Source organism: Plecotus auritus (genome assembly GCF_963455305.1).
Source record: "Plecotus auritus genome assembly, chromosome: 6".
Taxonomy (NCBI): domain Eukaryota; kingdom Metazoa; phylum Chordata; class Mammalia; order Chiroptera; family Vespertilionidae; genus Plecotus; species Plecotus auritus.
In genome coordinates, this window is record NC_137773.1 from 90,183,441 (window position 1) to 90,244,278 (window position 60,838).

At 43.5% G+C, this 60,838-nt stretch overlaps 1 protein-coding gene across 2 annotated transcripts; it reads left to right on the forward strand.

Annotated features, from left to right (window-relative positions):
* Positions 1 to 1,613: 1,613 nt before the first annotated feature.
* LOC308251451 (uncharacterized protein) lies at positions 1,614 to 26,020 on the forward strand. Of its 2 annotated transcripts, XM_080674858.1 has the most exons (4): positions 1,614 to 1,701; positions 13,869 to 13,995; positions 14,398 to 14,470; positions 16,552 to 26,020. In XM_080674858.1, the coding sequence occupies exons 1-4, from the start codon at positions 1,699 to 1,701 to the stop codon at positions 18,755 to 18,757; spliced, it is 2,409 nt and encodes an 802-aa protein (XP_080530984.1). In that variant the 5' UTR covers positions 1,614 to 1,698; the 3' UTR covers positions 18,758 to 26,020. The 2 variants fall into 2 exon arrangements, with proteins under 2 accessions (XP_080530984.1, XP_080530985.1); XM_080674859.1 differs by lacking the exon at positions 1,614 to 1,701 and having other exon boundaries at positions 13,868 to 13,991.
* Positions 26,021 to 60,838: the final 34,818 nt, after the last annotated feature.

Sequence of the window (60,838 nt, forward strand, 5' to 3'; positions counted from 1 at the left end):
GCATTTCATGTAACCCACTTGGATCTTCTCTTCTGATTTAAAACTAGAAGCCCAATGCATGAAATTCATGCAAGAGTAGGCCTCCCTTCCCCCGGCTGCTGGCACCGGCTTCCCTCTGGCACCTGGGACCTGGGCTTCCCCTGCAGTCCCGTCTTAGTCTGGAAGGACATCTCATCTAATTAGCATATTACACTTTTATTATTATAGATAAGGTATAAAACTGCCATTCACCAGAACAATATCTTAATCCATTGACATTTTACTTCCTGACAATAAACTCACAAAAATTCTCTTTAGATTTGAATGATTCTTACATTGACAGATGGAACCCAGTTTTCTCATAAATCTCATTATTACTGGATTAAACAGTGTAACTGTGGTAGGCAACAGGAATGGCACCAGGTGTCTGACTGGGCTCAGACCAAACATGGGTTCAGCAGCCTCGGGAAGGGGAGGCTGGGGGAAGGTCACTGGGGAAAAAAAGGAGATATATGTACTACTACATGTAATACTTTAAATAATAATAAAAAAAAAAGAAAGGAGTTATGGAGGTAAAGGAAGGGCCCTTGGAGTTTGGGAGTGCAAGCTAATGTTAACCTGCCTGGGGGGAGGAGGAGATGGAGGGGAAAGGTACAGATGTGCTCCAGGGGAGGAAAATGCACTGGGTCCTCCTTCCTAAAGGTTTTAAGGGTGGCGATTTCAGGGGAGGTCCCAGGGGAAGAGCCGAATGGAATATTCTGTAGCTTTCCAGGTGTGTCCATTCAGGGATGTGGCTTCCACTGATGGATTGGCCGGCACCAGAGCAGGGGTCATTTTTCAATGCAGCTGGTCCTGGGGTCAGCCCTGGCATTTTGTTGCTTATCTGGGCCTGGAGCTAGAGGAGGAAAAGTCACCTGGAGACAAGGTCCCACCCTACATTGATTGCCCATTGCTAGACACCTGGGCCTTCACTCTGGTGACCTCTGTACCTGGCCCATCTCCTTGCTCTGCGTAGGTCTGTGGAACTGCCTACAAGATAACCACAAGTAAGGGGTGGCTCATGACCTCAGAGGACGGTGACTGAATCACCAGTGGGAACACATTTTTCATGTGAAAAACATTTTCTAACGGTAACCATTCTAAATACGCAGAAGTCACTTTTCGCGCTGGACATGATGGCTTGTTTCTGGTTTCAATGCTCTTTCTGGGAATCTGGCTGTAGTTCTGGAAGGATACCACCCTAAGGCATCCCTGGTCCCTGAGCCTGGACACCTTTTTGCAAATGCACACGTCAGACTCCAGTTGTCAACAAAGATGAAAATGGAGCCAGATTCATTAGGTGCCTTTTCAGTGTGTGTGTTTGCAAGGAAGAACCACTGTTCCTTGAGGATTCTCAGCCCTGCCTCTCAGTGCAAATGTCCCTGGACAGGAGTTGTGGCTGCTTTGGGCACAGGCCTGTGCACCTCAGGCGCTAGGGGGCGATGTCTGCGAAGTGTCTGTCTTCAGAGCTGGGCGCCAGGTGGGTGGAGCTCTTGCGTTGGGGCTACCGTGGGGGCGGATGGGTGGGGCTATTGGGGAAGGTAGGTGGGGCTACGCTCTGCTGTCACCCGGAAGTTCACTCGGATCCTATCTCCCTTGCACTTCAGTGTTTTCTCCAACTGCGATCTGTAAGGTGCTGGGAGCTGCAGGCGGGACTCAGGGAGGCCCTGGAAACTAGAAATGGTGAGTGTGCGGCCGGGCGTGGAGACGAGGAGCACGGGCGGGTGGAACCGCCGTGGTGGGACAGTCTCTCCACGGTCAGGTCCGGAGCCCGTGGACCCCAGGCGCCCGGGGGCTCCGCTGAAACTGCAGGCCCCTCGGGCTCGCAGTGTGGGGCTCAGCCGGGACCCGGAGTCCAGTTAGTCCCCGCGGCAGGGCCTTCGGCTGCGGAGCGTGTCTGGGCAGCTCTGCACCCACATACCCGCGGCTCCGCAGTTGGTGCGGTGACCACGGGGAGGAGGGTCATTGGGGACAATGGTGACTCGGTCTCCGCGGCTCGTGCATGGGAGGAGCTGTGGTCTGTGGGGTCCCCTGTCCCTTCTTTCTCCCCAGAAGGATCCCGTTTTCTCCTGAGTTTTGATGTTTGTGGAGCAGGCTCTCAAGTCCATCCCCTGTCCCCCAGGCCTAGCTCTGCAGCAAATGCCTGCATTTCCAGTCTCTCCCCCGAATGCTAAACGCCATCTTCCCTTCTCTGAGTCACAGCATCTTTATCAGCTATTTGTTTTGTGGTGCTTTTCAAACTGTTAAAAACAGAATTTAACTGAATAAATTGGAAGGTCTAATTGGCTTGATTCCCCATTCACAAACCGGGCCGCATCCCATCTTGTAAATAGAATCTGAGCAGCTGTTCAAAATGGAAGGCTTTTACTATTAAAGGCAGAAAGGAAGTGGGAGAGGTGAAACTGCAGTTACATACAGTCATGCACCCTGAACCTGGGGAGTGCATCTTGAGGCAGTTTTGTTGTTTTCAGTTCTCTCACACACACCTGCATGGTGTAGCCTACTACACACCTAGGCCATATGGTGTAGCCTGTGGGTCCTAGGCAACAATCCTGTACAACGTGCTACTGTACTGAATACTGTCGGCAATTGTAATGCAATGGTAGTAAGCATTTATGAAAAGGTGCAGTAAAAATGTGGTGTGCAATATAGAAAATGGTACATCCATGTGGGGCACTGACCCTGAATGGGCTACAGGACTGGAGGCTGCTCTGCCGAGTCAGTGATTGGTGAGTGAATATGAAGGCCTAGGACGTTACTGTGCAGGACTGTAGACTTTATCACACTGTACACTTAGGCCAGGAAATTTACAAAACACAGATTCATCAAGCCCAGGAGGCAATGATGCAATCAAAAGGCACAGCCAACACAAGACCTCTGAGGCTGTTGCCCGCATCAAACAGCATACTGCTTCACAGCAAAGTTTTCTTTCACGAAGTAGAAAGCTCACAAAGATAAAGAGGATAGTATAGCAAATACATGAACCAGTTTCTCATCATCAGGTATTCTATATAGTGAACGTAACTGTATGTGCTGGACTTTCATAGGACTGGCCGCACAGGAAGCTTGTTTACACCAGCATCATCATAAACATCTGAGTAATGCATTTCCCTATGACATTGTGATGGGTATGACATCACTAGGTGATTGCAGGTTTTCAAGTCCACTGTAATATTTTCTTTATAGAAGGGATTTTATTTTTCATTAAGTTATAATTGACGTATATTATATTAGTTTAAGGTGTACATCCTAATGATTTGATATGTATGTATTGTGAAGTGACCATCACAATAAGTCTAGTTATCATCTGTCATCATACATACTTACAGAATATTTTTTTCTTGAAAAGAGAACTTTTAAGATTTGCTCTTAGAAACTTTCACATCTGAAATAGAGTATTACTACCTGCAGTCACTGTGCTGTACACTGCATTTCCATGACTTATTTTATAACTGGAAGTTTGTACCTTTTGACAACTTTCATCCAATTGACCTTCACCTCACCCCCGTACACCACTCCTGCAACCTCTAGGAACCATCAATCTGTGCTCTGTATCTATGGAGTTGTTTTTTTAAAGGTTCCACAGATAAGTGAGAACACATTTCTCTTTTTCTGACTTATTTCACAAAGCATCATGCCCTCAAGGTCCATGAATGTGTTGTTACAGTGGCAGAATTTTTTTTCTAATGGCTGAATAATTCTATATAATAAAGCCTAATATTCAAATTGTCCCCTCGGGTGGTTGTTAAGACTGGGAGACTGGAAGTTCGACCGCTCGCTATGATGTGCACTGACCACCAGGGGGCAGCACGGAACATGGCTGGTGTCGGAGATGCCCTGCAACCTCTTGCTGGCTACCTGGGAGCGGGGGTGACCAGGATGGAGGTGCAGTAAGAATGCAGGGTGTCACCCTAATCTGGATAGAGCGTCAGCCTGTGGGCTAAAGGGTCCCAGGTTCGATTCCGGTCAGGGGCATGCACCTTGGTTGCGGGCACATCCCTAGTAGGAGGTGTGCAGGAGGCAGCTGATCGATGTTTCTCTCTCATCGATGTTTCTAACTATCTCTCTTCCCTTCCTCTCTGTAAAAAAATCAGTAAAATATATTAAAAAAAAAAAAAAGAATGCAGAGTGTCCGCCGAATTAGCTCTCACTCCCCCTGCTACCTTCCCCTGGGATGCCAGGACTCGCGCCTCTTCTGGGTGAGCCGGGCCGCAGGGGTCCGTCTGGCTCCCCGTGGGTTCATGTAGGAGCCTGCCTGCAAGGCCGGCCGGGAGAGAGAGCGCTGCCTGCCTGGTTAGTGCGGTGCTGCTGGGCGGCCCAGAGCATCTCTGTGTGGGGACTCGGGCACTGTGACTCAGGCAGAGGGGACGCACGGGGCCTGGGGTCCCAGGGCCTGCCCAGAGCCCAGAGGTCAGCTGGGACCTACACTTCCACGCCAGACACTTACGCTTCCATCGCTGGCCAGGCCTAGGGACCACCTATGCATGAATTTTGTGCATCGGGCCTCTAAACTATAATAATAAAAGCATAATATGTTAATTAGACCGATGTCCTTTCAGGGCTGCTGCTGGCAGGGCTGGGGCAGCAGCCAGTGCTTCTGCCTCGGTCCTCAGAGGCCCTTACACAAATTTCAATCATCGGGCTTCTAGGACAATAACAGTCCTCTGTGTGTGTGTGCCCCATTTTCTTTTTTCTTTTTTTTTTTTTATTGTTTGAAGTACTGCATGTATCTCCTTTTCCACCAATTGACAACCCCCCTACCCCCAGGACACGCTCCATCACCCCAGTGTCCATGTCCATTGGTTATGCTAATACGCATACATACCAGTGCTTTGGTTGACCTCTTATCCCTCTCCCCTCCCCTCCCTCCTTTCTGAGATTGGACTGTCTGTTCAGTGTTTCTTAGTTTCTGGATTTATTTTTGTTCATCAGTTTATGTTCATTATATCCCACATGTGAGTGAGATCATATGATACTCATCTTTCTCCGACTGGCTTATTTCACTTAGCACAATGCTCTCCAGGTCCATCCATGTTGTTGCAAATGGTTTAAGTTCTTTCTTTTTTATAGCAGTGTAGTATTTCATTGTGTAGATGTAACACAGTTTTTGAATCCACTCATCTGCTGATGGGCAGTTAGGCTGTTTCCAAATCATGCACCATTTTCTTTAAAAAAATTTTTTTTAAAATTCTCACCCGAGGATATTTTGCCATTGATTTTTGGAGAGAGCGGAAGAGAAAGGAAAAGACAGAGAGCAATACTGATATGAGAGAAATGCATTGACTGGTTGCCTCCTGCACGTGCGTTGACTAGGACCCAGGCCGGAGAGGAGCACTTGCATCCAAGGTGTGGTGCCCTTGACCGGAATCGAACCCGGGACCTTTCTGTCCACAGGCTGATGTTCTCTTCACTGAGCAATACTGGCTAGGGCTTAATTTTTTTTTTTTTCAGTAAGTTGACAAAATATATTAGTTTCAGGTGTCAACATAGTGATTACATAGCGGAGAGACATGTACATAACTTACAAAGTCTAATACCCATGAGATACCACACATAGTTAATAGAATATTATTGACTATATTTCCTGTGCTATATTTTACATGCCCCTCACTATTTTGTAACTACCAATTTGTACTTCCTTTTTTTAAAAAAATAATTGTTTATTGTTGAAAGTATTACATATGTAGCCTTTTCCCCCCATTGAATCTCTCCATCCCTCTCCCGTCCCCACACGCCTGCACCCCCGTCCCCCCATTCAGGTCTTCAGCTCTCTATTGTCTGTGTCCATTGGTTATGCATAGGTGCATTCAAGGCCTTTGGTTGATTACCATCCTCCCCCGCCTTCCCTCTGAGACTCCGCACTCTGTTCCATGCTTCCATGTCTTTGGATCCACTCCTTTCATCATTTTTTGTTACTTAGATTCCACATATGAGTGAGATCATGTGATACTTGTCTTTCTCTGAGTGACTTATTTCACTTAGCATGATACTCACCAGGTCCTCCATACTGTCTCAAAGGGTAAGAGATTCTTCTTTTTTACTGCTGCGAAGTATTCCGTGGTATAAACGTACCACAGCTTTTTTATCCACTCATCTACTGATGGGCACTTGGGCTGTTTCAAGATTTCAGCTATTGTAAATTGTGCTACTGTGAACATGGGGGTGCATACATTGTTTCTGATTGGTGTTTCATGTTTTCTTAGGATATATTCCTAAAAGTGGGATCACTGGTTCAAATGGCATATCTATATTTAATTTTTTGTGGATACTCCATACTGTTTTCCATAATGGCTGCACCAGTCTGCATTCCCACCAGCAGTGTACCAGGGTTCCCTTTTCTCCACATCCTCACCAGAACTTTGTTGATGGTTGCCATTCTGGCAGGTGTGAGATGGTACCGCCTTGCCGTGTTGATTTGCATTTCTCGGATGATTAATGACTTTGAGCATTTTTTCATATGTCTCCTGGTCATCTGTTTGTCCTCTTTGGAGAAGTGTCTTTTAGGTCCTTTGCCCATTTTTTTAAATTGGATTGTTTGTCTTCCTTCTGTTAAGTTGTATGAGTTCCTAATATATTTTGGATATTAACCCTTTATCAGATGTATCATTGCAAATATGTTCTCCTATACAGTGGGCTCCCTTTGTGTTTTGTTGATGGTCTCTTTTGCTGTTCAGAAGCTTTTTATTTTGATGTAGTCCCATTTGTTTATTTTCTCCTTGTTTCCTTTTCCCTAGGAGATGTATCTATAAACATATGGCTAGAAGAAATGTCTGAGATTTTGATGCCTGTGGTTTCTTCCAGGATTTTTATGGTTTCATGACTTACATTTAAGTCTTTTTATTTTTTTATTTTTATTGATATTTCACAGAGAGGAAGGGAGAGGGATAGAGAGCTAGAAACATCGATGAGAGAGAGACATCGATCAGCTGCCTCCTGCACACCCCCACTGGGGATGTGCCCGCAACCAAGGTACATGCCCTTGACCGGAATGGAACCCGGGACCCTTCAGTCCACAGGTTGACGCTCTATCCACTGAGCCAAACCGGTTTTGGCACATTTAAGTCTTTTATCCATTTTGAGTTTATTCTTGTCTATGGTGTAAGTTGGTGGTGTAGTTTCATTGTTTCCATGTGTCTATTCAATTTTCCCAACACCATTTATTGAAGAGATTCTCTTGATTCCATTGTATGCTCTTGCCTCCTTTTGTCAAATATTAATTGAGTGTAATGACTTGGTTCGATTTCTGGGGTCTCTGTTCTGTTCCTTTGATCTATATTCTCGTTCTTGTGTCAGTGCCAGGGTGTTGTTTTTTTTTTTTGAGGTGGGACTCTTGTAGACAGCATATAGTTGGATCATGGTTTTGTATCCATTCAGCTGCTCTATGCCTTTTGATTGGAGCATTTAATCCATTTATATTTAGGGTTATTATTGCTAGGTAGTTATTTATTCCAATTTTAATTCTGTATGCCTAGGTTTCTCTATTTCTTCTATTCATTACAGCAATTCCTTTAGCATTTCTTTTTTTTCCCTTAATTTAAATTCTTTAGTGTTGAAGTTATTACACATATCTCATTTTTCCCCCATTACCTCTCCCCGGCTGCTCCTATCCCTACCACATGCCCTCATCCCCTCCTGTCTTTGTCCATTGGTTATGCTGATATGTACACATACAAGTCCTTTGGTTGATGTCTTATCCACTTTCCTCCCCTGCCATCTCTCTGAGGTTTGACGGTCTGTTCGATGCTTTTATGTTTATAGATCTATTTTCGTTCGTGAGTTTATGTTGTTCATTACATTCCACAAATGAGTGAGATCATGTGGTATTTATCTTTCTCTTACTGGCTTATTTCGCATAGCATAATGCTCTCCAGGTTCATCCATGCTGATGCAAATGGTAGGAGTTCTTTTTTACAGCAGTGTAGTATTCCATTGTGTAGATGTACCACAGCTTTTTACTAACTATTTTTTATTATTATTTTAAATATATTTCGTATTAATTTCAGAGAGGAAGGGAGAGAGAGATTGAAACATCAGTGATGATATAGAATCACTGATTGGCTGCTTCCTGCATGCCCCTTGCACGTGCCATTGACTAGAATTGAACCTGGGACCTTTCAGTCAGCAGGTGGATGCTCTATCTGTTGAGCCAAACCGACTAGGGATACCAAAGGTTTTTAATCCATTCATCTGCTGATGGGCACTTATGCTGTTTCCAACTCTTAGCTATTGTAAATTATGCTGCTATGAACATAGGGGTGCATGTATTCTTTCTTTTTTTTTATTTTTTATAATGTATTTTATTGATTTTTCACAGAGAGGAAGGGAGAGGAATAGAAAGCTAGAAACATCGATGAGAGAGAAACATTGATCAGCTGCCTACTGCACACCCCGCACTAGGGATGTGCCCGCAACCAAGGTACATGCCCTTGACCGGAATCGAACCTGGGACCCTTCAGTCCACAGGCCGACGCTCTATCCACTGAGCCAAATCGGTTAGGGCGGTGCATGTATTCTTTCTGATTGGTGTTTCCGATTTCTTGGGATATATTACTAGAAGTGGGGTTGCTAGGTCAAATGGGAGTTCCATTTTTAATGTTTTAAGGAAACTCCGTACTCTTTTCCACAGTGGTTGCACCAATCTGCATTCCCACCAGCAGTGCACCATGGTTCCTTTTTATCCACATCCTCGCCAGCACTTGTCATTTGTTGATTTTTTTATGGTAGCCATTCTTTCACGTGTGAGGTGATACCTCATTGTCATCTCTCAGATGATTGGTGACTTTGAGCATGTCTTCATATGTCTCTTGTTCTTCTGTATGTCCACTTTTGAAAAGTGTCTGTTTAGGCCCTTTGCCCCCTTAAGCATTTTCTGTAATGCTGGCTTGGTGGTGATGCACACCTTTAGGCTTTTTTTTTTTTTTTTTTTTTTTTTTTTGTCTGGGAAGCTCTTTATTTGACCATCGATTTTGACCATCGATTTTGAATGATAGCCTTGCTGGATATAGTAATCTTGGTTTCAGATCCTTGCTTTTCATTACCTTGAGTACTTCATGTCATTCCCATCTAGCCTGTGGAGTTTCTAATAAGAAATCATGTGTCAGCCTTATGGGAATTCCTTTGTAGTTAACAGTTTGCTTTTCTCTTGCTGCCTTTCAGATTCTCTCTTTGTCTTTAATTTTTGGCATTTTGATTTTGTCTTGGCCTGGGCCTGTTTGGGTTCTTCTTGCTTGGTGATCTCTGTGCCTCCTGAACTTGTGTGACTTTTTCCTTTACCAGGTTAGGGAAGTTTTCTGCCATTATTTCTTTCTTTTTTTTTTTTTTTTTAATATATTTTATTGATATTTTACAGAGAGGAAGGGAGAGGATAGAGAGCTAGAAACATCGATGAGAGAGAAATATCGATCAGCTGCCTCCTGCACACCTCCCACTGGGGATGTGCCCGCAACCAAGGTACATGCCCTTGACCGGAATTGAACCCAGGACCCTTCAGTCCGCAGGCCGACACTCTATCCACTGAGCCAAACCGGTTTCGGCAGTTTTCTGCCATTATTTCTCCAAACATGTTCTCTATCCATTTCTCCAACCTTTCCGGGAGATGGAGCCGAGGCTGGGTGGTAGGTGAAAGTTGCTAAGGGCTTGCCTATGGACATGTGTGGGTGTTGGTCATTGGGCTGGACTTCACTGGTGCTCACTCTCGAGATGGGAGCCGGCCCAGGCAGTATGTGCGAGAAGCGCCTCTGGGATTTTCCTGAGCCTGCATCCGCAGACCCAGAGAGCAATAGGTAAGGTGCTCGGAGCAGCCCCAGGGTCTGAAAGGAGAGTTCCAGGGGCTGGCAGCGGCTGATCCGTGGTCATTCTGGCTGCACCCTCACCACCTGAGTGTTAGGACTGCAGTCTGTTCGCTGGAGATTGTGCCTACCGGAGGCGGGAGAGGTTCGCATGTCGCACCTGCACTCCCCAGCCGTGAGCCCAGCTTCTGGCGCACTGACTACCAGGGGGCAGCTCCTGTGTTGAGCGTCTGCCCCCTGGTGGTCATTGTGCATCATAGCTACTAGTCAGATGGTCGCTTAGGCTTTTATATATGCTAGAGGCCCAGTGCACGAATTTGTGCACATTGTAGGGAAATTAATTAGAAGAAATATTTTAATAGTGCGATTTTCCCGCTCTCCATAATACAAGTGTCAACTAAATTCATGAACAACAATCACAAATTGAAAAACACGCGTGTGATTGGTGCCAGCGAGAACTTTATATATATAGATAAACTTACTTAATTAGACCTGCTTTCTGATTTAACTAAACTTTTTCCAACCCAGTGAAGCACCCCAGCTTCTCTTTCAGGTAATTGTCAGTAACACAGCAGTAAATATCAACATGAAACATATTGTTATTATAGGTCACGCAGGGAGAACAAAGGCTGAAATATTTACCTCTAGCAGTGTTGCACTGTAATCTGCGCAGTGAGAAAACCTGAAGTCATTTTCTAGGTCCACCATTTCTTACTTTTCAGTTGGGTTAAGTTTTTAAACTTTATAAATCTCCATTTTCCGGCTAATGAAAAGAAAATAGGATTCTACCGAGTCTCCTATCTACCTACTCCAGGACTTCTCTGAGGATCAAATGAGATGAGGCACCTGAAAATGCTTCACAGATATTTGGTTAAAGTGTAAAATGTTTTTACCTGGCTATAAAGAAGTCATGATCCTGGGCTGAAGAAATTCCAAGGATACTCGTCTCTAGGGAGAAGAAGCTGGGCATTGCTTCATGACGAAATTACCTGGCGACCACAGCCACTGTCCCTGGGCTGGCTGGGCTGGGCTGTGGGCCACATTTTGCACCATGGGATCTCAGCAGCATTGGCTGCAATTTGGTGGGGTGTCACTTCAGAGTAGTGACAGGGACTGTTTCCCTCTTGGGGGAAGCCGAGTGTTGCTCTCTGGGCGCCAGGTCCATATTGCCGTTTATTGTTAAATGCCCTGTCCTTAGGGAGAGGAAGCCAAGCGTTGTTACGTGAGGTCATTACCTGTAACCCACAGCCACTGTTTCCAGGGTGGGATGGGCTGTGGGCTGAATTGTGCATCATGGGCAGTGTTGGCTATGATTCGGTGGGCTGTCGCTCCAGCATGGTGGCAGAGCCTGTGTCCCAATTGGGGAAGCTGTGTTGCTTTGTCATCTCCAGGTACGTGGTGCCGTTCTTTGTAAATAGCCAGTGTGCATCACAGCACCACCTGCGTGAAGCATCTGCCTCCAGGTTGTCAGTGTGTGTCATAGCCACAGTTTGAGAGACACTTAGCATATTACCCTTTTATATATATAGATAGATTTTATGTGTCTACTAGAGGCCCGGTACATGAAATTCGTGCATGGGGGTGTGTGTCCCTCAGCCCAGCCTGCACCCTCTCCAATCTGGGATCCCTTGAGGGATATCCAACTGCCCGTTTAGGCTCGATCCTGGTAGGATCAGGCCTAAACAGGCAGTTGGATATCGCTCTCACAATCCAGGACTGCTGGCTCCCAACTGCTCACCTGCCTGCCTTCCTAATTGCTCCTAACCACTTCTGCCCGCCAGCCTGATCACCCCCTAACCACTTCCCTGCCAGCCTGATTGATGCCTAACTGCTCCCCTGCCAGCCTGATTGCCCCTACCTGCCCTCCCCTGTAGGCCTGGTCCCCCCCAACTGCCCTTCCCTGCAGGCCTGGTCACCCCCAACTTCCCTCCTCTGCTGGCCTGGTCACCCCTAACTGCCCTCCCCTGCAGGCTTGATTGCCCCCAACTGCCCTCCCTTGCAGGTTTGGTCCCTCCCAACTGCCCTCCCCTGTTGGCCTGATTGCCCCCAACTGCCCGCCCTTGCAGACCTGGTTCCTCCCAAGTGCCCTCCCCTGCTGGCCATCTTGTGGTGGCCATCTTGTGTCCACATGGGGGCAGCCATCTTTGACCAAATGGGGGAAGCCTTCTTGTGTGTTGGAGTGATGGTCAATTTGCATATTACTCTTTTATTATATAGGATAGAGGCCTAGTGCATGGGTGGCGGCCAGCTGGTTTGCCCTGAAGGGTGTCCCAGATCAGGGTGGGGGTTCCCTTGGGGCGTGGGGCGGCCTGGGCGAGGCTTCTGTGGTGGTTTGCAGGCCGGCCATGCCCCCCAGCGACCCAATCAGAGGCCCTCGTATCTGGGATTTATTTATCTTCTACAATTGAAACTTTGTAGCCTTGAGCAGAGCCCAGGGCTGGCCAGGGCGGGCAGGAAGCTTGGCTTCCTCCATCGCTGGGGGCAACCCAAGCCTCCTGCTCTCTCTAGCTCTGTGGCTGCCGCCATTTGTGTTGGGAATTATTTATCTTCTCTAATTGAAACTTTGTAGCCTTTAGTGGAGGCCAGGGCTGGCCAGGGTGTGCGGGAAGCTTGGCTTCCTCCATTGCTGGGGAAACCCAAGCCTCCTGCTCACTCTGTGGCTGCCGCCCTCTTGGTTGGGTTAATTTGCATACTCGCTCCTGATTGGCTGGTGGGCGTGGTTTGTGGGCATAATGGCGGTACGGTCAGTTTGCATGTTTCTCTTTTATTAGTGTAGATATGTCCTAAAAATCATCAGTAGAGTACTTTTGTAGAGGGATAAGTTGTCGTGTCTTGCTCAAGCCTTATCTCTAACTCTAACGTCCTATTCCCATGAAATGAGAGAGGCAAAAGAAGGTCAAACTAACAAATATTACTACAACAAATGATCATTCATAATCCTCAAGAATATTTTCATTCATTCAGGTGTATATCTGACAACTTCTAATACAGGCAGTCCTCAGGTTACTTCGGACTCGATGTATGTCGTTTCGTGGTTATGTCGCGATCTCTCATTTATTTATTTTTTAAAAAAAGTTCTGTCATTTCAACATATGTACATGTGTTTTATGTTTTTTATTATTTACTGTATTTACCTCAAGTAAAGGTCAGAAATTGTTATCTTTCTTTTAAATTTTTTTTACTGTTTCACTTCATTACTGCTGTGTATGTGCTCCATGTGAGTGACATAGGTGCTTATGTTGGTGGGTTCCAACTTACGGCGATAATCGCATTAAGTCGCGCCGTAAGAATGGATCTCCGGTGTAACCTGAGGACCTACTGTACTCTGAAGTATTTCAGGACAATATGGCCAAGTACATCTTGTTCCAAGTTGAATTTCCACACATCTCCTGGCCTCTCTTGATTGGTGATAAGAATAGAAAAAAAAGCTACCAGGCCTTTATTGTATTCATAGTCATTAAAACTTTATGCAAATATGGCATTATGTTTCATGGTCTGCTGTATCAAATGGTGGTTATAATGGAGATGAGTTTTCTAACAAGGAATCCATGGGCTTAATGGAAGTATTTCAATTTATTAATATAGAAGTTTTCAAGGTGCTCTTTACCCTGACATTAGAGAGCAATGAAGATTTGATGTGATCACAATAAAATCATATCAATAAATTCCATGTGTTCATCAGGAAGTGAATGTGGCAAATAGTCTTTTTAAAAAAATATTTTTTATTGATTTTTTTTTACAGAGAGGAAGGGAGAGGGATTGAGAGTTAGAAACATCAATGAGAGAGAAACATTGATCAGATGCCTCCTGCACACCCCCTACTAGAGATGTGCCCGCAACCAAAGTACATGCCCTTGACCGGAATTGAACCTGGGACCCTTCAGTCCACAGGCTGATGCTTTATCCACTGAGCCAAACCAGTTAGGGCCAAATAAAGTCTTGATAGTCTTACAATCAAGTCATAGACTGAATGTTGGGGACCACGTGTCCTATGCAAACTTCTTATGATGTATAGCTTCGCATTGCTGTGTGTCTCACCCATGCATATGTGGGATGTTTTAGGACTCAGTAGCCTTTGAGGATGTTAATGTGGAGTTCACCAAGAAGGAGTGGGCTTTCCTGGATGCAACCCAGAAGAAACTCTACACAGATGTGATGCTGGAAACCTTCTGGAACCTCGCATCAGTAGGTAGTTATCACAAATTTTTTAAAAATATATATTTTTATTGATTTCAGAGAGGAAGGGAGAGGGAGAGAGAGATAGAAAAATCAGTGTTGAGAGAGAATCAGTGATTTTGTATCATATTGCATGCCTCACACTGTTGATCTAGCCTGTAAACCAGGCCTACTGGGAATTTGACCCCTGACCTCCTGGTTCATATGTTGACTACATAGCAATTCTGGTCAGAAACAGTTTGTTACTTATTTAGTCAATTGAAAAACTTGTGTTGCTTGCTCATCAATGCTGTTTCAAGAACTGAAATGTGGAAAGGGAAACATGGGTAGTTAAACTAGGAATGATCACAGCTCATTGTGTATCTAAAATCTAACCATTTTAATACCCTTTAATAGTTTATAATGCTTTCTCTAGCATGTATTTTAGAAGAAAAATGGGAAGACCATGACAGTGAAGATCAGTATGAAAATCATGGGATCAATCTTAGGTGAGTCGCATTGACATGAGAAAGCATTATCCTGTAAGAGTATCTTTTTTGTTGTTGTTAATATGTTTTTATATATATTTATTTCATTTACTTATTTAATTATTTAATATGTATTTATTTATTTGAGAGAGTTAGGGAGAAAGAGAAAGAGAGACCAATATCAATGATGAGAGAGAATTATTGATCGGCTGCCTCCTGCATGCCCCACACTCGGAATCAAGCCCACAACCCAGGCATGTGCCCGGACCGGGAATCGAACTGTGACCTCCTGGTTCAGAGGTTGGCGCTCAACCACTGAGCCATGCCAGTTGTGCGAAAATATGTTTTTATTGCTTTTAGAGTGTGGAGATGACAGGAAGACATAGAAATATTGATTGGCTGCCTCCTGCATGCCCGGTACAGGGGTTAATAAGTCTGCAACCTGGCCATGTTCCCTTTTGGAGAGTTGACCTGACAACCCCCGGTGTGTGGGTCCATGCTGAACCACTGAGCGACATGGGCCCGGTCCATAAAACAGTTTTAAAGACAGGTAATTCAATTTTACCAGTCCAGTTTTAAATTTATTGATGCATAAAATAATCTCATCAAAAACAATATACAGGAGTACCGTTAATGAATACAGGCAGTCCTTAGGTTAAGTCGGACTCGATGTATGTCATTTTGTGGTTACGTCGCCATCTCCCATTTATTTATAAAAAAAAAAAATTCCGTCATTTCGACATATGTACATATGTGCTTTATGTTTTTTGTTATTTACTAGAGACCCAATGCACGACAATTGTGCCTGGGGGTAGGGTCCCCTCAGCCCTCCCCCCTGCACCCTCTACAATCAAGGACCCCTTGGGGGATGTCTGACTGCTGGTTTAGGCCCAATCCCGAGGATCGAGCCTAAACGGACAGTTGGACATCCCTCTCACAATCCTGGACCACTGGCTCCTAATCTCTCACCTGCCTGCCTGCCTGGTTGCCCCTAACTAATTGCCCCCCCACTTCTGCTGGCCTGATCACCCCTTACTGCCTCTGCGTGATGGCCTGATTAACCCTAACTGCCCCCTCCCTGCTGGCCTGGTCACTCCTAATTGCCCCTTCCTCCATCCTGGTCACCCCTTACTGCCCAAACTGCCGGCCTGTTCACCCCCAACTGCCCCCGCCCCCGGCGGCCTAGTTGACCCTCACTGCTCCCCCCTGCTAGCCTAATTGCCCCAACAGCACCCCCTCTGCTGGTCTGGATGCCCCAAACTGCACCCCCCCCCGCCTGCCTGGTTGCCCCTAACTGCCCCCCCCATTACCCTCCTGATGGCCTGGTCGACCCCAGCTGCCCCCCTGTGCTGCCCTGGTTGCCCCTAAATGCCTCCCCTGATGGCCTGGTCACCCCCAACTACCCCCACTGCTGGCCTGGTGGCCCCCAACTGACCCCCTGCTGGCCTGGTTACCCCTCACGGCCCCTCTGGCCGGCCTCGTTGCCCCATGCAGCCTGCTTATTCAGTTGTTTGGTCGTCCATCACTAACACCCCTGCTGGCCTGGTCACCCCATGCAACCTGCTTGTTCAGTTGTTTGGTCATCCCACACTAACCTCCTGCCAGCCTGGTCATAGGCAACCATCTTTTGAGGGCGTGATGGTCAATTTGCATATTACCTCTTTATTATATAGGTCTATTTACCACAAGTAAAGTTCAGGAATTGTCATCATTCTTTTAAAGTTTTTTTTTACTGTTTCACTTCATTACTGCTGTGTATGTGCTCCATGTAAGTGATGTAGGTGGGTTCCGACTCACGAAGAAAATCACGTTCCATTGTGCCGTAGGAATGGATCTCCGACATAACCTGAGGATCTACTGTATAAGTGTTTTCATAATATTTATGATCCAACATATTTCAGAGGTTTTAGGATATCCACTTTCAAAAATCAGAATGTACAGAAACCCCCCACTTTCCTTGAAAATGGTAAAAATAACAAAAAAAAAAATAAAAAAAAAAAAAGAAAAAAAAAAAAAGAAAATGGTAAAAATGTCATTATCATACTATTAATAAATATTAAATCATTAACAGAGTATTAATAATATACTTCTGATTTTTACAGCAGTCATATGGTAACGAGACTCTGTACAAGGAAGGATGGTAGTCACTGCAGAGAAATCTTCAGCCAGACTCCAAATCATAATGAAAAGAAGGAAACTCCTACTGAAATAAAACAACCGAAGTCCAGGTTGTGTAGGCAAATCTTCGTGCGTTATTTATCCTTGAATAACCACCTGAGCTCTCACATTGGACCCAAACTGTACCTGTGTCAGGAATATAAAGAAAACCCTTATAAATGTACGGAACCTGAGAAAGCTTTCAGGCATCACCAACATATTCAAAGACATGAAGGCAGCCCCACTGGGAAAGCTTTCCACTATTCAACTTCCCTTAGAAATCATGAAAGAACGCATATCACTGGGAAACCGTATGAGTGTAAGCAATGTGGGAAAGGCTTTAGTCGTCTCATTTACTTTAAACTTCACAAAAACACTCATAGTGGAGAGAAACCATATCACAGTAAGCAATGTGGCAAAGCTTTCAGTACTCCCAAGTACTCTGGAGAAAGTGAAAGAACACACACTGCAGAAAAGCCCTATCAATGTCAGAAATCTGGTAAAGCTTTCAGTTCCACTTCTCTTAGAAATCCTGAAAGAACTAATACTGGTGAGAAATTTTATGAATGTAAGCAATGTGGGAAAGCCTTCCGTTCTCTCAGCTTTCTTGGAAGTCATAAAAGAAGTCATGCCAGAAAGAAGCCTCATGAATGTAAGGAATGTGGTAAAACATTTCTTTATCCCTCTTTCCTTAGAAGTCATGAAATAATTCATACTCGGGAAAAACCCTATGAATGTAAGCTTTGTGGCAAAGTTTTCTCACATTCAACTTCCCTTCGAAAACATAAAAGAATTCATACCGGTGAAAAACCTTATGAATGTCAGCAGTGTGGTAAGCATTTTAGTTTTTCCACATCTCTTAGAAATCATAAAATAATGCATGCTGGGGAGAAACCCTATGAATGTAAGCAATGTGGGAAAACTTTCAGGTATTCTAGTTCCCTTCGATATCATGAAAGAATGCATACTGGGCAGAAGCCCTATGAATGTCAGCAATGTGGGAAAACCTTCCGTTGTCTCAACCATCTTGGAAGACATAAAAGAAGTCATGATGGAAAAAAGCCTCATGAATGCAAGGAATGTGGTAAAACTTTCTGTGATCCATATTACCTCCGACGTCATGAGAGTATTCATACTGGGAAAAAACCTTATGAATGTAACCATTGTGGTAAAGCTTTCTCCCATCCAACTTATCTCCGATATCATGAAAGATCTCATAATAAGAAAAAACCTCATGAATGTAAGCAATGTGGGAAAGCCTTCAGTTATCAAGCCTATCTTGCAAAACATAAGAGAAGTCATGTTGCAAAGAAGCCTCATGAATATAAGGAATGTGGTAAAACTTTCTGTGATCCAACTTCCCTCCAACGTCATGAGAGTATTAATTCTGGGGAAAAACCTTATGAATGTAACCATTGTGGTAAAGCTTTCTCTGATCCAACTTACCTCCGACATCATGAAAGAACTCATAATGAGGAAAAACCCTATGAATGTAAGCAATGTGGGAAAGCCTTCAGTTCTGTCAGCTCTCTTGCAAAACATAAAAGAAGTCATGATGGAAAGAAGCCTCATGAATGTAAGGAATGTGGTAAAACATTTCTTTTTCGATATTACCTCCGACGTCATGAAATAACTCATACTGGAGAAAAACCCTATGAATGTAAGCAATGTGGGAAAGCCTTCAGTTGTCTCAGCTCTGTTGCAAAGCATAAAAGAAGTCATCATGGAAAAAAGCCTCATGAATGTAAGGAATGTGGTAAAACTTTTCGTGATCGATCTTACCTCCGACTTCATGAAAGTATTCATACTGGGGAAAAACCTTATGAATGTAACCATTGTGGTAAAGCTTTCATTCAGGCAGCTTCCCTCCGATGTCATGAAAGAACGCATAATAAGGAAAAACCCTATGAATGTAAGCAATGTGGCAAAGCCTTCAGTTATCGCAGCTCTCTTCGACGACATAAAAGAAGTCATGATGGAAAGAAGCCTCATGAATGTAAAGAATGTGGTAAAACATTCCGTGATCGATGTGCCCTCCGAGTTCATGAAAGTATTCATACTGGGGAAAAACCTTATGAATGTAACCATTGTGGTAAGGCTTTCTCACATCCAACTTTACTGCGATTTCATGAAAGAACTCATAGTAAGTAAAAACCCTATGAATGATAGCAATGTGGGAAAGCCTTTATTCATCCCAGTTCCCTTCAAATTCACCTAAATACTTTTTTTTTTAATCTTCACTTGTGGATATTTTTCAATTAAGAAAGTGGAAATCAAAGAGAAAGTCAGAGAGCAATATTGATGTGAGAGAAAAACATCAATTGGTTGCCTCCTGCACACACAGACATGAAAACACACACAGTGGAAAAAAGCTCTATGAATGTAAGAAATGTGGTAAAACTTGCAGTTTCTCCAAGTCTCTTAGAAAGCATGGAAGAACACACTACGGGAAAACCTTATGAATGTAAGCAGTGTGGGAAAACCTTCATTTGCATCACACATCTTGGAAGACAAAAGAAGTCATGATAGAAAGAATCCTCATGGATAAGGAATGAAGTAAACCTCTTTGCCATGCCTTTTCTCTTAGATACATGAAATGTATACTGGGAAGAAACCCTATGAATACAAGCAATGTGGAATAACCCATCGTCATCCGAGATCCTTTCAAATTCACAAATATTCTCAAAGAGGAGAGAAGCCTTATCAATGTAAGGAATGTGGTAAAGCCTTCAGGTTCCCAAATAGTTTTTTTTTTTTTCAGACATGTGAAAAGAAATGTAATGATAAACACTGTTAATGTAAAGAGTAACAAAGAGCCTTCATTTATCTCTCAGCTGTGCCGTGATGTATGATTATCCATATTGGGGATGGACCCTAAAAAGGTTAGAGGGTTAGAAAGCATTAATTTCTTCCAGTTTATTGTAAAGTATGAAAGAACTCACTGAAGAGAAGGCCTGTCATGTAAAGATGGTAGAAGAGCCTTTGGCCATCCTAGTTCTTTACAAAATCATGAAGGGACTCACACCCAAGACTAAGTGTATGAACATAAGGAATGTGGGAGAGCCTTTCTTGGACATGGAAGAATGCACCTGGAGAAATACTGCATACGTATAGAGAAGGTGGGATAGCCTTCAGCTGTCCCTTTTCCTCAGAAAGGTCATGAAAAAACTCAAAGTGGAGAATTGTATTGAATGTAAAAATATAGAGAAACCTTCATGTTGCCTTACATCCCTACAATACCATGTGAGAATGTACACTGTATAATTGACAACTAAAAAAAACTTTAAAATTTTAACATACTTTCAGAGTAGCTTGAGAACTGCACAGGAAGGAAATCCTATTAGTGCAACTAACTGGTACATGTAAGCCTGTTTTGAATTAAGTCAAATAATCTCCAAAACTCACAGCATAAAGTTCTATAAACTTTTGACATATTTGGTCATTATCAGTACTGATTCTTTTTTGTAATAATACATCTTTATTGTTCAGATTATTGCAGTTGTTCTTTTTCCCCCCCCATACCTCTACTCCACCCGTTTCCCACCACCGCTGCCCTTACCCCTCCCCTCCCCCGCATGTCCTCGTCCATAGGTGTTCGGTTTTTGTCCAGTCTCTTCCCGCATCCCCTATACCCCCTTCCCGATAATTGTCAGTCCACTCCCTTTCTATGCCCCTGATTCTGTTATATTCACCAATATATTCTGTCATCAGATTTTTTATTCACTTGGTTTTTAGATTCACTTGTTGATAGATATTTGTTGTCACTTTGTTTTTCATAATTTTTATCTTTACCTTTTTCTTCTTCTTCTTAAAGAATACCCTTCAGCATTTCATATAATACTGGTTTGGCGGTGATGAACTTCTTTAGCTTTTTCTTATCTGTGAAGCTCTGATTCTGACCTTCAATTCTAAATTATAGCTTTGCTGGGTAGAGTATTCTTGGTTGTAGGTTCTTGCTATTCATCACTTTGAATATTTCTTGCCACTCCCTTCTGGCCTGCATAGTTTCTGTTGAGAAATCAGCTGACAGTCGTATGGGTACTCCCTTGTACTAATTGTTTTTCTCTTGCTGCTCTTAATATTCTCTCTTTGTCTTTTGCCCTTGGCATTTTAATTATGATGTGTTTGGTGTGGTCCTTTTTGGAGTCCTCTTGTTTGGGGTTCTCTGTGCTTCCTGGACTTGTAAGTCTATTTCTTTCACCAGGTGGGGGAAGTTTTCTGTCATTATTTCTTCAAATAGATTTTCAATATCTTGCTCTCTTCTTCTGGCACCCCCATAATTCGGATGTTGGTATGCTTGAAGTTGTCCCAGAGGCTCCTTAAACTATCTTAATATTTTGGATTATTTTTTCTTTTTGCTTTTCAGGTTGGGTGTTTTTTGATTCTTCGTATTTCAAATATTTGACTTGATTCTTGGGATCCTGTAGTCTGCTGTTGGATCTCTGTATATTATTCTTTATTTCAGTCAGTGTATGCTTAATTTCTAGTTGGTCCTTTTTCATATCATTGAGTGTCTCACTAAATTTCTCGGAGATTTCTAGAAGATACTTGATTAACCTTATAACCGTGATTTTGAACTCTATCTCCAGTAGTTTGCTTTCTTCCATTTCTTTCATTTGTGATCTGTTTCTTTGTCTCCACATTTTGGCTGCTTCCCTGTGTTGATAGAGTGGCTTTGTGTGCTAGGTGTCCTATAGGGCCCTGTGGCTCAGCCTCCCTAATTACCTGAGGTGGACACTCTTGGTGCACCCCTTAGTGGGCTGTGTGCACAGTCTTGTTGTAGTTAAGCCTTGATTGCTGTTGGCATCACTGGGAGGAATTGACCTCCAGGCCCATTGGTTGTGAGGACCAGTTGTGTCTACAAGGGAGAACTGTTGTGCTGGATACACCCTTATGGGGCAGGACTTGCTTCAGTGGGGCTTTGGCGCTCACTGGGTCTGCCCCCTGAGTGTGTCTCTTATGGATGTGAAGAATTGTAATCTGGATGGTCTCACTCTGACCCCTGGGTACACTGGCTCTTGGATCTCCAAGGAGGTGCCAAGTCAGTCACTGCCTGAGGCCACCCAGCAGGGGCTACAGAGAGATCTGCAGATTCTTCCTCTTTGTTCAGGGTTTGGAGGTGCCCAGATGAGGCCCAAATGTGAAGCAATGCAAGCTGCTGTCGAGCTTTGGGCCTTCTTTTGGAAGCTCTGGGGCTCTCTGACCCAGCTTCAGTTAGTTAGGTTTTAGATTGCAAAAGGCCAAGCCATTCATATGCTAAAGCATCTGCGCACAGCTTGGGTGGGGTTGTAAATTGGGTGGAGTGGGGTCTCAGGTAATCACCAGGGCATAGCAAACATCAATGGCTGCCCATCAGCCCTGCCCCGAAGAGGTCCACGGATCTTTGTGACCTGTGGCACCGTGCAGGAACAATGAACACTGCAAGCATCTCTGAGAAAATGCAGCCCTCGTGTTCCAGCCCAGTGCCAGACAGTCCAGTTTCTCCCCGTATGAGTCTGGGTCCCCAGAGTCTCATCCGGAACTGGAGTTCAGAGCAGTCAGGAGTTTATATCTCCCTCCTGATGGAAAAAGACAACAATGTACCCAGTTTGCAGCCCGTTTCCAAGGTGCCTCCCCACCTCCACACATCCTCCCAGTCTCAGTGTGCTCTTCTCTTTCCTTCTAGTTGTATAACTTCCACTCAGCTAGCCTTCCCGTGGCTCTGGATGATATCCGTTTTTTCTTTTAGTTGTAGTTTTGATGTGGTTTTTCAAGGCAACAAAAGTGGTTTTTCAGGTGTTTACATATGTTGCCATCGTGGTTCCTCAGTTGATCAGTACTCATTCTTTTTTTGTTAGTTTCCTTAAATTGATGCTTTAGAGTGAAGAAGGCAGAGAGAACTAGAGGGAAACATCAATGTGAGAGAGAAACATCAATGGGTTGTCCTGCATGTTCCCTGACCAGTAATGTGCCCTGACAGGTATTGAATGAATAGGCCCTACACACATATATATTCTTTTTTAATTTTTCAGTAGCACTTGATATTCACTATTATTTGAGTCAATAAGTATTTACCATATATTGTACATACTTACTGTTCACTGTGGAGTCCCCCTGTGTATTATATTCGTGTGTGTGTGTGTGTGTGTGTGTGTGTGTGTGTGTGTGTGTTGCTTTTGGCTGGGAATTGTGAATGGAGTTCACATTAAGAGGAGAATGTTTTAGTGTTTTTTTCTCAACATTTGCCCTGCCAGCCAAGAATATCCTCAAAACAGCCAGCCACTGCTTTATTTCCATTGATGTCGGTTGGAAGCTTTACAGATGTTCACAATTCAATATTAGAGATCCCAGCAGGCAACAAACGCAAACGGTCATGGTTGAGGCTGTTTTCTGAAGGGTATGCTCTCTTCTCTAGATTGCATTTGCATGAGGTCTAATTTGACTCGTAATCATGTCCTATTGGTACTACTACTGACTGTGATTCAGATCCCAATGTGACAGCTGCAATGGTGCAGTGCCAAGGAGCACTGTGACAGTTTGTTCTTGTACCACCCTCTGCAGTGAGGGCTCTGAGCCAGTCCTTCCATGTGAGAACTGGCACTTTCCTCATTTCAGGCAGATTCTGGATGTGTGATATCACTCAGAGCTGAACCCAATATCTTAATGTTTTCAGTTATTTTTTGTTGTATGTGATTAAAATTATGTGCATTTTTTCCTAATAAAAGCATCTGTAATTTATGTTAAATATTTTTTTATTCATTTCATAGAGCAAGGGAGGGAGAAAGAGATAAAGAACCATCAATGATGAGAATCATTGATCAGCTGCCTCCTTCACGCCTTCTCCGGGGGATTGAGCCTGGAACCCAGGCATGTACCCGTGACCAGAGTCAACCTGGGATCCTTCCGTTCACAAGCTCACGCTCTATCCACTGAGCCAAACCATTTAGGGCAGTGCTTCTGTAATTTTTAATGAAATATTAACTGTTTCCCAACCACTCTTATGCTAAGACATGTTATGGTGTTTTGTTAATTCCTGAGGATGTATTTAATTATCCCATAGTAATTATGTATTTTCAGATCAATTTGTCATTTTTTTCATTTAATCATTATACATTCTGAGTCACAAGTATCATGTGTGTACAAATTCAGATATGGTTTCCTCAGAGAAATCATATAAATTTTTTTTTATCTGTATACTTATAATGTCTGGCACAGACTAGTTTCTTATTCGTTCAAAGTATTAAAAACTTCAGTCATGTATTTTTTAGTCCCCTCCAGCCAAATACCAACACACACACATCTGTAGAAAAAGAAAAATGAGGTGGAATGAATTGAAATAATATACATGATCAGAAACTGTAAGTGCCTGGGATGTAACAGTAACAGCAGCCTTAAAAGAATATCTAGTTATATTTTGCTTTGTGATAGACAATTTATATTTTTGGGTTTTTTAAAATATATTTTATTGATTTTTTACAGAGAGGAAGGGAGAGGGATAGAGAGTTGGGAACATCGATGAGAGAGAAACATCAATCAACTGCCTCCTGCACACCCCCTACTGGTACATGCCCTTGACCAGAATCGAACCTGGGACCCTTGAGTCTGCAGGCCAACGCTCTATCCACTGAGCATTTGATTTCCATTCAAGGGAGCAATATATTTTCTGCATTGAATTCAGGGAGGAAATGAACTTCATTTTATCTTGCATAACGAAAATCATTTTTTTTAGAAGGCAGTAAAATTAATGCTAAACCAAAATTGTAAGAAACACAAATTATATTAATGAGAAAAGTTATATTCATTATTTTTATTCCTTTGAAACCTGTTCTCCTTGATCACATGTGCAGACATGAATGCCTTTGCTGTTGCCTTGATTCATTGTGATCATGGAGTAGCTCTGTGTGATGATGGACGTGTAACATTTTCTTTTCAACAGGGAGTACAAGGCCAGCAACCAGTTGTTGAACAGCGTTTGCCTTTCTTGTTACCTAAATACTGAAATATTTACTTTGCTGTATTTGGCACCTTTCCAAAAAGTACCTCAGTTAAGTATATACTATATTACATATATTTTAATATAATAGCACGTACTTCTTTTTTTAAAATATATTTTTATTGAATTTTTACAGAGAGGAAGGGAGAGGGATAGAGAGTTAGAAACATTGATGAGAGAGAAACATCAATCAGCTGCCTCCTGCACACCCCCTACTGGGGATGTGCCCGCAACCAAGGTACATGCCCTTGACTGGAATTGAACCTGGGACCCTTCAGTCCTCAGGCCGACACTCTATCCACTGAGCCAAACCAGTTAGGGCAATAGCACATACTTCTTAACAAGATTTGTAACTTGTTAACTCCTTTATGGGTCAACTGAGGTTTATAAATTTAGGAATATTGTCAAAGAACACAAACCTAGCAAGAAAATAAAGTTAGGAACTCTCTTCCAAGAAGCTGTTCTTGCTGACAGAATTTCACTCTTTCCCCCCACCTTTAAAAAAAAAAGTTGATCTGAGAGACATAAAGAGAAACATCAATCTGTTGTTCCAGTTATTTATGCAATCATGGGTTGATTCTTGTGTGTGACCTGTGAATGAACCCACAAGCTTGGCATATTGGAACAACGCTCTAAACAACTGAGTTGCCTGGCCAAGGTGGAAGTATGATCATGATGATAATGTCAACTTCCTGCATGTGCCAGGCCATTTACATGGAAAACATGCCCAATTTAGCACACCTGTCCAAGTCATGATATACAGGCATAAAAGAAAAAATTTCTTGCTTTGCTGGTACTTATATTTTTGTGGGAAAGGAGATAATGGTTAAATAAAAAACACTTCGGTGTCGTAGAAAATGAAATTGTTGCCAAATGAGTGTGCTCTGTAGTTGAGCATCATCCCATGAACCAGGAGGTCATGGTTTGATTGATGGTCAGGGCACGTGCCCAGGTTGGGGGTTAGATCCCTAGTATGGTGTGTGCAGGAGGCAGCTGATGTATGTTCATTCTCATTGATGTTTCTGTCTCACTGTCCATCTCGAAAAACAAAAAAGATATACTTAAAAAAGAAAAGAAAAAAACTTGAGAGTAACACTGACAGGTAAGATAATTGGGAACGGGGGTGGATTATACATCTGCATTATGGAGGGTAGGGGCCTCAGTAAATGGGGTGTCATCATTCATCATCTTTCCTCCAATGTCATACTTCTCTTTTAAAAAATATATTTTATTGATTTTTTACAGAGAGGAAGGGAGAGGGATAGAGAGAGAGAAACATCGATCAGCTTCCTCCTGCACATTCCCTACTGGGTATGTGCCCGCAACCAAAGTACATGCCCTAGACTGGAATCGAACCTGGGACCCTTGAGTCCGCAGGCTGATGCTCTATCCACTGATCCAAACCGGTCAGGGCCATGTAATACTTCTTAAAGACTTGTGGATCTGGCCCCAGCTGGTTTGGCTCAGTGAATAGAGCATCAGCCTGCGGACTGAAGGGTCCCGGGTTTGATTCTGGTCAAGGGCACATGCCTGAGTTGTGGGCTTGATCCCCTGTAGGGGATGTGCAGGAGGCAGCTGATCAGTGATCCTCTCTCACCACTGATGTTTCTGTCTCTCTCCCTCTCCCTTCATCTCTGAAATAAAAAAAAAGTAAAGAATCAACCAATAAGCCTGGCCATTGTAGCTCAGTGGTTGAGCTTCGACATATGAAGCAGGAAGTCACGGTTAGATTCCCCATCAGGTTAGGGTTCATGCCAGGGTTGCAGGCTCTATCCCCAGTAGGGGCCGTGCAGGAGGCAGCCGATGGATGATTCTCATCACTGATGTTTCTATCTCTCTCTCCCTCTCCTTTCCTCTGTGAAATCAATAAAAAAATATATTAAAAAAAAAAAAAGACTCGTGGATCTGCTAGAGTGTGGATTTAAACAATGGACAAACATCCCCAAAGTTCTGCCTTCCTGGTTTCACAGCAATGGTTTTCCAGAAAGCTCTAGACATGGTTCCAAGTTTCAGAGCATGTGCTACTTGATTAAGAATATGGGCATGGGTGTGTGACATGAGGGACTTCTAATTGCTTTAGGCCATGGTGTTTCTATTTAAAACCAATGGAAATAATTTGAAAGTCACTTATGAAATGGCATATCATTTTGTCACTATTCAAACAGAGTGACACATTTGTGTACCCCTTGAAACTTTTTTTGAGTTCTTCCCAGTTGAAGAAAGTTCTGGTCATCTGCACAGTTGTACCCGTTATGGGTTTTCTGTAAGTACAGTGATTCCTGTGCATGTCTAAGGTGGTTTTCTGGTTAAAACACCAGGAAGCCATTGCTGCTCAGAGGATAATGATCTAAGGAAAGTTTAAGGTGACCTGCAGGCAGAGTATCAGCAAAGCAGGTACATTTGATATCCTCAATCTGGGACACTTTCTGTGCCTCTGGTAAGAGGAGTGGCTGACATTTTTTTTGTTTCAGCAGAAGGCACCAAGCCGTCCGTGCTCATTTTTGCTGTTTCCGGGATCATTTCCATGTTTACACTTCCAGGAGATGTTATGAAACGTGGAGGAAAAGGTGTTGCTTTTCTTTTTAGAGCAAAGGACGTCCAGACTTGGTCCCCCTTCTTTTTTTCAGTGCTAATTTGTTTTCTTAGCGGTGTAGATATTTTAAAATTTTATGATCATTGGTATCTCCTATGGAAAATGGTGAGAGATTCCCCAAGTCCAGGCCTTTCACCCTCCAGGCTCCACTCTCTGTCAGTCCTCTCTACCCATCAGATTCTTCTCCCTCAAACAAAACATCATACCCCTAACACTTCTGATTCTGAATCTACTTTTGACCCAGCAGACCACCAACCTTCACCCTCTTACACATCCCCTCCCTCACCTGCAGTAGATTCCTGTAGGGAATCAGGGGACTTGGTTGGAAAGTCTGTAAGGAGGAATCTCCGAAAGTCGGGGGGACTATGCCAAAGGCGGCAGACCCTGCCTTGACTTTTCCAAACATGTCTGAGCCCCTGGGTATTTTACTGGAATCTTTATGCTTAATCTTTAGGTGCCCTTGCTTAAAGGTCACTGGAGACACATGTCCTCCCAAGATTGCTTACCCTACTGACTGTATCTAAAAGATAAACTTTATCTCAAACTGCTGTTACAATAGAAGCCTGAAGAGGCAGACAGTCCTTAGTCCTCCCTTTCACAGCAATCCTGAGTCAGAGTAATCATTCATCTGTCACTCAGGGTCTGCTGGTGAGCCCTGGCAAAGTGATGCCCCATGTGAGGACCAAGGAACCCACTGAGATGTGGTGGAAAACTCTAAAATGAAGAGTAACTGTGTATAAATCATTGGAGTCCACTTGGGATTGCCAAGTTCCAGGGTATGTTTTTCAGCCAAGGTTTCACAGTAGGACAGCAGCTGTCCATGAAGTAACAGATTTCTTTCTCAAACATTTATTAAAAGCAAATAGTGCCTCAGTTACAGAAGAACAATTAGAGGTCCTGTTGCAGAGTGTCATAATTTGTAATCCTTGATTTCCTGATGCTGGAACACTAAACCTTGATCTCTGAGAACAAATAAGTAAGAACTTATTTATTTTAATATTTTTATTGATTTCAGAGAAGAGGGGAGAGAAACATCAATGATGAGAGAGAATCAGATGCTTCCTGGAAGCCTCCCTACTGGGGATTAAGCCCACAACCCAGGCATGTGCTGTTAACCAGAATCAAACCTGGGACCCTTCAGTCCACAGGCCAACACCCTATCCACCGAGCCAAATCAGCTAGGGCAATAGGTAGGAATTTCTTTCTTTATTATTATTTTTTTATTTATTTTTTTTATTTTTTTATTTTTTTAAATATATTTTATTGATATTTCACAGAGAGGAAGGGAGAGGGATAGAGAACTAGAAACATCGATGAGAGAGAAACATCGATCAGCTGCCTCCTGCATACCTCCTACTGGGGACGTGCCCGCAACCAAGGTACATGCCCTTGTCCGGAATCGAACCCGGGACCTTTCAGTCCGCAGGCCGATGCTCTATCCACTGAGCCAAACCGGTTTCGGCTATTATTATTTTTAAATATATTTCTTTATTGATTTCAGAGAGGAAGGGAGAGGGAGAGAGAGAAACATCAATGATGAGAGAGAATCATTGATCAGCTGCCTCCTGCACGCTCCCCACTGGGGATCGAGCCCGCAACCCTGGCATATGCCCTTGGCTGGAATTGAACCTGTGACCCTTCAGTCCACAGGCCAACGTGCTATCCACTGAGCAAAACTGGCAAGTGCTCATTGATCTTTTATATACTTTTAGAGCCTATTATGTGGTTGCTTATTTATTAAAAAATATTTTTATTGATTTTAGAGAGAGGAAGGGAGAGGGAGAGATAAAAACATCAATGATGAGTGAGAATCATTGACCAGCTACCTCCTGCACCCCCCTGGAGATTGAGCCCATAACCCAGGTATGTGCCCTTGACCAGAATCAAATCTGGGACTCCTCAGTACCCAGGCCAACACTTTATCCACTGAGCCCAACCAGCTAGGGTGCTCATTTGTTTTTTAAAGTAAGATTTATTGATTTTAGAGAGTGGGGAAAAGATGGGAGGTGGGGTGAGACTGAGAGAGAGAGAGAGAGAGAGAGAGAGAGAGAGAGAGAGAGAGAGAGAGAATCATGTCTCTTGCATGCCCCCTGCTGGGGTTCAAGCCCCAGCAACCTGGACACCCTGGCATGTGCCCTGATTGGGAATCGAACCAGGGACCTCTTGGTAAATGGGTCAATGCTCAAACATTGAGTCACAGTGGCTGGGCTACTCATTTCTTTACTATTTCCTTTATTTGTGCTTTATTTGTTGTTATTTTTCTAGTTTCTTTAGGTGTAAGGTTATATTTTTAAACTGAGATTTACTTGTTTATTAGCTTTGCCTATAGTGCTATAAATTTTTCTATTAGAACTGCTTTGGCTGTGTCCCCTAGATATGGGGTCCTTGTCTTTTCATTTTCATTTGCGTTAAGGTACGTTTTATTTTTTTTCCCTTGTTCTCTTTGTTAACCCTCCTTTGTTTAGTAGAGTACTATTTAGCCTTCATGTGTTCGTGGTTTTTAGGTTTTTTTCTTGTAATTGATTTCTACTTTTATCTAGTTGTCATTTTGAACATTTTTTATATGATTTCAAATTTTGTAAATTTATGGAGACTTCTTTTGTGGCCCAACAGGTGGTGTGTCCTGGAATGTTCCATATGCCCGTGAAAAGAATGTATATTCTGTTGCTTTGGGGTAAAATGTTGTATGTAAATCAATTAAAATTATGGGATGTAATGTGTCCTTAGAGACCTCTGTTTCCCTGTTGATTTTCTGTCTGGGTGACTTATCCATTGATTTCAATGGAATGTTGAAGTACCTTACTAATACTGTCTTACTATCAATATCTCAATTTATGCCCCTCCCCCTGCTTTCTATAGTATTGAGGGGCTTCTATGTTAGATGCATAAAAGTTTCCAAGGGTTATATTTTCTTGTTGGATTGATTACTTTACCATTATGAAATGCCATTCTTTGTCTCTTGTTATAACCTTTATTGTAAAATGGATTTTGTCTGATTTAAGTATTACTGGACCAGCTTTTCTTTCATCTCCCGTTGTATAAAATATCCTTTTCGCCCTAGCTGAAACCGGTTTGGCTCAGTGGATAGAGCATCAGCCTGCGGACTGAAAGGTCCCAGGTTTGATTCCGGTCAAGGGCATGTACCTTGGTTGTGGGCACGTCCCCAGTAGGGGGTGTGCAGGAGGCAGCTGATCAATGTTTCTCTCTCATCGATGTTTCTAACTCTCTATCCCTCTCCCTTCCTCTCTGTAAAAAAAAAATCAATAAAATATATTTTTAAAAAATATCCTTTTCCATCTCTTTACTTTTAGGTAGTGTGTGTTTCTTTCAATCTCAAGTGAAGCTCAGTGGTTGAACGATAACCCTTGTACTAAGAGACTGCTGGTTTGATTCCTGGTCAGGGCACATGCCCGGGTTGCAGACCCGGTCGCCAATAGGGGACATGCAGGAGGCAGCCTACCTATGTTTCTTTCTCATTGATGTTTCTCTCTCTCTCTCCCCTCTGCTTTCTTCTATAGAATAAATAAAATATGTATATAGACACATATACTAGTATATATACACATATATATCATTTTTAAAATGTAAGATCTAAACTTTCCTGTAAAATAACTATGAAGTACTGCTTTTAATATAATTCTGTGATGATTGTTTTGATTTCATCTATGGGTGGTTATTTTTCCTCCTCTGAAATCTTCAAAATACATGCTGTGATTAGGATGTATTGCCTTCTTAACTAGATAGAAAAATGTCATTGATTCTTCCACTACTGCTTCAAACACCATGTCTATATTTCAGTCAGACCACAAAGAAAAGTATTTTTAGGTACAAACAAATATCTGTTGTTCTTCCATTTTAAGGTACTTCATGCTTTCTACCACAAAAGGATCCATGCTTCCTTATTTTCACTCAGATATAAGAGATGCTGGAGTGCAACTTGTGAGTTCTCCAGTGAGCACTGAGACTGGCCCCCACACATGAAGGAAAAGGAAAGACCAAAGAAAGAGACAGACCACTCCAGATTTTTAAGTGGCCGTTCTAATAAGCAAAGGAACTTGCATACCAGGGAGGTTTTGGGTGGCCATTAGAGCAGTAGACCTCCACACTGCCCACCAGAATCTTCAAAGTTTACCTAGAAGCCTTCACTGGGTCACCCCGTCAGATGGGGTCAGCAACACATTTTTCTCCCAAACCTCCGTCCTTGAAATGGCACATAGTTCTCCATCAGTGGGCAGAACATATATCCCAAGGACAGGGGTGGGAGGAAGGAATCTGATTGCCCAGTTATAGCTCATTGGTTGACCAGCAGTGGTATCTTCTCAGTGACCCTCCCACAGAGCAGCTGCTTGAACCGTGTGTGACTCTTTCCATTAGGGCCATATGCCAAGGCTATGGGGAAAATCTCTCTTTACATACAGGAACTCCTTGTGCCTTTTCAGTGGAGCTCTTTGATGAAAAGACCATCTTGTAGGGTGAGTCTTGAGATCTCATGGTTTCCATGGTGTAGGTGGATGCAGCAACACTAAGTCTACTCTGGCCCTTGTGTTTGCCATGATGGAGACTACAGGAACCACCTGCTCTTACCCCCTAATGTATCACCAATGGATTTCATGTAACCCACTTGGATCTTCTCTTTTGATTGTACAAAGGATCCATGGATATATAAAACTAGAGGCCCAATACACGATATTCGTGCAACAGTAGGCCTTCCTTCCCCAGCTGCCTGTACCGGCTTCCCTCTGGCACCTGGGACTCTGGCTTCTCTCTGGCTGCGGACAGGCACCTGGGACCTTAGCTTCCCTTGAAGCCCTGGCTTTGTCCAGAAGAACATTTCATCTAATTAGCATATTATGCTTTTATTATTATAGATAAGGTACAAAACTGCCCTTGGTGGAACAATATCTCAATCCATTGACATTTTGCTTCCTGACAATAAACAAAAAATTCTCTTTAGGTTTGAATGATTCTTACATTGACAGATGGAACCCAGTTTTCTGATAAATCTCATTATTGTTGGATTAAACAGTGTAGCTGTGGTAGGCAACAGGAATGGCACCAGGTGTCTGACTGGGTTCAGACCAAACATGGGTTCAGCAGCCTGGGTACGTGGGTTCTCGCTAGGAAAGAACTCAGAGCAAGACTCAATGTGTAAGAGAACATTTATTGTGTAAATTACAGAGGTAGGAGAAGTACTTCTTACAAGAAATGGGCTTAGAAAAGGAGTTATGGAGGTAAAGGAAGCGGCCTTGGAGCTTGGGAGTGCAAGCTAATGGTAACCTGCCTGGGGGGGAGGCGGAAAAGAAGTGGGAAGGGAAAGGTACAGGTGTGCTCCAGAGGAGGAAAATGCACTGGGTCCTCCTTCTTAAAGGTTTTAAGGGTCGAGATTTTAGGGGAGGTCCCAGGGGAAGAGCCAAATGGAATATTTTGTGGCTTTCCAGGTATGTCCATTCAGGGATGTGGCCTCCACTGATGGATTGGCCGGCACCAGAGCAGCGGATCATTTTTCAATGCAGCTGGTCCTGATGTCAGCCCTGGCATTTTGTTCCTTAATTGGGCCTGGAGCTAGAGGAGGAAAAGTCACCCTGGGGACAAGGTCCCACCCTACAATTGACTGCCCATTGTTGTAGAGCGAACGCGAGTAAAGACCACTGGAGTCCAGACCAAATTAAAATTTAGGGAGCCTTTATTGCCGGCCGGCGACTGTCCCCTCTCCACTCAGGGAGATCAGAGAGCAGCCCCGACCCTTTGTGTCCGACCGTATTTAAAACCACTCACTACATCCTGTTTTTTGCAGAGCAAACAGTCTAAAACAATTTAAAACAAAGCAGTTTTCCTTAATTAAAGAGCCAGCCCTATGTGTGCTTAGTGGTTATCTCGCTGCTGGCCTTGAAAACAACACAGTTCTATCCAATTAAAAAAATGCACCTGGCATGGCATTGAGAGTATGGGCATCTCTAGTCTCTGGCCTACAAGGTCAGACAGCTAAGTTTATCTTCCTCATTATTCAAGCAGGCTAGAAAGCAAAGTTATTTTTTAGAATAAGAGTTCGTCTAAAAAAAACAGCAGAGAATTCCAAACAGTAGTTTTACAAAATAGGCGTTAGCCTTCTCACTAGGAGGAAGCATGCTCAAAAATTCCCACTCTCCAACATTCCCCACTGGTTTTATGTACATGAGTCAAATCATTGACTCTTTGGGGTCATTGTTGGTGAGGGAGTTATATTGACCCATTAGGACTGTAAGCTTGATCTTAAGCCAGGTGTGTTGAAGCCATGTCGGGATCCTGTGGACCTTGGCTGCTGTGGAGGTGGTCCTTTCCAGGTAGGAGTCAGTCCTTGTGTGGCAAATTTCTTTACCCAAACAGAGTCACCAGGGTAAAAGGAATGAACCGGATCAGAAGTTGGTACAGGCAGAGCGTCTCAGATGTGCTTCTGGATTGCTTCCTGGGTAGACTGTAAAGCCTGTAAGAACTTGAATAAAGACTGGTTATGGATTTCAGCTTTTCTAGATTAGGTAGATCAGGGTCTGGAAGAGTCACTAGAATCTGTAGAGGCCCCACTGGTTTTAGGGCAGCCTCCTGGGCAGCTTCATCTGTGGCCCAGTTCCCTCTTGCTTCTGTGGAGAACCCTTACTTTGTAAATGCGTACCTGCTATCAGTATAAATTGTTACTGATTTTCTTTTGTCTACCAGAGAGCCTGAAACTGGGTGACTCGAGTGTTTGACATCCAGTGCTCTAGTGTGTTCTGGAGTAAAACCTCGACCTCATGTGGGGCAGTTAGGATTAGTTACTGCCCTTGGGTTAACTTATTTGCTTTTTCAATAAGCATAGCTGTGGCTGCTACCACCTGGAAGCAAGTATGTCACCCAAATACAAAGGGGTCAAGTTTTTTTTTGGACAAATAGGCTACCAGCCTTTTCTAGGGGCTGAGACTTTGGTGAGTACCTCTTTGCCTATGCCCCTTGTCTCACATACGTAGAGGTGGAAAGACTTAGTTACATCCTATAGCGCTAGTTGGCCCATTGTCCCTGCTCTGCTCATGTCTGTCTAACTGCCTAATATATTACCTCAAGGATCCTGGCTCTGAATTCTTTTAGGGAAAATGGACGTTGAATTTCTTCTGTAGCTGCTTCGTGCTGAAGAGGGACGGAGTTTTCTCTCAGAGCCAAGAGATCCTTGCTATCTGTCAAGGGACGATGAGGCCTGGGCCCAGAAGGAGGTGGGCTTGTGACCTGGCAGAGACAAACTGTAACAAATGGTCCAGTGGAAGGGAAAGAAAACATTTCAGTTTTAATGACCTCTATTGAAATAGAATTTTTCTCCTCAAAATTACCTCTACGTTTATCAAAAGAGCCAGATAAAGACTAATTTACCTATTGTATTTAATTTGGCCTGATTGTTTGCATAAACACAACAAGAATGATAACTGACTACCTTTGCTGGAATTTCATGATTGAATCATATTGTGCCCCGTAGGGCCAGGAAGCCACGCCAATCAGCTGCCATCAGGCCTGCCTGTAGTATCTGTTGAGTTAGGTGAATCCCTCACCTGTAGTTGCTCTACCCGGGCCCATGCCCTAGGCTTCAAGGCCCATCTCAGCTCTCCTACTCATCACGGCTCAGAGTGTGTGGGGGTCCCGCAGGGACGCAGAGGCGCCCTTATCGCTCCCCTTGTACTCTGACCAACTGCCAGTGATGGTAGGGCATGGGCCTGATGCTCCAGCACCAGGTATTTTCAGGGCTACCAAGCAGGATACCAGACTTTCTCCATGGCACTCTTATGCGCTTCAAGTCTTCAGAGTTCAGGCAGGGCTCTTTAAAACATGATACTCCAGTCAAAGTTTCTGGTTAATAAAACTACTATTAGAAACCAGTCTTATTGAATTTATGCAAAGAAATGTATTGCCATGATTTATTAAGTATTGCCAAATTTCAGAGGAATTATATAGGAGAAAAATATACTTCTGATTTTCCTTGTCAGTCCCTTCTATGGATTCTTCAGAGTAATATAACTGTCTTCAAATGACAAGGAGAAATTCAAAATGTGTCTATATTCAAGTAGACAATTATAGCTTTCCTTGTAGTAGGGTTCCCCCTACTTGACTTGTCCTTAAAATCTCATATGGTCTCTCGGGGGGGGGGGGGGGGGAGGGTGACATGCCCTCTCAGAAAGGACTAAGGGAGCTTTATTCCTTTACAGGGTCTCACATGTCACAGGACCTCACGGGGTCTGTAATTCCTGTAACAAAGGACTGGTACTCACCACTTCCCTCTGTTCCAAACAGGCCTTCCCCAGTTTCCTAAAGTTGAGGTTTGTGCCACACCTGACATGGGCATGGTCACACAGGCCTGCAAGACAGTATACAGGCTGTCAACTGTCTTTCAATAGAGACCAAAACCAGATGGGTATTTTCCTTGCCCATTTGGGTACCTGCCCTTTTGGCAACTGCATTCAAATCTGTAAGGTTAATGCAATATTATTAACACAATGAAGTACAATATTGGCACTGTGGCCACCTTAGGTAGCCAAATCTTCTGCTACCATATATGACACATGGTAGGGCTATACAAATACCTTAGGGAGGTGACTAAAGTCTATTCTTGACCTTCGCACAAAAAGCAAAATTGTCCTTGTCTTTCTGGAGTCATGTCCATGAAGACGCAGGCATCATCTAAGTCTATTATACAGTTTTCTGCAGGCCACTGTCAGGGCTGTGCATGGTGGCCAGTTCTTCTTTCTAGCCACAAACACAGCCTGTCTAATTTCCCTAAAATTTATTCTGGCACGGGAGAAAGTTGTTTTGCTGTAAACAGGCAGCTTAACCCCTATATAACTGGGCTTGGACATCTGCCTAGAAAGCCGAAATTTATAAGTTTAACATGTGGCCTTAGGTCCTTCCAACCCAACAGGGTCTCTGCCATCCCTCAGTCAGACTCCTCCTCTCTTGGAGAATCTCAAAGTCCTGAAGGCTCCCCGGTCCAGGGAGAGTGCCTTTCCTTTGCTCTTTGACTTTAAGCTGCCAGTCCAAAACAGCCAGAGTTGCAGTTAGAAACAGCTCTGCATACTGCAAAGCGCTTCTGTGGCAGTGGCTTGGGTATTAGACCCCTTGTCTTCCTGCCAGTCCCCTTTGTGGCAGAGCAGCGACCAGGCCTCTCCCAAGGTAGTGCACTGCAAGGGGATCTCAGCCCCTCCTCTTCCAGCAGCAACAGGTACTGAGCCCTTTCAGAACATTTGCAAACAGGGAGCTTTCACTAGCTCTATCTGCTGCTTTCACAGATCCCGGGCCTGCTGCTCTATTCCTGGGGCTGCCGGAAGGCCAGTAGCAGTCACTGGCTTCTGGTTTAACTGCTGCAGCCAGCAAGCCAAAGGCCTAAGTCTTGTATTGCTTGTTGTAAAATGCTCATTACTCACTGGGCAGCAGCGGGGCAGCTCTAGTGTCAGGTAAATGTCTGCTGTCCCCCTCTTTTCTCGCTGCTGCTGAGGCTTCTTCCAGGGCCACTGCAGGCAGCTCGGGCATCCAGCCCCCCTCACCCCCTTCTTTCACCTGGCTCTCGGGGGCTGAGTCTGCCTAGCAACCAGTTTTAAATCACCAGGGCAGCTGCGGACTTCAGCTCCGTTTCTCCTCCGCTTGGCTCCTGGGAATTTAGTTTTTTAATGTATTAATTATGCTTGCAGAAAACTTGCGACCTTGAATCTAGTGAAGTTCTGATAAGACACCTGGACCAGACCCCTACGCCACCAGAGCGGTCTGCAGCCAGTAAAAATAAACAAAAGCCTATCTCTCCCTGCTTCATAATTAACTGCTGACCCTTTTTTCCGCATTAACAATTTACTCTGTCCTGAAACAAGGCAAATGGTCTGAGATCCTGTATATTTAGGCTTTTTACATTTAAGGATACTTTTTTCTTTCTGTAACCATTGTTTTCCCTCATAGATTTTTCCTTTTTACCTTAAGCCCCTAGAGCAGGGGTGGGCAAACTTTTTGACTCGAGGGCCACAATGGGTTCTTAAACTGGACCGGAGGGCCAGAACAAAAGCATGGATGGAGTGTTTGTGTGAACTAATAAAAATTCAAAGTAAAGGAGCGGAGGGGAGACCAAGAGAACCGGATAGAACAGCCGGCCCGCAGGCCGTAGTTTGCCCACGGCTGCCCCAGAGGATCTTAAATCCTCCTCCTTTACCATTCTTGATTTCTCCGACCATCCCCTCCCCACCCCGTCCCGTCCCCAGTCCAGTTGCTTGTCTCTCTTTCCAATTGTGAGTCAGAGGAAGACAATTCCTACAGAGGGGAGAAATAGAAACAGTGGGAGTTTCAGAGAAAACTACAGACTACCGCTGTAGCTAGCAGTCCTCCCTTTCGAAGACTGAGGTCCAACCTATGGGGAAAAATGACTCTTAGCCTGGAAAGATAGGGAGGAGGAAGATAAGGGTGTGTAGGGAGATTTCTTGCGAACTGAAAGCCTGGATGGCCTCCTGAAAGAAATGATCTTTAATCCAGTTACAGATGCTATTAGAATCAGGATGAGAGAGGAAGGGAAACCCAGGTTATGTCCTCTATGAGGATCCTAATAACTGAAAACAGCAAGTCAAACAAATGTTGGACTATGATGTCACAGGCAGGGACAGAGCCTGTAAATCTCTCCGCCCCGCGGAGCTGTAAGCCCTGCCCCTGGAAGTCTCCAACCACCAAAAGAGGTAAGAAAGCCATAAATAAAAGTTCTTTGCTCTTTAAAATATCATAAATTTATACCTTTAAATTAACCCTAGGACTTTAAAATTTCAATTTAATACAGCAAATTCACAAATCAGAGCAAACTGATACCCTTACTTATACAAACAGAGAGAAAAATTTTTTATTAGTTAAATGGGCTGATTCCCTCCTACTGTGATAGAGAGCAAACATCTCTGAGAAAAATAACTCAGCAGCGCTGCTTAAGACGTTTGCAGACCATCACAGCAGGTCCGCCCTATCTTTAACAAATTAAACAATAGAAAGAGATAACAAATACTCTCCTGTGTACAGCCAGAAGGCACAAAGTGGCTTTTGCTTCACACAGACCAGTTAATGAGCAGATAATTATATCAAGACAGACAAACATCCATACTCACACTCTCTCAGTAGACTGGCCCAGACTGGAGCTGAGCAGATAAACGAAACAATGCCCAACTCCCCAGACGGGAATGGGGGCACTCCCGGAACCCGTGCCCCAGAACAGAATTCTCGACCATCGACCACCGTCTTGGTGAGAACCTACCGGAGGAGCTAAGACTGTGTCCAGTCCCCCTTCTCTGTAGCAAATTGGCTAGTCCCCCCTAAACAAACAGCAGAGTGAACTCATAATTCCTACATTCACCTCCAGAGTCCCACATTTATATACTAGCTAGTCCGAGTTTTTTACTTCTACCAGATATTTGCTCAGAGTTTAAACAGTCCACCTGATTCCTGATTAATTTGCCTGAGGAAGCCACATGGCTTCCAGGGAGGTGATCAAGCTCCCCCTTCCACTCACTGGGATATGGGGAAGTTGGCCATTCTTGCTCACAAAATTTCTGTAAATCAAAAGCATTAACGGAGTCTCCGTAATCATCCGCTCGCCGTTTGAATTCCTGAAAATTTTTCAAAAGACATTGCAGGGGAGTACAGACAGAAGCACATGAAGCAGACTGACCCATTCTAATGCTAGAGACAATTAGACCAGAACAACAAAGACAAAGACAAAGACAACCGACTGAGGATCGCCGGGCACCGTCGTGCGCCGGGATCTGGTCTCGGAAGTAGCGCTGCGTCCAGCCTTCCAGAGACCCCAGGGGCGCCCACAGAACAGAACCAGAACCAGAAATAAGTTTCTTACCGGTAAGAACCAGGTCCAGGTGGCTCCAATCAGAGTCAATCAGGAAATTTAGCAGGCGGGGTCTCCGACCTCTACCAGTCCCGGGGCTGAGGAACGTCTCTCAGAGATCTCCCCCTGGGATGAGAGTCCGGGGACCCCGGTGGGCTCCGGTCACAGGACCAGGCAAAGGCTGGTGATCTCGCGGGGGCCTCCAAATGTTGTAGAGCGAACACGAGTAAAGACCACTGGAGTCCAGACCAAATTAAAATTTAGGGAGCCTTTATTGCCGGCCGGCGACTGTCCCCTCTCCACTCAGGGAGATCAGAGAGCAGCCCCGACCCTTTGTGTCCGACCGTATTTAAACCCACTCACTACATCCTGTTTTTTTGCAGAGCAAACAGTCTAAAACAATTTAAAACAAAGCAGTTTTCCTTAATTAAAGAGCCAGCCCTATGTGTGCTTAGTGGTTATCTCGCTGCTGGCCTTGAAAACAACACAGTTCTATCCAATTAAAAAAATGCACCTGGCATGGCATTGAGAGTATGGGCATCTCTAGTCTCTGGCCTACAAGGTCAGACAGCTAAGTTTATCTTCCTCATTATTCAAGCAGGCTAGAAAGCAAAGTTATTTTTTAGAATAAGAGTTCGTCTAAAAAAAACAGCAGAGAATTCCAAACAGTAGTTTTACAAAATAGGCGTTAGCCTTCTCACTAGGAGGAAGCATGCTCAAAAATTCCCACTCTCCAACACCCATTGCTAGACACCTGGCCTCTGTACCTGGCCCATCTCCCTGCTCTGCGTAGGTCTGTGGAACTGCCTACAAGATAACCACAAGTAAGGGGTGGCTTGTGACCTCAGAGGACCGTGACTGAATCACCAGTGGGAACACATTTTTCATGTAAAAAACATTTTCTAAAGGTAACCATTCTAAATACGCAGAAGTCACTTTTCCCGCTGGACATGGTGGCTTGTTTCTGGTTTGAATGCTCTTTCTGGGAATCTGGCTGTAGTTCTGGAAGGATACCACCCTAAGGCACCCCTGGTCCTGAGCCTGGGCACCTTTTTGCAAATGCACACGTCAGACTCCAGTTGTCAACAAAGATCAAAATGGAGCCGAAACCGGTTTGGCTCAGTGGATAGAGCATCGGCCTGCGGACTAAAGGGTCCCGGGTTCGATTTCGGTCAAGGGCATGTACGTTGGTTGCGGGCGCATCCCCAGTGGGAGGTGCGCAGGAGGCAGCTGATCGATGTTTCTCTCTCATCGATGTTTCTAACTCTCTATCCCTCTCCCTTCCTCTCTGTAAAAAATCAATAAAATATATTTAAAAAAAAAAGATCAAAATGGAGCCAGATTCATTAGGTGCCTTTTCAGTGTGTGTGTTTGCAAGGAAGGAGCACTGTTCCCTGTGGACTCTCAGCCCTGCTTCTCAATGCAAACGTCCGGAGGTTTGGCTGCTTTGGGCTCAGGCCTGTGCACCTCATGCGCTAGGGGGCGATGTCCAGCGAAGTGTCTGTCACCAGAGCTGGCCGCCAGGTGGGTGGAGCTGGTGTGGTGGGGCTACGGTGGGGGCGGATGGGTAGGGCTTCGATCTGCTACCACGTGGAAGTTCACTCAGATCCTATCTCCCTTGCACTTCCGTAGTTCGTCCATTTGCGATCTGTCCGGGTGGTTGGAGCCGCTGGCAGCACTCAGGGAGGCCCAGGAAACTAGAAATGGTGAGTGTGCGGCGGGGTGCGGGGACCGGGAGGACGGGCGGGTGGAACCGCCGTGGAGGGACCGTCTCTCCACGGTCAGGTCCGGAGCCTGCGGACCCCAGGCTCCCGGGGGCTCCGCTGAAACTGCAGGCCCCTCGGGCTCGCAGTGTGGGGCTCAGCCGGGACCCGGGGTCCAGTTTGTCCCCGGGGCAGGGCCTTCGGCTGCGGAGCGTGTCTGGGCAGCTCTGCACCCACATCCCCGCGGCTCCGCAGTTGGTGCGGTGACCACGGGGAGGGTCATTGGGGACAATGGTGACTCGGTCTCCGCGGTTCGTGCATGGGAGGAGCTGTGGTCTGTGGGGTTCCCTGTCCCTCCTTTCTCCCCAGAAGGACCCCGTTTTCTCCTGGGTTTTGATGTTTGTGGAGCAGGCTCTCAAGTCCACTCCCTGTCCCCCAGGCCCTGCTCTGCAGCAAATGCCTGCATTTCCTGGCTCTCCCCTGAATCCTAAATTGTAGAGAGCGCTTGGGAAGGCACATGGGCATTTCTTTAATTATTGTCTGCTGAATTGCGTTGGCAGAGCCACATCCTAGAACAGGGGTGGGCAAACTTTTTGACTCGAGGGCCACAATGGGTTCTTAAACTGGACCGGAGGGCCGGAACAAAAGCATGGATGGAGTGTTTGTGTGAACTAATATAAATTCAAAGTAAACATCATTACATAAAAGGGTACGGTCTTTTTTTTTTATTTCAATAGTTTTATTTATTTCAAACATTTTAACAAGAAGAATGTAAACACTAATTATTATAATTTGAAACTTCAAAAAATGGAGGAATCATAGCACAATAACATACCTTATATTGAAGATGGCAAAGGCAAAATAAAATTGCCTAACAAAGGAAAGGTACAAAAGCCTTTCAAATTAAACTTAAATATAATAAAATAATTTAAAACTAAAACAAATAGAAAAGAACAAAATGTGTAAACAGTAAATTAAACATTTTCTTTAGTGCAACTTCCAAATTATGCCCGGGACGTAGATGTAGATGGCAATGTAGACTGGGTTGAAAGGTTTTTGGTCTTTAAAACATCAACTTCAGTGGGAACAGTGTTGTTGGTCTCCTTTTTAGCTAATGCTCTGATACTGTGCTCTCCAGGGGCGTGTCTCCCTACATCACCACAATAACATGTCTACGCATTCCCAGGGTGATGTCGGGGGATGTGTCCGCGGGCATTACAAGGAGCCTCTGGAAGATTGAGTGGTTGTTCCTTCTACTGAACGGGCGGATATAAATCCGCCCACTCAGAAGGAGCTGCGGCCGTGTTTCCCGACGTTGCCATGTTAACACTGCTGCTGGTGAAGGAGCGGAGGGGAGAGCAAGAGAACCCTCCGTTCTTTCGGCTCCACAGGCCGGATAGAACAGCCAAACGGGCCGGATCTGGCCCGCGGGCCGTAGTTTGCCCACGGCTGTCCTAGAAGCACATCTTGCCTGAGGCAGGAGTGTAGTCAGCTGGAACTTCAGCCCAGGCGGGCGCCAGGGGGTAGGTTTGGTTATTTAAATCCAGCCAAATACCAGGAATGAATACGACTGGGGCCCACCCAAGAATGCACATAATCTCCTTTGTCTTGACCTTTAGTAAAACTTCCTGGTTTTTGCTGTGTAAAATAAACACGTTTATTGGCTCTGGGGCCCTGTCTCTCCATCAGAGGACAGTGGTCCTACCCGGCCCCAGTTTTTTCCTTCCATCTTTGTATCTCTTTCTTTCATTTTGTCAATCCTCAGCAGCCCCTACTCAGGAAACGCACCGCTTTCTACGTTTCCTGACGCGGAGAAGAGAGAAATATTTACACTGCCATCTTCCCTTCTCTGAGTCACAGCATCTTTATCAGCTATTTGTTTTTGTGGCGATTTTCAAACTGTTAAAAACAAAATTCAACTGAATAAATTGAAAGGTCTAATTGGCTTGATTCCCCATTCACGAATCAGGCCGCATCCCATCTTGTAAATAGAATCTGAGTGGCTGTTCAAAATGGAAGGCTTTTACTATTAAAGGCAGAAAGGAAGTGGGAGAGGTGAAACTGCAGTTACATACAGGCATGCACCCCTGAACCTGGGGAGTACATCTTGAGGCAGTTTTGTTGTTTTCAGTTCTCTTACACACACCTGCATGGTGTTTCCTACTACACACCTAGGCCATATGGTGTAGCCTGTGGGTCCTAGTCAACAATCCTGAACAACATGCTACTGTACTGAATACTGTAGGCAATTGTAATGCAGTGGTAGTAAGCATTTATGAAAAGGTGCAGTAAAAATGTGGTGTGCAAGGTAGAAAATGGTACATCTGTGTGGGGCTCTGACCCTGAATGGGCTACAGGACTGGAGGCTGCTCTGCAGGAGTCAGTGATTGGTGAGTGAATATGAAGGCCTAGGACATTACTGTGCACGACTGCAGACTTTATCACACTGTACACTTAGGCCAGGAAATGGACAAAAAACAGATTGAATCAAGCCCAGGAGGCAATGATGCAATCAAAAGGCACAGCCAACACAAGACCTCTGAGGCTGCTGCCCGCATCAAACAGCATACTGCTTCACAGCAAAGTTTTCTTTCACTAAGTAGAAAGCTCACAAAGATAAAGAGGATAGTACGGCAAATACATGAACCAGTTTCTCATCATCAGGTATTCTAGGTAGTGACTGTAACTGTATGTGCTGGACTTTCATAGGACCGGCCGCACAGGAAGCTTGTTTACACCAGCATCATCATAAACATCTGAGCAATGCATTTCCCTATGACACTGTGATGGGTATGACATCACTAGGTGATTGCAGGTTTTCAAATCCACTGTAATATTTGTTTATAGAAGGGATTTTATTTTTCATTAAGTTGTAATTGACATATATTAGTTTAAGGTGTACAGCATAATGATTTGATATGTGTATGTATTGTGAAGTGACCATCACAATAAGTCTAGTTATCATCTGTCATCATACAGACTTACAGAATATTTTTTTCTTGAAAAGAGAACTTTTAAGATTTACTCTTACCAACTTTCACATCTGAAATATGGTATTACTAACTGCAGTCACCATGCTGTAAGCTGCATTTCCATGACTTAATTTATAACGACGTTTGTACCTTTTTTTTTTTTTTCTTTTCTTTTTTTTTTTTTTTTAATATATTTTATTGATTTTTTACAGAGAGGAAGGAAGAGGGATAGATAGTCAGAAACATCGATGAGAGAGAAACATTGATCAGTTGCCTCTTGCACACCTCCTACTGGGGATGTGCCCCCAACCAAGTTACATGCCCTTGACCGGAATCGAACCTGGGACCTTTCAGTCCGCAGGCTGACGCTCTATCCACTGAGCCAAACCGGTTTTGGCGACGTTTGTACCTTTTGACAACTTTCATCCATTCGACCCCCACCTCACCCCCGTACACCACTCCTGCAACCTCTAGGAACCATCAATCTGCTCTGTATCTATGGAGTTGTTTTTTTAAAGATTCCACAGATAAGTGAAGACACTGTGTGTGTGTGTGTGTGTGTGTGTGTGTGTGTGTGTGCCCCATTTTCTTTTTTTTTATTGTTTGAAATACTACATGTATCTCCTTTTCCCCCAATTGACAACCCCCCCACACCCAGGACACACTCCATCACCCCAGTGTCCATGTCCATTGGTTATGCTAGTACGCATACATACCAGTGCTTTGGTTGACCTCTTATTCCTCTCCCCTCCCCTCCCTCCTTTCTGAGGTTGGACTGTCCAGTGTTTCTTAGTTTCTGGATTTATTTTTGTTCATCAGTTTATGTTCATTATATCCCACATGTGAGTGAGATCATGTGATATTCATCTTTCTCCGACTGGCTTATCTCACTTAGCACAATGCTCTCCAGGTCCATTAATGCTGTTGCAAATGGTTTAAGTTCTTTCTTTTTCATAGCAGCTTAGTACTCCATTGTGTAGATGTACTACAGTTTTCGAATCCACTCATCTGCTGATGGGCAGTTAGGCTGTTTCCAAATCATGCACCTTTTTCTTTAAAAAAAAAATTTTTTTTTTTTTAATTCTCACCCAAGGATATTTTGCCATTGATTTTTGGAGAGAGCGGAAGAGAAAGGAAAAGACAGAGAGCAATACTGATATGAGAGAAATGCATCAACTGGTTGCCTCCTGCACGTGCCTTGACTAGGACCCAGGCCAGAGAGGGGCACTTGCATCCAAGGTGTGTGCCCTTGACCTGAATCCAACCCAGGACCTTTCTGTCCACAGGCTGATGTTCTCTTCACTGAGCAATACTGGCTAGGGCTTAATTTTTTTTTTTTTTCAGTAAGTTGACAAAATATATTAGTTTCAGGTGTCAACATAGTGATTACATAGAGGGGAGACATGTACATAACTTACAAAGTCTAATACCCATGAGATACCACACATAGTTAATAGAATATTATTGACTATATTTCCTGTGCTATACTTTACATGCCCCTCACTATTTTGTAACTACCAATTTGTACTTCCTTTTTTAAAAAAAATAATTGTTTATTGTTGAAAGTATTACATATGTAGCCTTTCCCCCCACTGAACCTCTCCATCCCTCTCCCGTGCCCAACCCCCCATTCAGGTCTTCAGCTCTCTATTGTCTGTGTCCATTGGTTATGCATATATGCATTCAAGGCCTTTGATTGATTACCATCCTCCCCCGCCTTCCCTCTGAGACTCCGCACTCTGTTCCATGCTTCCATGTCTTTATTTTTTCTAAATATATTTTATTGATATTTTACAGAGAGGAAGGGAGAGGGATAGAGAGCTAGAAACATCGATCAGAGAAACATGGATCAGCTGCCTCCTGCATACCTCCCACTGGGGATGTGCCCGCAACCAAGGTACATGCCCTTGACCGGAATCGAACCTGGGACCCTTCAGTCCGTAGGCCGACGCTCTATCCACTGAGCCAAACCGGTTTCGGCTTTGCTTCCATGTCTTTGGATTCAATCCTTTTATCAGTTTACTTGAAGCCCCTTGCAGGAAGATTCCTGCAAGAATAGGGCTTCCTGCGGTCTTTTCCGCCGTCCCGCCTGCTTCCCCCCCTTTGCCGCCTCCCTGCTTGCTTCTCTGCAGCTTCGCTCCCTTCTGCAGCGCTTGGCTTCCTTCTAAGCTGTCTTTAGTGTTCACTCTGCACCTGGATATGCAAATCAACTGCCATCTTGGTTTGGTTTAATTTGCATACTCGCTCCTGATTGGCTGATGGGCGTGGCTTGTGGGTGTAGTGGAGGTATGGTCAATTTACATGTTTCTCTTTTATTAGATAGGATTTTTTGTTACTTAGATTCCACATATGAATGAGATCATGTGATACTTGTCTTTCTCTGAGTGACTTATTTCACTTAGCATGATACTCACCAGGTCCTCCATATTGTCTCAAAGGGTAAGAGATTCTTCTTTTTTACTGCTGCGAAGTATTCCGTGGTATAAACGTACCACAGCTTTTTTATCCACTCATCTACTGATGGGCACTTGGGCTGTTTCCAGATTTTAGCTATTGTAAATTGTGCTGCTTTGAACATAGGGGTGCATACATTGTTTCTGATTGGTGTTTCATGTTTTCTTAGGATATATTCCTAAAAGTGGGATCATTGGTTCAAATGGCATTGGTTCAAATTCCCTTATTCCCTTTTGGTCTGTGAAGCTCCTGATTCCACCCTCAATTTTGATTGATAGCCTTCCTGGGTACAGTATTCTTGGATTCAGAACCTTCCTTTGCATGACTTTGTATATTTCATTCCATTCCCTTCTGGCCTGATGAGTTTCTATTGAGAAATCAGTTGCTAGTCTGATGAGGGTTCCTTTGTATGTAACTTTCTGTCTCTTGCCGCTTTTAAGATTCTTACTTTGTCGTTGGTGTTTGCCAATTTAATTATAATGTGCCTTGGCGTTGGTTTTTTGTGGTTCATTTTGCTTGGGACTCTGTGAGCTTCTTGGATTTCTGTGGGTTTTTTCTTCCCTATATCAAGGAAATTTTCTGTCATTATTTCTTCAAAGAGGTTTTCTATTGCTTAGTTTCCTCTCCTTCTGGCACCCCTATTATGCGGATGTTGTTTTGTTTTGTGTTGTCCCAAAGTTCCCTTAGGGTCTCCTCCTGCTTTTTAATTTTTTTTTCTAGAAGCTGCTCTACTTGGGTATTTTTTCTTACCTTGTCTTCTAGCTCACTGATGCAGTCCTCTGCTTCTTCTAGTCTACTCTTGATGCTTTCTATTGAGTTCTTCACAGTAGCGATGTCATTTTTCATTTGTTCTTGGGTCTTCATTTCCTCTTGGTTCTTACACATATTGTCGAATTTGTCTTCCATTCTTTTCAGCCACCTTATGACCATTTCTCTGAATTCTTTCTCTGACAGGTTCCTTGCTTCCATTTCATTTACTTTTCTGGTGATGCCTGATTTTCTTTCATATGCAGGCTGTTTCTTTGTCTCCCCATGGTCTCTCTTCTCCGGTTGTCTGGTTATGTAGTTCTCTCTCTCCTGCGTTGATTTAAAGGCACAAAATAGAACATTCAAGGTACAATGCACAAGGCACTGAACACAATTGTATTCATGATATTAATATCCCCAAATAAATGTAACCACCAGAGAAAGGTGAATTAGAGGATAGGAGAGAAAGAAGAAATAAAAAAGCAAAAAAAAAGCAAAAAAGAGTGCAAAAATGAAATTGGTAAAAGGAAAAATAAGTAAGAGAGAAAAGAAAGAAAATAAGAAAGAAGAGGGGAAAAAACATATATATATATGGAGAAAACTCCAATAGAACAGCCACTAATTCCAACAAATGCCAGTAAGAAGTACCTGGAGATGAATACAAACTACAAATAACAACTAATATCAAGTGAGGCGAGGGAAAACAGAAGTAAAAAACAAAAACAAAACAAAACAAAAAAAAACGAAAAGCAAAAGCAAAACAATCTCACAAACGAGCATAAAAAATCGATATAATCAACATTCAAGCAAACAACAACAAAAGGACAGAGAGAAAAATTTTTGGATGGTGAAGAAAGAGAAGAGAGAGGTGTGTATGGACTTGGAGCAGGGGATTGGAAATTAGATATATAAGTAGGGTGAAATTTTAATGGTGTAAAAATTAGAAATAGGGACAATCTAAAGCAGGAATAGGGTAAGAGAAACAGGACAACAAATGGGGAAAAGTGTGGAAGAGATGGATGGCATAAAGGTAAAATTGAGATAGAGTAAAATGATGCTAAAGGAAAGATGAAAAAAGAATGTAGAACACTAATCCCAAAGTAAAATAGAATGACACTTTTTTTTTAAAAAAGGTAAAATAGTAGTAGTAGTAATACTTATTGAAAATAAAAATGTAGTAATTAAAAAGGTAAAGTCAAGTGAGGAAAAAAGAAAAAAAATTTAGTTTCTTAACTAAAAGATGAAAATGTGCAGTAGTGAAGGTCATTCACTTCCTCTACTGTTGTTTGGCATGCCTGTTTCCTAGTCAGGACAGTATTGAAGTTCCCTGTGTTCCACTGCTCCTCAGTGTTGTAAGCCAGTCCTGATTTTTAAGCAGGCAGTATGTCTTTATTTCTTATATTCCTTTATTTGTGGTTACACAAGAGTCAATTTGTGATTCAACCCCTGGGTGGCAGTGTTTCTGGATTGACCTCTGGGTCTATAGGTCCTCTCTAGCCAGTGTTTAGATTTTGTTTTCTCTGTGGCACTTAATACGGGTTTGGGGTAGTGGGTTGCCCCAGAGCTGGTTCTCTGATGGTTATTCCCCGATCTAATCCCCAGGTTCCAGAAAAACAACTTTCACCTGCAGTCTCTTAGAGTGTCCCCAATTGGGTGATCCTATGTATTGGGCTTAGTAATCAGAAGCAAGATTTAAAGAGGAAAAAAAAAAAAAAAGAGCCAGAGTACTTGTGCAAGCTCCGGGGCTGTGCACAAGTCTGTGCAGTCTTTTTTTTCCTTTGGTCTAAGCAGCCGGCACACTTTTAAAATTTTTAGGCTGTCCTTTTGCGCCCAGATCAAAATGGGTTGCTTTTTAGAGTTTCCTTCTGTTGGCAGCTCTGCGGACCCCCTTCCACATTCACGGATCACACCACCCCCAATGGCCACGGGTTTTTTAGCCACAGACTTCCCCAGGTCCTCCAGCTCCCATCATGTGCGTTTCTCTCTCCTGCTGGGACCACAGACCTCATCTTATCCCAGGTGAAATCTGACCTTTCCGTGAGGGAGTGTAGAGCTCCTCTGAATCTGTGTGCTTGCACCACTTGGGGACCGGTGTTCTTGGGTACACAGCTGTTCGGTGGGTGCCATAGTTGTAGATTCCCCGAACTTTTCAGGCTTCTGATAACATCCACTTTCCCCTTCAAGATGGTGCGGTCTCCGAGTCCAAGCCAGTCACTCCAGGAGGGAACCCAGCAGCAGTTGGGGCTGCCCAGTCAGGGGAGTCCTGTCCAGCAGTCCCCCACAGTCTCCTGGAGTATAGCTGTCCCTCAACTCACCAACAAACACTCCCTGTGTGGCCGAACACCCTCCCTTTGTTTTCTCACTCACACACTATCTTGTAGTCTGCCTTTTCATTGGCAGCCATCTTTTGAAAAGAGCAAGGATTTTTGTGAAAGCAAATAGTTTGGTTTTCTTCCCCCCTTTTAGGCAATAGAAACTCCAATTGTAAAATGAATATATTTAGGATTTCAGCTACTTTTTTTTAAAATTGTCATCTGAGGATATTTTGCCATTGATTTTTAGAAAGAGTGGAAGAGAGAGGGAAAGACAGAGAGAAACATCAATGTGAGAGAAACACTTTGATTTGTTGCCTCCTACAGGATCCCCAAACATGGCCCGGGTCAGGGAGGATCTTGCAACTGGCCCTTGACGGAATCCAACCCAGGACCCTTTGGTTCACAGGCAGAAGCTCTATCCACTAAGCCAAACCGGCTAGGGCCAGTCACATTTTTATTTTTTTAAATATATTTTTATTGATTTTAGAGAAGAAGGGAGAGGAAAGAGAGACAGAAACATCTATGATGATAGAGAATTGTTGATTGGCTTCCTCCTGTATTCCCCCTACTGGGAATCAAACCAAAAACTCAGACTTGTGCCCTGACTGGAAATTTAACCATGATCTCCTGTTTCATGGGTCAACACTCAACCACTGAGCCACACCTGCTGGACACATTTTTTTTTATTTTTAGATCATTGTTTATATGGCATGTCTGTGAAGAAGACTGACATTAAAAGTGGTAACATCATTGAATTTTTATTGTAATTGATGTCACAACTACTAAAGGATTATATAGGCCTAGACTTTTTCACTCAGTTGATAGAGCATCGGTCTGTTGTCTGAAGGGTCCTGGGTTCCATTCCGTTCTTGGCATATGCCTCCTTGCTGGCTCCATCCCCAGTTCGGGGCAGGCAGGAGACAGCCAAAGATACTCTCATATCATTGATGCTTCTTCTATCTTTTTCACTCTCCATTACTCTCTGAAATCAATATAAAACGTATTTTAAAAAGAAACATAAATATCTGAAAATTCAATACATTTTAGGGGCTAAACTGTTATTATTTAACTTTTATAAAAATATATTTTAATTGATTTTTTTTACAGAGAGGAAGGGAGAGGGATAGAGAGTTAGAAACATCAATGAGAGAAACGTTGATCAGCTGTCCCCTGCACACCCCCTACTGTGGGGATGTGCCCGCAACCAAGGTGCATGCCCTTGACTGGAATCAAACCTGGGACCCTTGGGTCCGCAGGCCAACAGTCTATCCATTGAGCCAAACCAGTTAGGGCAAAACTGTTATTATTTAAAGGAAATGAATTAAGGTCCCAGGATTGATTCCAGTTAAGGGCACATGCCCGGGTTGTGGGCTTGATCCCCAGTGGGGGACTTGCAGGAGGCAGCCAATCTATCATTATCTCTCATCATGGATGTTTCTATCTCTCCCTCTTCCATCCTCTCTGAAATCAATAAAAATATATTTTAAAAGAATATGTAAATTTGTGCATTTATCATCATAATAAAAGGCTACTATGCAAATGGTTGTCATGCTGTTACGCTGTAATGACTGATCGGCAGGGACCTGAGGCTGTGTGGCACCAGGCCGGGGTATCTGAGGCTGTGCCCGCTTCCCCAACCCTGGCGCTTGGCCAGGGCACCTGAGGCTGCGCACCCTGCCCGGCGGGTCTAGATGGTTGGGGCGGGCTGAATCTGGGTCTCACCCAATGGGGTGGGGCCGGCTGTGTCTCGGTCTGGTGCAACTTCGAGGAGTTCGCGGGTGGGTGGGGACTTGACTCTGGGTCCCATGGCATGTCCCAAACTCTGACAGGAGGGAGACTTTCACATACATTTTACTAATTTTCTTTTATCTCTGATACTTATATTATAGAGAAAGAGCAAATAGTAATAAAGTATTTCCTCTAATTAACTCCCTATTAATGTGCATGAATTTCATGCACTGGGCCACTACTTTTAAATAAATCTGTAAAATAGAAAGGGCCCACATATGCTGATCACTCCAGCACTGTTTCTCCAGTCTTCCCCACCCTGAAATACAGTTTTGATAATTTCTAAGCAAATGTCCCACTGTATACCAAGTCTAGCCACTACCGCTGGATGCTCCACACCTTTGTGGTGGGGCAGGGCCTCAGGAAGTACCCAGGATGAAGCCAGCAGAGTTTATCAGATTCAAACAGACCAAGATTTGGCCATGTGAAGGGTGTACACTGTACAGGTGGTGCCTGGGAAGGAAAAATGGCCCCAGACCTAGAGCCGCACAACTCAGTCTGTGCCAGATTCTCCAGGAACCTGACCTCTGCAGGACAGGCCCACTAAGTGTGAGGCAGGAGAGGTTCGGGGTCTCCCTTGAGGGGGAGGTGCCTGTCAGACTTGGGGAGGTGGGTGGAGGGGCACTCAGCCTTGAACACCCAACTCAGTCTGTCCTGGATTCTGCCCACACCTCAGCATGGTGGAGCCACCAGGAGGGGCATGCTGGCAGTCCAGAGGTTGGACTAGGGTATCTCTCTTGATGGGGAGGCACCAGTCAGGTTCACAGGAAACTTTGGGGAATGACCCCTTCCCCGGAGGCACACAACTCAGTCACTGACACCTTAGAGTCTGCCCACACTCAGGCCCAGGCAGCTGACTCCCCAGAAAAGTACAAGGTCCACAGGGTTTTTCTTACCTTGTAATTAGCACTTGGAATATTCATTTTTAAAAATATGTCTTTATTGCTTTCAGAGAGGAAGTGAGAGGGAGAGAGATTGAATGATGAGAAGAATAATCCATTGGCTGCCTCCTGCATACCCCCTCATTAGGGATCAAGACTGCAACCTGGGCATGTGTCCAGACCAGGGATGTAACTGTGACCTCCTGGTTAACAGGTGGACGCTCAACCCCTAAGCCATGCTGTTTCCACAAACTATGCATTTAAAAATTTTTTTTAAAATTGATTTCAGAGAGGAAAGGAGAGGGAGAGAGAGGGAGAGAAACATCAATGATGAGAGACAATCATTGATTGGCTCCCTCCTACATGCCCACTACTGGGGATTGAGCCCACAACCCAGGCATGTGCCCTTGAACGGAATCAAACTCAGGATCTTTCAGTCCATAGGCCGATGATCTATCCATTGAGCCAAACCAGCTAGGGCCAAACTATGCATTTTTTATGGTTGCCTGCTACAGCTTGAGCCTCAGTCTGCTCTTGTCCCTATTGCTTCCCACTTGAACAAGCTGATAAGAAAGCCTGGGTGGTGTCTCCTATAGAGCAGGCAGGTGATTCAAACCACAGAATCCCTGCCTGTGCAGAACTCTTGCCCAGGACCCATCTTCGAAGCCCCACGTGACCACACCAGGCTCCATTTCTGGCTCTGAAGCCAGGTCTCAGCTGCTTGGGAGGCCAGCCCAGCCCTCCTTTGAGACCTCTATGTGAGTCCTAAGGCTTTTCCTGTTCTCTTGGTGTGGGTGTGAGGGGTGTGACACACCAGCATCACTCTCATCCACACCTCTGCAGGTGAACACAACACTTGAACTTGCTGCCAGGAACAGCACATCCCAACATCCAGCTGTGTGGGTCTGTCTTCTGTTTCTCATACTTGCTCACCTGTGGCTGCTGGGTGCCCAGTGGATGGTGCTGGGAGCTGTGCTGCCCCATGTGGCATTGCTGAGCCTGTTGCACCTCACTTCTATGTACCAGAGTGGTCAGTTTCATGCATTTCAAGGCAGTTGGCAGGCAGAGTATGGTATTGGTCCCTCTGTAAAGTGGTCCTGGAATCATTTGCTCTGGCTCTGCTAGTTCAATAAATGTGCGACCAAAGATAGCAGGCCAATTTTTGAGTTGCTGATATTGTATGGCCCATGAGTGATGTTATAACTATCCAGATGGCCCTCGGGAGAAATGAGGTTCCCAACCCCTGCTCTGTAGAAAAAATAATTAGGGTTCCACCGGGAGCTTGTCTTACTCCTTACTCACCCTGGACCTAAGACAAAAAGAGGTTTTCCTATTTTGTCATTGCTCTACTGAATAGATCATTGTTTTTTCTGGCATCACAAGTGGTGAGTGGGAACCTTTTCTCTGTTCCCTACACATAGACATCAGTGGGTATGATGTCTCTCTGGGAGCAGCATTTAGGGGAATTATGCTGTGGGCAGGTCCTATGCCTGGGATAGACTGTCCTGCTGCTGGAACTCACAGGAGAGCTCAGAAATGAGACCAGTTGGGAGAAGAGCCCCTAGAGTAGCATCAAGTTTTTGGAGAAAATCACTTTTGTAATTTTTATGTCTTTAAGTTGAAAACATATTTTTAACCTATTGGGATGACATTGGCTCAGAAAATTATATAAGATTCAAGTGTACAAGTGTATAATACATCATGTGTATATGTTATTGTGTGTTCCCCACCCAAAGTCTCCTTTCATCACCATTTAATCTTCCCCTTTACCCTCTTTTACCTCCTCATACCTGCCTTTTCCTTTGGTAATCCCCATGCTGTTGTCAGAGTCTAAGAGTTTGTTTTGTTTAATCCCTCCCCCTTTTTTCATCCAATCTCTCAACCCCCTTCCTTCTGACAGCTGTCAGTCTGTTCTCTATATCTGAATCTTTTTATACTTTGTTAGTTTTTTTCTTCCTTAGATTCCACAGGTAAATGAAATCTTGTGATATTTGTATTTTTCTTACTGGTTTATTCACTTAGCATAATGCTCTCCAGGTCTATCCGTGCTGTCACAGAGGATAAGATTTCCTTCATTTTTACAGCTGAGTAATAGTCAGTTGAGTTGGACCATGGCTTTTTATCCACTCATTTACTGATCAGCACTTGAGCTTCTTCCAAATCGGGGCTATTGCAAATAATGCTACAATGAACGCAGGGGTGCATATTTTCTTTGCATTAGTGTTTTCAGTTTTTTTGATATATTCCCAGCAGTGAAATTGTTGTGTCTGGAGGCAGTTGTATTTTTAACTTTTGAGGAAACTTGATATGGACACTTGTCATTTGTGCCTTTATTGATGATAGGCATTCTGACCATTGTGAGGTGATTTTTTTCAGTATGACCTTAACTTGTATTACTCTGATGATTAATGTCAGAGTGCATCTTTTCATATGTGTATTGGTCATCTGTATACCCTCTTTGGGGAAGTGTCTATTCAGGTCTTTGCCCATTATAAATATATACACACTAGATGCCCAGCACACACGAAATCATGCGTGGTTAGTGTCCTTAGGCCTAGCCTGGCCTCCGTCACATGGCCTCTGCCGCCCTGTGACACTATGAGAAGCTCCTTGCCCCAGGATGTTCTGCGACGCTCGTGGACCCTTGTCTGCTCCGTGAGGCTCCCCGCTGCCCCGCCACACTCCGCGAGGCTCCTCCCGCCCTGCCATTGCTCTGGGACCCAGGACTGACTTCCGCCGCAGGCGGCCATGACCCCGGACAGTAGTTCAGCCTACTCACCAGTCCCCACCCACCCGAACCTGTTGTTCTGTTGTGCCTGTAGCCTGGCATTAGGTCGTTTGTTTGGTCATTTTGGACGTTACAGACTCTGGCTCATATATATATATATATATATATATATATATATATATATATATATATATGTTGGGTGCTTTCCTTTTTTTGTTTCATATTTTTATTTTTATTTATTTTTTTAAATAAATCTTTATTATTCAGATTATTACAGGTGTTCCTCTTTTTTTCCCCCATAGCTCCCTCCACCTGATTCTCCACCCCACCCCATGCCCTTACCCCCCGCCACTGTCTTCATCCATAGGTGTAAGATTTTTGTCCAATCTCTTCCCGCACCCCTCACACCCCCTTCCCCTGGAGCATTGTCAGTCCACTCCCTTTCTATGTCCCTGATTCTATTATATTCACCAGTCCATTCTGTTCTTCAGATTTTTTTATTCACTTGATTTTTAGATTCACTTGTTGGTAGGTATGTATTTGATGTCATTTTGTTGTTCATAATTTTTATCTTTACCTTTTTCTTCTTCTTCCTCTTCTTAAAGAATACCCTTCAGCATTTCATGTAATCCTGGTTTGGTGATGATGAACTCCTTTAGCTTTTTCTTGTCTGTGAAGCTCTTTATCTGACCTTCAACTCTGAATGATAGCTTTGCTGGGTAGAGTAATTTTGGTTGTAGGTTCTTGCTGTTCATCACTTCGAATATTTCTTGCCACTCCCTTCTGGCCTGCGTAGTTTCTGCCGAGAAATCAGCTGACAGTCGTATGGGTGCTCTCTTGTAGGTAACTAACCGTTTTTCTCTTGCTGCTTTCAAGATTCTCTCTTTGTCTTTTGCTCTTGGCATTTTAATTATGATGTGTCTTGGTGTGGTCCTCTTTGGATTTCTCTTGTATGGGGTTCTGTGCGCTTCCTGGACTTGTAAGTCTATTTCTTTCACCAGTTTGGGAAAGTTTTCTGTCATTATTTCTTCTAATAGGTTTTCAATATTTTGCTCTCTCTCTTCTTCTGGCACCCCAAAAATTCGGATGTTGGTACACTTAAAGTTGTCCCCGAGGCTCCTTACACTATCTTCATATTTTTGGATTTTTTCTTTTTGTTTTTCTGGTTGGGTGTTTTTTGTTTCCTCATATTTCAGATCTTTGGTTTGATTCTTGGGGTATGTTGATCTACAGTTGAGTTTCTGTATATTCTTTATTTCAGACAGTGTATGCTTAATTTCTGACTGGTCCTTTTCCATTTTTTTGGCATTCTCATTAAGATCCTTAAAGGTCTCACTAAGTTCCTCAGCGGTTTTTAGAAGATTCTTGAGTAACCTTATAAATGTGGTTCTGAACTCTGTGTCGTCCAGTAGTTTGCTTTCCTCCATTTCTTTCATTCATGACATGTTTTTTTGTCTCCCCATTTTGCTGCTTCCTTGTGTTGATGGAGTGGCTTTGTGTGGTAGGTGACCTATAGGGGCCAGTAGCTCAGCCTCCCCAATCACCTGAAGTGGACGCCTTTGATACACCCCTTTGTGGGCTGAGTGCAAAGTCTTGGTGTTGTTAAGCCTTGATTGCTGTTGGTACACTGGGAAGAATTGACCTCCAGGCCAATTGGCTGTGAGGACCCGCTGTGTCTATAATGGAAGAACTGCTGCGCTGGAGACACGCTTATGGTGCAGGACTTGTTTCAGTGGGGCTTTGGTGCTCACTGAGTCTGCCTCTTGAATGTGTCACTTATGGATGTGAGAAGTTGAAATCTGGTGTCTCACACTGACTACTAGGTACACTGGCTTCTGGATCTCCAATGGGGTGCAGGTCAGCTACTGTCTGAGGCCACCCAGCAGGCGCTACAGCGAGAACTACAGTTTTCTCCTCTTTGCTTGGGGTTTGGAGGTTTTGGAGCTGTCTGACCCAGGCTGCAAGTTTGCTAGGTTAAGCTGCGATAGGGCAGGTCATTCATATGCTAAAGCCGCTGCTTGGAGCTTGGGTGGGTTTGTAGATTGTGCGGGGCGGGGTCTCAGGGTGTGACTAGGCTAGGGTGTGGCAAACAGCGATGGCTGCCAGTTAGCTGGCTCTGCGTCTCCTACGGAGTTCCCGCGTCCCGCACCCCAGTCCAGTAAACAATTATTCCTGCGCGCAGCCCTGCAAGCAAGCCGCCCTCACTTTCCGACCCCACGGCAGACAGTCCAGCTTCTCCCCGTAGGAGTTTGGGTCCCACGCGTCTCCCCAGAAACTGGAGTTCGGAGTAATCGGGAGCTTGTCTCCCTTCAGGTTGAAAAAAGCAGCGCTCCCAGGCGCCCGTCGCCAGCCCGATATGCGTGCCTCCGTACCTCAGCTTTTCAGCGCTTGTGCACCCCTCAAAGCTGTTTGCTCTTTCCTTCTAGTTGTAGAACTTCCACTTAGCCAGCTTTCCCGTGGTTCTGGATGATAGACGTTTTGTCTTTTAGTTGTAGTTTTGAAATTGTTGTGCGAGGCAGCAGTTTAGGTGTTTACCTATGCCGCCATCTTGGATCCTCCTGTTTCATATTTTTAAATCCTCACTGGCGGGTATGTCTTTTATTGATTTTAAAGAGATAGGAAGCAGGAGCGGAGGAGGGGAACATTTATTGGTTGACACCCGTTCATACCCCAATTGGGAATCAAACACTAAATTGGGGCATGGGGCCTGACCTGAAAACGAACCCACCAACTTTGTTTTTCTCATGTTTAGTTGTATAAATTCTTTATAAATTTTGGGTATGAACCCCTTTTCAGATATTTAATTGATGAATACATTCTCCCTTTTAGTTGTTTGCCTTTTTATTTTGTTGATGGTTTCCTTTTTGTTTGATGCAGTTCCATTTGTTTATTTTTTCTTTTGTTTCTTTTTCCCAAGGACATATATGAAAAGTGATATTGCTAGGAGAAATATCCAAGGTTTTACTGCCATTGTTTTTATCTAGTATTTTTATGGTTTCGAGTCTTACTTTAAAGTCCTTCATTAATTTTAACTCTATTCTGTTGTAGGTGTAAGAAGCTGTTCTAATTTCTTTTTTTTTTTTTTTTTTTGCATTTTCCCAGCAACATTTATTGAATATACTATCTTTATTGTATGTTCTTGCTTCCTTTGTCAAGTAAGTATTCCTTCACTGTAAAGGCATGGGTTTATTTCTGGGCTCTCTGTTCCATTCCAGTGACTTATATGCTGTTTTTATGCCAGGACAATGCTGTTTTGATTACTATGGCCTTGTAGTACAGTTGGATATTAGGTAGTGTGATTCATCCACATTTGTTCTTCCTCAAGATTGCAGTTGCTATTAAGGGTGTTTTGTGGTTCCATCTAAAATTTTTGAATATTTTTCTAGTTATGTGAAATACACCATTGGTATCTTGATAGGAATTACATTGAATCTATAGATTGCTTTGGGTAGTATGTACATTTTAGTGATATTAATTTTCCCTACACATAAAGAATTTATATACTTTCACTTATAGTTTTCATTTAATTTTGGTTTGTATGTTTCAGGTGTAGAACATAGAGTTTAGACAAATTTTGCAGAGTTTTCTGCCTGATTATTTTCAGTACCCCCTGGCTCCTAATGTATTTTGTCATCATGTGCCGTTTCAACATAAAAATATAGCAGATTTTAATAAAGGGCCTTATACATGCCAAGTCTTAAATTGTTCCTCAGGTCCAGGCCCCGGTTACATTGTTAAAATTCCGCTGGAAAGACATTTTTGTGTGTGATCTATGGTTTCAATATATGTGTCTATATGTCCTAAAAATCAAGATAGAGCACTTTTGTAGAGGGCTAAGTTGTCCTTTCTTGCTCATGCCTGAGCTCTAACTCTTAGTTTCTTATATCCATGAAATGAGAGAGGCAAAAGGTCAAACAGTTACTAACAAATATAAAAACAAATGATCATTTGTACTCCTCCACAAGAATATTTTCATTAATTCATGCGTATTTACTTCTAATAATCTGGTGTGCTTCAGGACAATATGGCCAAGTACATTTTGTTCCAAGTTGAATTTCCACACACCGCCTGGCCGCTCCTGTTTGGTGATGAGAATAGAAGAGAAAGCTACCAGGTTTTCATTGTATTCAAAATCATTAAAACTTTATGCAGACATGATGGTATGTTTCATGGACTGCTACATCAAATGGTGGTTATAATGGAGATGAGTTTTCTCATCAGGAATTGATGGTTTTAAAATAGACGTATTTTAGTTTAATTATATAGGACTTGTTCAAGGTGCTTTTTACCCTGACATTAGAGAGCAATGAAGACTTGAAGTGATCACAGTAAAATCATATCAATAAATTTTATGTGTTCTTGAGGAAGTGAGTGCAGCAAATTAATAATCTTACAATCAAGTCATAGAGTGAATGTTGGGGCCCACATGTCCCTTATCAGCTTCTTATGAATTATGTATAAGTCCCCAGTGCTGTCATACCCATTCTTCTATATGCATATGTGGCATGTTTTAGGACTCAGTGGCCTTTGAGGATGTTAATGTGGAGTTCACCATGGAGGAGTGGGCTTTCCTGGATCCACCCCAGAAAAAACTCTACACAGATGTGATGCTGGAAACATTCTGGAACCTGGTATCAATAGGTAGGTATCACATATTCTTTTTTTTAAATATATTTTTACTGATTTTAGAGAGGAAGGAGAGGGAGAGAATGAGAGAAAAATCAATGATGAGAAAGAATCACTGATTGGCAATCTGCCAACCAGTCCTACTGGGAATTGACCTGTGACCTTCTGGTTCATAGGTTGATGGTCAACCACAGAACGACTCTGCCCTGCAACAACTTGTTACTTATTTAGTGAATTAGAAAACTAGTGTTGATTGCTCATCAATGCTATTTCACGAAAAGAAATTTGGAAAAGGAATACATTAGTAATTAAACTAAGAATGATTACAGCTCATCGTGTACCTAAAATCTAACCATTTTTAATATTCTTTAATAGTTTATAATGCTTTTTCTAGCATGTATTTTAGAAGAAAAAGGTGAAGACTGTGACAGTGAAGATCAATATGAAAGTCATGGGATGAATCTTAGGTGAGTCGCTTTGTCATGAGAAAGCATTAAGAGTATCTTTGTGTCTTTTTAAAACATGTTTTTATATTTTTTAAATTTATATATTTAATATTTTTAAAAATTAATTTCAGAGAGCTAGGGAGAGGGAGAAAGAGAGACAAACATCATTGGTAAGACAGAATTATTGATGCCTGCCTCCTGCATGCCCCACACTCGGAATCAAGCCTAGACCTGGGCATGTGCCCTGACTGCAAATCAAACTGTGACCTTCTTGTTCAGAGGTTGGTGCTCAACCAGTGAGTCATGCAGGTGGTGCGAAATATGTTTTTATTGATTTTAGAGTGTGGAGGGGAGAGGGAATGGTAGAAATACTGATTGGCTGCCTCCTGCATGTCCTGTACTGTCATGAAGAAATCTGCAGTCTGGCTGTTTCTTATGGGGAATTGAACCAAAAAGCCCCTGGTGTGACATGGGCCCGGTGCACAACAGAATCTTAAAAACAGGTAACCCAATTGTATCAGCCTAGTTTTAAACTTATTGATTCTTCAAATAATCTCAAAATGTTTTTTTTTTTTTTTTTCCTGAGATATGACCTAATGTTTAGTGTATAGAAAATAATTGCATTTGGAAACAATATACAGAAGTACCATTAATGACTGTAAATGTTTTCATATTATCTATAATCCAGCCTATTTTAAAGGTTTTAGGATATCCACTTTCAAATAATAAGAATGTACAAAAACCCCTAACTTTCTTTGAAAACAGTAAAAATGTCAATGTCATACTATTAGTAAATATTAAATCATTAACAGAGTATTAATAATATGTTTCTGATTTTTACAGCAGTCATATGGTAGAGAGACTGTCTAAATGGAAGTATGGTTTTCAATGCAGAGAAAACTTCAGCCAGATTCCAAATCATAATGAGAAGAAGGAAACTTCTACTGAAATAAAACAACATAAATCCAGGTTGTGTAGGCAAATCTTCATGTATTATTTATCTTTTAACAACCACCTGAGCTCTCACATTGGACCCAAACTACACCTGTGTCAGGAATATGAAGAAAACCCTTATAAATGTAAGGAACCTGAGAAAGCTTTCAAGCCTCACCAACATAATCAAAGACATGAAGGCAGCCCCAGTGGGAAAGCTTTCCACTATTCAGCT

What these genes read in the sequence shown, in the direction of transcription:
- LOC308251451 (XM_080674858.1), top strand. An exon ending in CTGGAACCTCGCATCAGTAG is followed by an intron (nt 13,996 to 14,397) that starts GTAGTTATCACA and finishes TGCTTTCTCTAG; the next exon opens with CATGTATTTTAGAAGAAAAA. An exon ending in AATCATGGGATCAATCTTAG is followed by an intron (nt 14,471 to 16,551) that starts GTGAGTCGCATT and finishes TGATTTTTACAG; the next exon opens with CAGTCATATGGTAACGAGAC.